Here is a 65278-nt window from a genome sequence, read left to right on the forward strand (position 1 = left end):
ACAGCTGGACTGGGAATTCCCTGTGCTCCAGGGGTTGAGAATCCACCTTCCGATGCAGGGGATGTGGCTTCCATCCCTGGTCAGAGAACTAAGATCCCAGCTGCAGTGGAGCAGCTTCCCAGGTGGCTCCGTGGTGAGGAACCTGCCTGCCAGTTCAGGAGATGCCGGGGACACGGGTTTGATCCCTGGGTCCGGAAGATCCCCTGGAGAAGGGAATGACAACCTATCCCAGTATCCTTGCCTGGAGAATCCCATTGGCAGAGGAGCCTGGCGGGCTGCAGTCCACGGGGCCATGAAGAGCTGGACACGACTGAGCACGCACGCAGTGGAGCAGCGAAGCCCACGCCCCAACTGCTGAGCTGCACAGCCAGGAGGCCCGCGCACTGTGGTGAAGAACCCCGTGCAGTGGGGTCAGCAGCCAAACAAACAAACAGTCTTTTTAAAAAAGGACAGCAGGGGCTTCCCTGGTGGCTCAGCTGGTAAAGAATCCACCTGCAATGTGGGAGATCTGGGTTCGATCCCTGGGTTGGGAAGATCCCCTGGAGAAGGAAGGGAAAGGCCACCCACTCCAGTATTCTCGCCTGGAGAACTCCATGGACCATACAGTCCATGGGGTCGCAAAGAGCCGGACATGACTGAGCGAAAAAATAAAATTAAAAGGACAACAATATAATCCACAGGACTTCACGGAGAAGGAAATAACAAATAGGGACTACAGAACAGCAGATGTAACTAATGGATCAAAATCCTCACCCAGGGGAGTGGCCAGCAGGACTGGGCATGCTCCACGCGCAGGTTTTGGTCACAGGAGGAAGGAGCTAGTGCACGAGCCCGGCAAAGGAAAGCGTGGGCCGCCGCCGCTGCCTCGGAGCAGGAGCGGTGCGGGCGGAGGGCCACCCAGCCCATCCTCGGGTCTGTGCAGTGTGCCCGACCCCTGGATCGGTCCTCGGGGTGGTGAGGACCCCGCGCCTGGGAGCCCGAAAGTTAAAAAAAGTCCTCATCCTTGAGAAGATGAACACAATTTTTCCATTAATTTACAGGATTATTAACAGAATCATTAGTATTATTTTTTAAAAATAATGGAATTGACCAGCATAAATAAGAAAAAATGGAGAGACTATGAATACATGAAGTAAGAAATGAGAAAGAAAGTGAGGTCGCTCAGTCGTGTCCGACTCTGTGCGACCCCGTGGACTGTAGCCCACCAGGCTCCTCCGTCCACGGGATTCTCGGGCAAGAGTATTGGAGTGGGTTGCCATTTCCTCTCCAGGGGATCTTCCTGACCCAGAGATAGAACCCAGGTCTCCACATTGCAGGCAGACGCTTTAACCTCTGAGCCACCAGGGAAATGACGAAAGAGTGGGAAAAACAACCTTTGGGACAAAAGGATAAAAAAATGTTTCATCAACAGGAAGTGCTTTGCTGGCTTCTAAGCATATAACTTCAAAGTCTTCAACCAGATGGATTTACAGAATTCAGTTTGCCTGAATTTACCCTATTAGAAAGAAAGATGGGCTTCCTCTCTGGCTCGGCAGTAAAGAGTCCGCCTGCCAATGAAGGAGACGAGGGTTCGATCCCTGGGTTGGGAAGATCCCCTGGAGGAGGGCATGGCAACCTGCTCCAGTATTCTTGTTGGAGAATCCCCATGGACAGAGAGGAGCCTGATGGGCTACAGTCCACGGGGTCGCAAAGAGGTGGACACGACTGAGCGACTGAGCAGGCATGCACCCAGAAAGAAACATCTGTGATAGATATAACAGATGATAATTCATAGATAAACTGAGAAATGGACAGGTTGATAAGTAGCGCAATCAGTTGGTTGATAAATCGAGGCTATGAGAAAGGACTAGACTGACGGATGGTGGAGACGTCACCCACATGGAAACGGGGAAATCTCAGAGTGAAGCCGGCTTCTCACCTTCCTCTTCCAAACCCAGCCCTGGCTCTTCTCGGCACCACTTTTAATTGTGTGTGTGTGTTAGTCGCTCAGTCATGTCCGACTCTTTGTGACCCCCTGGACTCTAGCCAGCCAGGCTCCTCTATCCGTGGAATTCTCCAGGCAAGAATACTGGAGTGGGTTGTCATTCTCTGCTGCGGGAACTCTTCCTGACCCAGGGGCTGAACCTGGGTCTCCTGTATTGCAGGCAGGTTCTTTACTGTCTGAGCCACCAGGGAAGCCCCAGTTTTTACTAACTCCTTGTTTTCAACCATAGATTGCATTTTCCCACTTCTCTGTGCAGTAACTTCTGTGCTGGCTGGCACTGGGGACACGTGCTGGGAGCCCCCATCTCTGTCACTGCCCTCTGAATTGTCCCCGCCCCCTTCCCGTGCTGAAGCCCTCCTGCTGCACAGGATGTATTTGGCCAACTCCTTTGGGGCCTTCCAGGGGGTGAAAGTGAAGTGGGGTCGTAAGGGTGGGACCCCAACCCGTAGGGCTGGGCCCCTTGGAAGAGGGAAGGACAGCAGAGGCCTGTCCCCACGCGTGCAGAGAAGAGGGTGCGATGGGAAAGCTGCCGTCCACAGGCCGTCGTGGTGGCCCTCGCCAGACACAAGGCTCTTATCACCCTGACCTCAGACTTCCGGCCTCCAGAGAAGAAACCCCTGTTGCTGCTGTACCGCATTCAGCGGGTTCTGTGTTACGGCAGCCCGAGCAGACGTCCTAGAGCCTTCTATCGGGAGGTCCAGCTGAGGCAGATGGCCCTGCTCCCCCGAGCTCTGGCCAGACAGGTCTGGGGGAAAGGCCAGGTGCTCCCCAGGTCCCCCTGCGCGTCTTTCTGGACCCGTCTCAGGATTTGCTATGGTAAGTCTCAGGAAGGCCTTCCCCTCGAGGGTGGTCCTCACTCCTGCGGGCTTTCTGGTGGCCCGCTGGGATCAGCAGGGTCTCTCTTCTCTGGCCGGATGGGCCCCACCAGCCCCTCAGCCATGCTCAGAAGCCTGCTCTGCACGTGGGCAGGGGGCGGACGCCCACCCACATTCTCTGCCTGCCCCAGCCGATAGAAGGAAGGTGTGGTCACTGTGGGGGTGCCCCCAGGCTCTGAGGGAGACCAGGCTGATAGGGGGTGGAGCCAGCAGGGGGCCGGGGGCGGGGCAGCTGTGGACCGAGGGCCTTGGACCTAAGGCCCACAGATTTGAGCTCAGGGCAGCAGGGAGCCAGGTGAAGATAGACATGCGGCAGCCGTGGTCACCTTCCACTTGGGAGGAGCTCAGCTCGGGCCTGGCCCGGGGGTGCCGCGGGCTCTCGGGGGCCAGAGGAGAGACCAGAAGGGCCCGGGGCAGCCCGGGCCGCAGGCGCTGAGCAGCACTGGCCGGCAGAAGGGAAAGGTGAACAGCGGGAGCCGGCCTGCCTGCAGCTGTCTCAGCCACAGCGGGAGGAGCCCACCCAGGGGCAGGTGTCCCCCATGGTCACGGTGAACCCAGACCTCCCGAGAGTCAGGTCTGCTGCTGTGGAGAGCAGTCACGGGACACACACCCCACCAGCCCACCCGCCACCCCTTGCCCGCCAGGGAAGTCGGGACCATGGGTTAGGCTGTAGAGTTTATTCGGGTGGAGTATGTGCAGGTGGCTCCCCAGGGCTGGTGTCCCAGGGAGGCTGGGTGGGCGGGGCTGCAAGCACCCCGGTGGGGGGCGGGGCTCCCCTAGGTCAGATCCTGCCTCAGGGTGCCGCCCTCATCCGAGGGCCCCAGCCAGGAGTAGGCGTCCTAGCTGAGTGGCCTGAGCCTCAGTTTCTCTACCTGTAAAGTGGGGTCACAGTCCCGTCTCTTGGGGCTGTAGAGACAGAGGGGGACATGCAGCTGAAGGGTTAGCACAGTGGGGGACCCGGGAGCCCCACGCAGGGTCCACAGGGCCTGTGACCCCCGGCAGGACCCTGCTGGGTGGAAACCCAGATGAGGCCAGCCTGCCCCTGCCTCCAGGCCCCCTCCTGGCGTCAACACCCTGGAGGCCCCGGGAGCTAGAGTGAACACGGACTCCTGTCAGCCGAGACTCAGCCCAGGCGGAGACTCGCCTCCTTCAGGAGCCTGGTGCACCCCCTGTGGGCTGGCGCAGCATGCGGGGCTGGGCGGGGAACAGGCGCCCGGGCCCTTCTCAGCTCAGGCTTTGCAGCCACAGGACGGGCTGGCCCAGGACAGGAGACGCTTGGGAAGCCCCAGTTCCACCCGCCCCGGAGTCAGCTCTCCGTCCCTGGGACCCCAGACTCCTCTTCCAGCTGTGACGGGGAGGCCTGGGGACCCAGCCCCAGCCTCGGGGCGGGAAAGGGGACTCACCACCTAAGACAGGAGGTTCACACAGGTCACTGTGGGGAAGAGACGGTGGGATAATGGGGAGGCGGTTCCCAGGAAGGAGGCCTCCCGGGCTCTGGGCCCCGGCCCCCGGCCCGACACTCACAGTCCTTGGTGAGCAGCTGCACGTCCGAGGCTGACAGCCCCTGTTCCACAGCTCTCTCCATGAACTCTTCTGTGGCCTTCTCATTGTGTTCCAAGGTCCGGCCTGCGAGGAAGGGGGCGCGGCTGGCTGGGGCCCCCAGGGACGCCCTCCCTGCAGGCCCTGGGCCCTCCCCGCCCAGTCAGTCCCCACTCTGCCCCACCTGCCCCGGGCCCCCACCCGACTGCCCCCTAGGCTTCTCCTGCCCCCTCCCCGCAGGCTGGGCCGGGCAGGGGCTGGAGCAGGAGGCCGCAGGCTCACTGTAGAGCTTCAGCACGCTGCTGGGCTTCCCGCCTCTGTGCAGGACGATGTTCATGATGGCGTAGGAATTGTAGTCCGTGGCCACCACAATGACCTCTTTGCCTCCTTGGGACAAACCAAACACAGGACTCCCAGCTGTGGGGGGATGCCTCCCATGGGCCGCGTACCCACCTTGGAAAGTACACACAGGGGCTCAGCAGGCCTTCTGGGCTCCCCAGGGGAGCTTCCTGAAGAGGGTGGGCAGGGAGCCCCACTGGCCAGGACAGAGGCCCCCTGATCAGTCTCATCGGAGGCTGCAGAGAAGAGGTGCGGGTGGCCCCGGCGGGGGCTGGGCAGCTTCTGTGCAGGCTGGGCACTGAGCTCAGGCCGAGGGCTCTGGGCGACCACGTCCCCACGGGAAGACCCTCAGGGCCAGGGTGGCCGAGCAAGGGCTATGTGCAGTGGGGCAAAGTGTCCCCAGCGGCTCCCAGCCGCGTGGAGGATGGGGCTGAGGACTCCGGGCTGCTGGGCACTGCCCTGGCCTCCGGGCTGCGCAGGGTGTTGGGGCAGGGAGTGAGGAAGGGGTGATCGCCGGCTGCATTCCTCACCAGAGTCTGAACGGAGCTTGAACTTCCCGGGGGCGTTCCCCCTCACAGCCTGGTTCTTCTCCTTCATGCATCGGTTCATGCTGGAGAGGGCAGGTGCTTTCAGCCCACCCTTGCCCACCCCCACCGCGCCTTGCTCTGGACAAGGGGCAGCTCTGAGACCACCAGGGAGCCCCCCGACCAGTGGGCCCCTGCCCAGCTCCACGTCCAGGCACCGCCCACCTCAGGAAGCCACCTTAGAGAACGGAAGCCTCGTGCCTCCGCTCTGCCCTGGGGACCCCAGCACCCTCCTCCCCCACCCCATTCTTGTCCCGCCAGGGGGGCTGTGTGACACCCAGAAGGCCAGTAGCACTCACTGGTCAGTCACGGAGGTCAGGGTGAGGTGGGGCCCATTCTGTTCCACTATCACGGCCCCCACCTTCCGCCGTGGGGACAAGCTCTGGTGCTCCAGGTTGGAGGCCAAGGCAATCTCGTACCACATACCTGAGAACTGGGGGGACAGCAAGCTGGAGGGGGACTGCCTTGGGGGGGGGCCTGCTGCTGGGATCAGGGCCTCCCCCAGCCCAGCAGGACAGTGGTCTGGGGAATTCCTGGGCCCCGCACGCCTGGAGCTGGCAGGGGCTCTAGAGGTAGCGTGTCGCCAGGGGCCCCCCAGGTGCCCTGACGCCGCCACCTGGGCTGCGTTGAAGTTCTGGAGGCCCAAGTCCTCCTTGCCAGCCGCCAGCACCACAAGCAGCCCCAGCAGAGCCGCAAGCAAGCTGCCCCTCATGTCTGACCGGCAGGGGCTGGGGCCAGCTCCTCAAAGCCACAGGACACGGTCCTCGGGCCCAATCTGGGCTTATACCCTCCCCGTGGGCGTCAGCAAAGGCACAGGCTGGCTTCATTAAGCAGACTGCCTGCCCATCGGCTGGGCCAGGGCTGAGGGGCCTCCGCCCCCGGAACTTGGTGTCGCCCTGGCCAGTCGGCTGCCCTGCAGGCTGGGCCCCAGGCCCCCAGAGGGCAGCACCCAGGGTCCCCAGACAACACACGGGAGGCCAGAGGGCAGCGTGAGGCTCCATGGTGAGGGGGCAGGACAGGAGGTGGCACGTTCTGCACTTTGGGGATGCGTGTGCAGGGGGCGGATGGCAGCGGGGGCCCCTCATGGCAGCGGGACCCAACCGCTGCCCACAAGGCTCCAGCAGGAGCCCTCAGCAGCACCCAGGGTGGCCTGAGGCCCCGGCACCCAGCCCGCAGCCCGCCTGGGAGCCTCAGGCGACCTCTGGACATGGGTGTGTGCCCGCCAGCTGCGCAGGCAGGGGCCCAGGTCAACAGGGTGGGACCAAGGACATGGGCGCCCACGAGACGCTGACTCTGTAGCCCACCAGCTGTGGGCAGTGAGGCGTGAGCCGGGATGTCCTGACCCCACCAGCCCTGCAGGCCGATCAGCAGCCCCCTAGGCGGCTCCCCTGGCCCTTCACCCACGGAACCGTTCCCCGTGGCGGGGACAGCGTCTCTCCATCTCACGGGTGAACAGCTTCACAAGCAGGGGCGGAAGGCACCTGTCCAGGTCCACCCGGCAGGTGGGCAGCCACCGCGTCACCCCAGCTGCCCTCATGGCCCTTGACTGCACCCCACCTCCAAGTGTCAGCCGTCCGCCTGGCAGAGACACCGTGTGTGGGCCTCCCGTCGGTGGCCGACAGCAGCCAGGCCAGAGGGCTGGGGGAGCGGCAGGGGCAAAGACAGGGAGAAGGAAACAGAAGACGAGGGCAGGGAGCGGACGGGGGGAGAGATGCCTGCGGAGTGCCAAAGGGACGCGGGGGCCCCAGCTCCCAGGGCAGCAGAGTGCCTGGGCCCCGCAGGTAGAGCAGGGCCTCACGGTCTCAGCTCAGCCTGCCACTCACGGCAGAGGCTCCGGGGCAGCTGCTGAAAGTTTGTTGACCCCACTAGCCCACCTTTCACCCCTCGCCTCCCAGGGAAAGACGGGACCATGGGTTCAGCTTAGAGTTTATTCGGGCTTAGCAGCTGCAGGTGGCCCCCCAGGGCTGGCAGCTCAGGGAGGCCGGGTGGGCGGGGATCCAAGCATCCCGGTGGGGGCTCCCTTAGGTCAGCTCCTGCAACTGAGAAGGGCAAGGCCTCAGGGCGCTGTCCGAACCCGAGGGAACCAGGCAGGGGTGGGTGTCCTAGCTGAGTGGCCTGGGCCTCAGTTTCTCTACCTGCAAAGTGGGGTCACAGTCCCGTCTCTTGGAGCTGTTGAGACAGAGGGGGCCGTGCAGCTGAAGAGTTAGCACAGTGGGGGACCCGGGAGCCTGACACGGGCTGTGCCCCCCAGCAGATGGAAGCCCAGACAAGGCCAGCCTCCCCTGCCCCGCCCGCCCCAGCCTCCAGGGCCCACTCCGGGCAGCCTGGTGTCAGCACCCTGGAGGCCCTGGGATCTAGAGTGAGCTGGGACTCCCGTCAGGCCGGGACTCAGCCAGGGGTGAAGACTCACCTCCTTCAGGAGCCTGGCGCACCTCCCTGTGGGACAGGAGAGCGTGAGGGCCTGCACGTAGGATGCGTGCCCGGCCCCCAGCCCCAGCCCCCCGCCGTTGCAGGCCCCCGGCCCAGAGCCCACCCCAAGGCCTGGAGCTCACCGTGCCGGCCCACCAGGTACAGCCCCATGTCTGTGGTCAGCTCCCGGAACTTCAGGAACCCGGGCTCACACTCGCCGCCCAGGCTGCGAGCTGTGGGGGCATGCGGGCCTGAGCCAGGGGCTCCCTGGGGGCCGCGGCGGTCCAGTCCCCACCCCGGGGCGGCTTACTGAAATACTTGAACACGTAAAACTCATTGTTCTGCCACTGCAGGGACACGCGCAGGATGGCGTACTGCTCGTAGTCCGTGTCCATCACGTGGATCTCCCGGCGGCCTGCATGGACAAGCGGGGGGGACCGGCCTGGGCGGACGGGCACCCCTTGGGTGGGCTGGCCTGGGAGGTCAGGGTCGACAGGGCCTGACTCCATTCTCCCCGACCCGGCCGGGACCCTGTCGGGGGAACGGGAGCAGCCCTGGCAGGATGACTGGTCTGCTGGGGGCAGCACTGTAGCCTGGGGCCTGAGCAGCGCAGGGAACAGCGTGTGGAACAGCCAGGCCAAGAGGGACTGGCGCGTGGGGCCCGAGCAAGCAGCTCTTACCAGGAAACACAAATTTCCCCAAAACGTTCATTTCTGAGCTCACTATTTCTTCAGTCTGACAACTTCCTGAGCTGAAAGGCACCAGAGCGGTCAGTAAGAAAATGCTGGCCTGTGTGCCTTCCCGGGGCCCACTCCCGGCAAGGGGGTAGGCGTGCTGTCCCCAGGAGCGCCTGGAGCAAGGGGGCCGTGCTGGCCTCTCGCCCAAGGGCTCTGTGCCCTTCAGAGAGCCACCCACCGCCGAGTCCTCCTCCCGTCCTAAACCCACGGGGCCACATCAAGATGCCCTGCTTCATCTGGGAGAGGATGCAGCTTTGGGGCCTGGGCTCCGGTCTCAGGGGAGGGTCAAGGAGGACCCCGGGAAGACTGGTGACCCCAAGGGACAGTAGCGCCCACGCCCCACGCCCACCGTTGCAGCCTCCCTGACCCAGGGGCCAGGCCGCTTACTTGTTGTAGGCGACCGTCACAGTCAGCGTCTCCCCACTCAAGGTCAGGAACAAGGCCTCCAGCCTCTTTGGGGTTTTCAGTGCCAAGTTTTCTCTGGAGGCCACACCAGCTTCCCACCAGAATCCTACCATCTAGAGAAAGGACCGGAGCCAAGCCCGTTCGGACAGCCGAACCGGACCCCCGGAGGCAGACCCCTCTCCCTAGACCTCCCAGGCAGGGAATAGGCGGACTCTGAAAGGTCAGGGAAGCAGCAGGCGGCGGGCTTTCTGCGGGGTCCCCACAGGCCTGTCTGCAGCTGCTGCAGGGCTGGCACCCTGTCTCTGAGGAGCCTTGTGGTGCCTGCCCCTGAGCAGAGGCAGCGGTGGTCAGAGCCCAAGAGATGGGGCAGGGAATGGGCCGGCTGGACGTGAAGGCCCCCGGGGGGGCTGGCCAGCAGCTCTGCCCCATGGGAGAGGCCCGGCTCTGCACGGCCATGCCGGAGGACCGAGCGCCCGCCTCAGAAGCCACCGCTGGGGCCCAGACCTTCCCTCTGAAGCTTTTAAAAACTGATCATTTTTTGCAAGAGAAGCAAATCCGTGTCAAACACCAGCTGTTTCTGAGCCTGCTGGCCCAGGCTGGTCAAAGAAGGAGCTCAGACAAAGAAGACCGAACGCTCCCACCAGGGTCCTTGCCCCGGGAAGGCCTCCTCCTCTGCTCCCACTGCCTGCGGGGTCAGAGGTCAGAGCAGGAAGCCCACCAATCCGGGAGCAGGAGACTGCCACCCCGAGCCCCACACCCCAGAGACCCCCTCAGGGGACCAGCCAGCCAGGCTGAGGAGAGGCCCCGGGGAGGGGGCCACCCCCACCAGCCCTGGGTACTCGCCGTATCCCCACTGGCCAGGAGCAGGGATTCCAGGCTGGGCTGAGCTCAGACCCAGGGGTCCTGGGGCCCCCGCGCGCCCGCCCCATCTCAGCCGAGGGAGAGGAGAGCTGGAGGAGCTGGCACCTCAGGGCCCTCTCAGCCCAGGCCCACCGCCCCGAGGAAGACGAGCACCTTCTGCAGATCCAGGCCCTGCGGGGTCGTCTGCAGCTGGGCCAGCACGAGGCCCAGGAGGGCGCCCAGCAGCCTGGCCCCCATTGAGCTGCTGCTCCGCGCCGAGCCCTGGGCAGGGTTATAGCAGGACGGAGGGTGGGTGGGGGTGCAACCCCCGAGAGAACGGCCGTGGACTTGGCCTCCAGCCACTCAGGGGCGGGCATCCAGGCCCCAGGATGCCCACAGCCCCGGGGCGGGGTGACCTGGACCACAGCAGCCCATGCCAGCCCCTTCCCGGTCTAGGGACGACAGTGGGCACCGTGGTGGGGCCTGCCTGGGGGCCTGAGAGCAGGACAGACCCCCCCCACCCCCAAGCAGGGCTGCCAGGACCATGTCTCCCCCCCAGGGAGGGGCTGCCAGGACGGATTTGCCAAGCCCAGGCCCACACACACGGCCAGGCTTCCCTCCCAGGGCTCACAGCTGTCTTCAAGCTCCTTCTGATGGGTCTCGGGACAAGTGGGTCAACGCCCCACAGGCCTGGACCACAGAGCCAGGTGAGGGCCACTTCCGGGTGGGGGGAGTGTTGGAGGGGCTGCAAGGCGTGGGTGGGAGAGGCTGTTGCCTGCAGAGGGGGCTGCGGGAGACAGACGCCCCGCGGGAGGCAGTGCTGGGGTCGCCCAGGCCCCTGCCCCTCCACGGACACCCGGCAGCGGCTGGCCACCCACCGCTTCCTCTGCTCGCAGCTTCTCCACTGGATGGGCGCCTTCCCGCCCTGACACCTGCCCTGACACCCACCCTGCATGGCCAGGCGGGGCCGGCCTCAGGGACCCCGTCCTGCTTACGCTCCACAAGCTGTGGGCTGCCGTTGTCCACCCCTTCCCACCATGCCCAGGCCCCCAAGCCCAGGACCAGACAGCGAGCAGGTCAGGGTGAAGGCAGAGCCAGGCTACCTGGGCACCAGGGCCTCCAGCCGCGTCGCCCAAGGGAGCTGCCCTGCCTCAGTTTCCCCACCCATCAGGACGGCGAGCAGAGCAGGGGCCAGGTGTCCAGGAGTGTCCCGGGGCACCAAGGCAGTGGTGACCCAGGTTGCAGCCCTGGCCTCTGGCCGACGCAGAACGGCCTCCCCACCTCCAAGGCCACAAAGGCTCACACAGGCCTGGCCAGCTAAAGGGGAGGCCCGCTCACCCAAGGCAGGGGACTGCCACCTTGACCCTGCAGCAAAGCTGTGGGTCACACTAGGACTCGGCAGCCCCGAGACCCAGGGGCCCATCCAAAGGGAAGGAGCGGGGCAGGGTGCCCGGGGCTGAGCCCGGAGCTGGGCTCATGAGCCAGGCCCCCAGGGGCTTGAGTGGGCAGAGGAGAGAGGACAGGAAGCCCAGGGCCGCCCCGAGGATGGGCACGCTCAGAGCTCATAGCTTCCTGCCCCACCCTGCCAGGGCTGCAGGACGCCGGTGAGCAGTGAGGCAGGGCGTCCAGCACCTTCCTGCCCACCGCAGGCCCGACCCTTTGAAGTGTGCGCATCGGGCAGGGCCGGACACCGTGAGCTCCGCGGGGCGCTGTGTCGGGGCAGGAGCCGCAGGGGCCCCGGGGCGTGGGGCGCTCTGGCCCCACAGCTCGTCGAGGGTCAGCAGGGAGCTCAGGCCCCGGAGCCCGGCCGCAGGACCCCAGCCGGGCCGCTGGCTGAGCAGGTTGCCGACCTCTCTGTCCCTCACTTTCCTGGTGAGCAGACAAGGCACCAGCAGGTTCAACGCTCGGGCCTGAGGGTCCAGCCGGGGGTGCTCAGGCTGGGCCGCAGGGAGGGGCTCAGGGTGCTCTGGCCACAACCGTGACCCGTTCCCAAGCCTCACGGAGGCTCACCAACGAGCCCAAGGTCAGGGTCACAGCAACAGCAGGGAGGAAACCCTGACAAGCTGCACCCCGAAGCTCCCCTGTGGCTGCTCTGCCTCTGTGGGTTCTGTGCCCCTGATGGAGGCCCAGCCACAGGGCCAGGCTGCCCAGGGCACCTCGGCATCCCCACAGGGGCCGTGAACCCATGGGGGCTGGGCCGGGGGACCCAGATGCTGCTTGTGGGTGTAGCCCTTACAGGGGGCAACCCTTGGCCGGCGCTTCCTCCCTCTGAGCCAGAGTGCCCATCCTCAGCCCCGAGCCTCCTGGCCTCAGTGGCTCCAGGAGCCCGGATCACGGCGGGGCCCCAGGACCCTCCCTGGCAGCCTCTTCAAAGAAACCAGGGACCTCGAAACTGCAGAATCTGTTTATTGAGCGGAAGGGGGAGGCCCCAGGAGATGCCCACAGAGGACGGGGGACAGGGAGGTGCAGGGCCGGGGGGCCGTGGGTCAGGATGACTCGGGGTGGCAGGACCGCTGCTCCGGCTCGCCCTGCAGAGACAGCAAAGGTCCAGTCAGTCCTGGGACCCCCGAGCGGCCCTTCATACAGCAGGGCGCCCCATCTACTCATCCCCCGAAACGGCAGGGAGAGCAGATTCTGCTGCCGAAGCTTCTGCAACCATGGAAACGCTCCGCCAAGGCAGCCCCCTCCCCCCAATGCCACAGCCCCAGTGCTGCCCCTTACCAGGCTCCCCGGGGACCCAGCCACTGACCCCAGGACCTCACCGCCTCCCTGGCTGGCAGAACAGCCACTTAACCCCGAGGAGCCTACAGAGGCAGCCCTGGAGAGGGGGTCCATGTAGCTGTGCAGTTCAGTCACTCAGTCGTGTCCGACTCTCCGCGACCCCATGAATCACAGCACGCCAGGCCTCCCTGTCCATCACCAACTCCCGGAGCTCACGCAAACTCATGTCTGTCGAGTCGGTGATGCCATCCAGCCATCTCATTCTCGGTCGTCCCCTTCTCCCGCCCCCAACCTTTCCCAGCATCAGAGTCTTTTCCAGTGAGTCAACTCTTCGCATGAGGTGGCCAAAGTATTGCAGTTTCAGCTTTAGCATCAGTCCTTCCAATGAACACCCAGGATCAATCTCCCTTAGAATGGACTGGTTGGATCTCCTTGCAGTACAAGGGACTCTCAAGAGTCTTCTCCAGCACCACAGTTCAAAAGCATCAATTCTTCGGCGATCAGCTTTCTTCACAGTCCAACTCTCACATCCATACATGACCACGGGAAAAACCATAGCCTTGACCAGACGGACCTTGGTTGGCAAAGTAATGTCTCTGCTTTTTAATATGCTATCTAGGTTGGTCATAACTTTCCTTCCAAGGAGTAAGCGTCTTTTAATTTCATGGCTGCAATCAGTATCCACAGTGATTTTGGAGCCCCCCAAAATAAAGTCTGACATTGTTTCCACGGTTTCCCCAACTATTTCCCATGAAGTGATGGGACCAGATGCCATGATCTTAGTTTTCTGAATGTTGAGCTTCAAGCCAATCTTTTCACTGTCGACTTTGACTTTCATCAAGAGGCTTTTGAGTTCCTCTTCACTTTCTGTCATAAGGGTAGTGTCATCTGCATATCTGAGTTTATTGATATTTCTCCCGGCAATCCTGATTCCAGCTTGTGCTTCTTCCAGCCCAGCGTTCCTCATGATGTATTCTGCATATAAGTTAAATAAGCAGGGTGACAATATACAGCCCTGACGTACTCCTTTTCCTATTTGGAACCAGTCTGTTGTTCCATGTCCAATTCTAACTGTTGCTTCCTGACTTGTATACAGGTTTCTCAAGAGGCAGGTCAGGTAGTCTGGTATTCCCATCTCTTTCAGAATTTTCCTGAATTTATTGTGACCCACACAGTCAAAGGCTTTGGCATAGTCAATGAAGCAGAAATAGATGTTTTTCTGGAACTCTCTTGCTTTCTCCATGATCCAGCGGATGTTGACAATTTGATCTCTGGTGCCTCTGCCTTTTCTAAAACCTGCTTGAACATCTGGAAGTTCACGGTTCACATATTGCTGAAGCCTGGCTTGGAGACTTTTGAGCATGACTTTACTAGCGTGTGAGATGAGTGCAATTGTGCGGTAGTTTGAGCATTCTTTGGCATTGCCTTTCTTTGGGATTGGAATGAAGACTGACCTTTTCCAGTCCTGCGGCCACTGCTGAGTTTTCCAAATTTGCTGGCATATTGAGTGCAGCACTTTCACAGCATCATCTTTCAGGATTTGAAATAGCTCAATTGGAATTCCATCACCTCCACTAGCTTTGTTCGTAGTGATGCTCTCTAAGGCCCACTTGACTTCACATTCCAGGATGTCTGGCTCTAGGTGAGTGATCACGCCATCGTGATTATCTTGGTCATGAAGATCTTTTTTGTACAGTTCTTCTGTGTATTCTTGCCACCTCTTCTTAATATCTTCTGCTTCTTGTTAGGTCCATACCATTTCTGTCCTTTGTCGAGCCCATCTTTGCATGAAATGTTCCCTTGATATCTCTAATTTTCTTGAAGAGATCTCTTGTTTTTCCTATTCTGTTGTTTTCCTCTATTTCTTTGCATTGATTGCTGAGGAAGGCTTTCTTATCTCTCCTTGCTATTCTTTGGAATTCTGCATCCAGAGCACTTTACCCTAAAAGGTGCTTTTTCTAACGTAGTCCTGGGGTTGGGGCACAGAGCAGGCAGACAGGTTCATGGTCTCTGCAGCTAGAACCTTCCTGATGGCACGTGACCCAATCCCTAATGTTGCTGAAACAGGGACAGAGCCGGGACCCTGGGCCGCATCATTGAGACCCACTGAAAGCTGCAGCAGCCCAGCGCCCCCAGCGCAGCCCTGGGTAAACTTGGCCTGGCCAGGGGAGCAGAATGAAGTGAAGGCCGGAGGGCCGCTGCCCACAGGCCACTCTGGAAGCCCCCACCTAACCTAACCGTGCCAGGAGAGGCTGCAGGGGTGCCTCCCGACGCCGGCGACTGTCACATCGTGTCTGAGGTTTACTGCTCATATAGGTTCCCAAGTTCTTCACGGGGAAGGGGGGTGAGGGGCCGATGGTCTCCTGCCCGCTTTGGGAGAAGGTGTCCCCAGGAACCCACCTGCATCCATGTCCCAAGGGATCCCGGGGACTCAGCCCTGTGACAGCAGCAAACCAGAAGGCCATGGCTCCCACCTCGTGGGGCCCTTGGGGGAGGATGAGGATCGGGAATCCCAAGGCAGCGCCCCGTGCTCTGGGTGAGCCAGGGGCTATGGGGACACAGGTCACACTGGGCTGGATCGTGTCCCTCCAAATCCACGTCCACTTGGAACTCCGAAAGTGCCCTTATGTGGAAATAAGGTCTCTGCAGATGTAATTGGTTAAAGATCTTGAGAGGGGATCACCCTGGATTTAGCATGTCCTTATATGAGGGCAACCTGGCCTCTTCACAAGCGAGGCAGAGATGGGAGAGGAGGGTCAATGGGCCAAGGATCGCCAGCACCAGCGGCCGCGGGAAGAGGCAGGGATTCTCCCCAGAGCCCCGGGAGGAGCAGCGCTGCCCGCTCCTTGACTCTGCACCTCTGGCCTCTAGGCTATGAGAAAGTAAATTCCTGTTGTTTTAAGCCACCCAGTTTGTGGCAGTTTGTTACGGCTGGCTAATCAGGAGAGGCTCCCCTGGAAGAGGAGATGTGCAAGTGGGGGCTGCAGGCACACGAGGGAGTATCCAGGGAGAGCAAGGGATGGGGGGGATCTGCACGTGCAGGCCTCAGCAGGTGAGAGGGCAGGAGGTCCGGGCACACAGGCCCTGGAGAATGGGAGGGAGGTGCTACCCTGGCCCCTACCTGGGAAGGGCCAAGCTGGGTCGCCGGAGCCCTCAGGGTGCATCCCTGTCTCCCCGGGAGCACGCATCTGTAGAAAGACAGAGGGTCCCGAGAGGCTGGGCTGGCTGGGACTGCCCCTTGCCTCCTGCAGCCCCTCCCCATGTCAAGGGACCCGCTGGGGGCGGCCCCCTGCCGTCCCCCCTCGGCCCGGCCAACACAGCCTTGGAAGACCGGGCTACCTCCTGCTGGCACCTCAGGACTCTGGACAGATGGGTGAGGCGGGGCTTTGGCAGGGGCGGGGCTCACAGGGGTACCTGACTTGGGCAGCATGGCCACCATGTCCGCCGGCAGCCCCACCGTCGGGTAGAAGTCCTGGAAGGCCTCCAGGGCCTGGGGACTCACTTCACGGGTCCGGCCTGGGGCAGAGCAGGGGCCCCTGTGAACCCCTGTGGGTCACAGAGGTGGGAAAGACGGGCAGATGGGGGCCCCTGGCCTCACTGCCCCTTCCTGAAGGCTGACGGTAGGTCTGCCACCTGAAGTTGGGCAGGTTTGCACTGATGAAAGTTTCTGCCTGGCTGAGGGGCCAGTGGAGACTGGAAGCTGCCCGGAGGGGCAGTCTTTCCCAATTCACACAGGGCACCTGGGAGCTTGGGGTGCCTGGCTGCTCTCCCAGACCCTGTGCCCCGGAGCCCCACCGCTTCAGACACCTTTACCTGCAGCTCCCAAAACCAGCTTCCCGGCCTCTCCCCTTGGGGAGCTCTCTTGGCTCACTCTGCCCAGCCCATGAGAAATGAAAGCAGAATAGTATCGCAGCCTCCGCTCCAGGTGTCAGGCCACAGGCCAAGCAGGGGAGGCGGGGTCTCCAGCCAGAGACAAGCCTGAGCTTTGGCCTGAGTGCCCAGCCTTCAGAGGCTCCTCATTTCAGCCGTACCCATCAGCAGCGCTGGGGGGTTCCGCTAGCCCCTACCCGGACCTGGTCCAGACTTGGGAGTGTGTGATGGGGTGGGCAGGGCCTGAGGAGGTGCCCCAGCGGGTGGGGGTGGGGTCCAAGGGGGACAGTGGGCGGGGGCGGGGCGTGCGGGGGAGCCCTCACTGTAGAGTTGCACCACGGTGCTGAGCGCGCCCTCCAGCTCCTTGTAGATATAGACCACGGCGAAGGAGCTGTAGTCCGTGTTCACTACGCGCACGTCCAGGTAGCCCAAGGCTGCAGAGGAGAAGGCCGGCTCCGGACAACTGCCCGGCAGAGCATCCACCCCACCCACACGGGAAAGGGGGCGGGGCCCAGGCAGAGGCAGGGGAGGGCCCCGGGGGGGAGGGCATGGGGGGCACCCACAGAGAAGGGGGTGGTGGTCACCTACCAGGGACTCGGAAGTGCCCCTGGGAGCCCACTGTCAGGTACTGCGCATCCGCTTGGCTGCAGCCGTCCGCCCTGGGGGAGCACGCCCGCTCACTCTCGGCCCACCCACCCGGCCCGTCCCGTGCGCACGGCGCGCGCGCTCACCGGGGGAACTCCATGTGGACGCTGAGGTTGCCCCCCGCCGAGGCCGTGATGTCCCTGGTGGACATCAGCAGGTGGTCCTTCTTGCCCAAGAAGACCTTGCAGTCAGAGACCATGGAGACCACGTACCAGAGGCCTGAGAACTGCAAGACAGGTCAGTGACCTGGGGTCCACAAGGCCCGCAGTTTCGTCTGAAGCCACACGGCCGGTGGTCTCCGGAGTGTCCGAGCCGCTGTGCTACCCCTCACCTGGGGCGGGGCTCCCGGCCAGTGGGAGCCTCAGTTCTCCGAGTTGTAAAGTGGGTCAGTAACTACCCACAAACAGGGTTGTTTCAGGGTTAAATGGAAGGGACTCTAAAGGGTGTGCGGGCCCAGGACACCAAGCAAGTGTCCCACGGGGCGGCAGGCTCCATTGGGACAAGGTCACTCCTGATTCCAGTGGCAGCTCAGCCCGGAACCCAACCCACAAGGCACAGCACGGGGGCCTCTCTTACCTTGTTGGCATCAAAATCTGGCTGCACCAGGACGTCAGCCCGAGCCGAGCACGGCCAGAGCAGCAGCAGGACGCAGCTCAGCAGCGCGGTCCCCATCCCCGTCCGCGCCCCCTGGCCCTGGTGCGGCCCACCAGCCCCCCGTGGGCAGCTTTATAGCCCAGCCCGCAGCGGGGCTGGACCCGCGAGCCGCCTAGGCAGCGGACAGCGTCTCGGCTCCGGAAACGCCAGCCTCTCTTTGTTCATTGTTTGGCACAATCGCCCGAGTGTCCCCACTGGCTCCAGGGGTCATTTCCAGGAGGGCTTTCCCTTGACTTTGGCCTTGCCCACCCGTTGGCACCGTGGCTGGAGCCTGGGGCCCTTGGGGGCGCTGCTGGGAAGCACCCACGGTCAGGCTGCTCCAGCCAGGAGGCTCCCCCTCGGGGCCCAGGTCCCGCAGAGTCCTCACCCCCTCACATCCCTCACAGGAGCGCAGTCACATCAGCCGGGCCTGGGGACCTTGTCTCAGGGTGACAGAGGTGACGTCAGAGGCCCGAGCCGCCCTGCCTCCAGAGCCCTGGCTGGGCCTCCAGCAAGCCCGCGTGGAGGGCGGGGCTGGGCCACCACCTGGGGCGGATTATGGGGTCATGGCCCCCTTATCACTGGTTGCATAAGCACGCCCACCGCAATGTCGCCAGGGAGGCGCCGCAGGCTGGCGAGGCCTCTTTCCAGGTGGCCTCTTCCGTCCTCTCAGGGGACCCCAGGGACGCCACTTGAGGAGCAGCACGTGGCCTGGGGCACCCAGAGTCCTCCGATCAGAGGCGGGCGTCCCCAGGGAAGGCCAGCACGGCGCTCCCAGTGGAAGTGCGTTCAGGGTCAGAGAAGGACCCTCATCGGCCAGCGGGGTGGGGAGGAGCGGGCGATCAAGGCCGAGGGCTCCGGGTCACCACCGCCACTGGGTTCAGGAGGCGCCAGATTTCAACCACATCCCAGAGTCCTGAGACAGAACGCAGTGAAAGCCTTCCTGTGCAAATATTTACAAAACAGCCATCTGATAAAGGACTTAAATCCTGAATCTATAGAGAACTCTCAAGACACACACACAAAAAAGAAAAAAATTAAAAAAACAGGCCAAATATTTGAAAAGATTCCAAATCAGAAAGCAAAGCCACGCAGAGAGCTCATGGGCGTTCGTTCACTGTAAGGAGACTCCACCGCAGACCGGCAGGCTGGCCGCTCTGTTTCCAAACTGCAGACACTGGGTGGTCACCGCCAGGGTGGGAAATCGAGAGGGTGCGGCACCCTAGGCAATGGTGTGGCAGATTCTTATGAAGGAAAACATTCAAATACCATGTGATTCGACAATCACAAGCCTAGATATTTACCCAAGAAAAATGAGACACACTCTAGTCAAAACCTGCTGGTGGCTGGTCATGAGACCTTATTGACAATCCCTAAAATCAGAAACAACCAAATGCCATTCAGGGGGCAGGACAAACGACCCTCTGGGCATGAGGCTGCCCGGACACACTGATTTAGGGAACAACTCGGATAAACGCCAAATGCCTTACGCTGAGTGACAGAAGCCAGTCTGGAAGGGTTGCAGACTATGGCTCCAGAACACAGGACTCCTCAGGGACAGAAGGCACGGCTGGAGGACGGATGGGCCTGGCTGACGACAAAGTGGCTTGCGGAGACTCGGGCGATGGACTGTGGTGCATTTGTCTAAACTTACAGAACCAGAGGGTGAATTCCATAGCGTGTAAATTATACCTCAACTTTTAAAAAGTGTAAACTAGAGACTTTCCTGGTGGTCGAGTGGCTAAGAGTCCGTGTTCCCAATGCATGGATCCAGGTTTGATTCCTGGTCAGGGAACTAGCTCCCACGTGCCACAACTAAAGGTCCTGTATGCCACACCTAAGACCCAGTGAAGCCAATTAAATAAACTTCTCAGTGTAGACACGGGATATATTTACACTTACACAGTGTAGACATGGGATATATTTATACTTCTCGGTGTAGACACGGGATATATTTACACTTCTCGGTGTAGACACGGGATATATTTACACTTCTCGGTGTAGACACGGGATATATTTACACTTCTCGGTGTAGACACAGGGTATATTTACACTTCTCAGTGTAGACTGTGGTACATATTTATATTTACACAGTGTAGACACAGGATATATTTACACTTACACAGTATAGACACAGGATATATTTACACTTCTCAGTGTAGACTGTGGTATATATTTATATTTACACAGTGTAGCTAGGCTGGACCTGGAACAACAGACTGGTTCCAAATAGGAAAAGGAGTGTGTCAAGGTTGTATATTGTCACCCTGCTTATTTAACTTATATGCAGAGCACATCATGAGGAACTCTGGGCTGGAAGAAGCACAAGCTGGAATCAAGATTGCCGGAGAAATATCAATAACCCCACATATGCAGATGACACCACTCTTACGGCAGAAAGTGAAGAAGAAGAACTAAAGTTCTTCTTGATGAAAGTGAAAGAGGAGAGTGAAAAGTTTGTCTTAAAGCTCAACATTCAGAAAACTAACATCATGGCATCTGGTCCCATCACTTCATGGCAAATAGATGGGGAAACAGTGGAAACTGGCTGAGTTTATTTTTCTGGGCTCTAAAATCACTGCAGATGGTGACTGCAACCATGAAATTAAAAGACTCCTTGGAAGGAAAGTTATGACCAACCTAGACAGCATATTAAAAAGCTGAGACATTACTTTGTCAACAAAGGTCCGTCTAGTCAAGGCTATGGTTTTTCCCGTGGTCATGTATGGATGTGAGAGCTGGACTGTGAAGAAAGCTGATCGCCGAAGAATTGATGCTTCTGAACTATGGCGTTGGAGAAGACTCTTGAGAATCCCTTGGACTGCAAGGAGATCCAACCAGTCCATCCTAAAGGAAATCAGTCCTGGGTGTTCATTGGAAGGACTGATGTTGAAAACTAATATTTTGGCCACCTGATGCGAAGAGCTGACTCATTTGAAAAGACCCTGATGCTGGGAAAGATTGAGGGCAGGAGGAGAAAGGGACGACAGAGGATGAGATGGTTGGATGGCATCACTGACTCAACAGACATGGGTTTAGGTGGACTCCGGGAGTTGGTGATGGACAGGGAGGCCTGGTGTGCCGTGGTTCATGGGGTCGCGGAGAGTCAGACACGACTGAGTGACTGAACTGAACTGAGTGTAGATAGGTAGGCAGGTAGACTGCATGAACTCTCCTCCCAAATGCCAGCTCTTGGGATGAGGGGCAGGGAGACAATGTGTCCGGAGCCCCCAAGAAGATCCGAGTGTGGCAGGCAGAAGTCAGACCTCTAACCACAGAACTGTGGGATGAGAGCAAGCAGGGAGCAAGGGACAGGTCACCGCAGCCTGCAGACCGCCCAAGGACCGCCTTGAGCCTCAGAGGTGTGGGGCAGCTTCCGAGGCCACAGAGAACGCTCCGGCCACCAGCATGTTCCCCGCCGGGGTCTGGAGACTCTCCATCATGAGTTCTCGGTGCCCGGTCACCTCCTGCCTCCCCAGTCCCCCTCATCTCCGAAGTCCACTCTCCTTGCAGCGGCCTGAGCAAACCTTGTAAAACATTAGTCTGATGCTTGAGACATTCCCGAGTCACTGTGGTGCAGAGTGCAAACCCGCCCCGAGTGCAGACTCGCCAAGCGCAAACCGGCGCCCAGCCCAGCCCAGTGCAGCCCAGCTCCCCAGCAGTCAGCCCAGCCCGTCCCCGCCCAGCCCGGGGCCTCTTGCTCACACCCTCTGGCCCAGGGGCCCTCTGGTCCCGCCCAGCTGCTCACAGGGTCCCTGCGACTCGGGTTTCTTCTCACTGTCTGCCTAGGCAGCAGCCTGCCTCAAACTCAGCCCACCGCCCGACTGTCTGCTGGTGGCTTAGCACCATCCCAGTTCTCTCCTGTGTTTATTTTTTCTCTGCTCTCCTGTGAACCCCGAGACGACAGGAACTGCACCAGCCTGCAGGTTGCCCATCGGCCTCTGTTTCCCAAGCCTGGAGCATGGGGCCTGGCAGTGGAAGCTGCCCACTGCCTCTTGTGAGTGCACGAGGGTCAGGCCCGAGTCGCTGTGACCCGCAGGTCTGCCGACTGGAAACCTCACAGCATGCATTTGCCTGTGGGCAGGGTCTGCGTGGCCACATCCGGCCTGAGGTGGCCCTGAGTGCCTGGCGCCGCAGGCCCAGGCAGCAGCGGCTCAGTGGGGCCCCCGCACACACGGTGCGCCGGGCACTGCGGCCAGGGCCTCCATCGCGTCCTGCAGGCCTCAGCGCCCTGGAGGAGGCTAGCGCACGCTCTGCTGTGTGCAGAGGGGATTTGTGGGGGCTCAGGATGAGGATGGGGGCACTGGCAGGAGAGGTGCCTTGGTGGGTGGCGGGCAGACCAGAGCTGGTGAGGTCCTGGACCCAAGAAGGTGCAGTCCCAGAAGTGACCACAGGGCGGTACCAAAGAGACACCACTTTCAGGGCTGGTGGAAGAGCTTAGATGGGCCCTGCGGTTCACTGAGCTGGGTCGGGGTCCCCTAGAAGGAAAGCTGCCTTACACTGAGGTGAGGTCTGCTAAAGGGCTGGGCTTCCCAAGTAGCGCCCGCAGTAAAGAACACGCCTGCCAGTGAGGAGACATAAGAGACACAGGTTTGATCCCTGTGTCTGGATGATCCCCTGGAGGAGGGCATGGCAACCCATTCCAGTATTCTTGCCTGTAGAATCCCCATGGACAGAGGAGCCTGGCGGGCTACAGCCTGTGGGGCCGCACAGAGTTGGGCGCGACTGGAGTGAGTTAGCCCTCGTGCATTCTGCAGAAGGGTTGCCAAGCTTCAAAACTGCCAGCAGCGAATGGATCAACAAACGTGGTCTGTCCGCACATCGGAAGGTTGTCCATATAAGAACACAATGAACCTTGAAGACAGAGTGCTGGGCGACAGGCCAGAGCCCTAAGGCCACGTGGTGAAGGAGCCCCCTATGGGACAAGCATAATAGCAAGTCCAGAGAGACAGAAAGAAGATTAGTGGTCACCAGGTGCTGGGCTGGGGGGCTGTTTGATGCATATGGGATCTCCCTTTGGGGAGAAATGCCCCGGGGGGCAGCGAGTCATGCCAGGAAGCCAACATCTGGCTGTGGGCTGGCACACAGCAGGTGGACACAGCCTAGACAGGGTGGGTGACAGCTGCCTGGTATAAAGAAAGCTGAGGGGTGGGGGCCACAGGGAGGGTGTCAGGGTGGAGAGCTGGGAGTGGGGGCCACAGGGAGGGTGTGAGGGCTGGAGAGCTGGGGGTGGGGGCCACAGGGAGGGTTTCAGGGCTGGAGAACTGGGGGGTGGGGGCCACGGGGAGGGTTTCAGCCTGGAGAGCTGGGGGGTGGGGGCCACAGGGAGGGTGTCAGGGTGGAGACCTGGGGGGTGGGGGCCACAGGGGGGTCTCAGGGCTGCAGAGCTGGGGGGTGGGGGTCACAGGGTGTCTCAGGGCTGCAGAGCTGGGGGGTGGGGGCCACAGGGAGGGTGTCAGGGTGGAGACCTGGGGGGTGGGGGCCACAGGGGGGTCTCAGGGGTGCAGAGCTGGGGGGTGGGGGTCACAGGGTGTCTCAGGGCTCCCAGAGGCTGCTTTGGGTGCTGAGCAGGAGCCAACAGGAAGGTCCAGGGGAGCGCTGGGTCCCAGGCCACTCGGGGTGTTAGGGTCCGGAGTCGCCCTTCCCTCAAAGGAACAGAGGACACTCACGATAATGCAAGACACACAGCAAGGTTTATTTCCAGCTAGCTGGGGTCCAAGTGTCTGCCTGACGCAGCGGGTTTCAGCAAGGACCCCGAGCACTCTAAGCCAAGGGTTTATATAGCATTTTCAAACCATATTAGTTTTAAAACAGCCACACATAGTAATCCTTTTACACACAGTAATTTTCCACACTCTACACACAGCTGTATATCTCACCTCCTGGTGGTTTAACGGTCGGGAAGATCCCCTGGAGAAGGAAATGGTAACCCACTCCAGTATTCTTGCCTGGAGAATCCCATGGACAGAGAAGCCTGGTAGGCTACAGTCCACGGGGTCGCAAAGAGTCGGACACGACTGAGCGACGGAATGGAACGGTGGTTTAACGAGATAAGCCCACCCTGGCCCTTTGACCTATCTGCCTGATCTCTGTGTCACAACTGCCCACATTCTGGTGTTTAAGATTCACTTGTTCTTTATGTTGCTGTCTTCCTAGGAATCCTCTCTCATCCTTACTCAGCAAACAACTCTAGGGATCTTTACTTAAAACAGCCTTAACTTTGGTTCTACAAGCAGCAAGCGGCAAGCAAAGTACAGAAGCAAAAATGCATTGCAGGAGCATTAAGTTCTATATTAGGTTCTATAGGGGGCACTGAGCTCTGAGTGGCCACCATCCCCACCCGCTTCCTCCAGGCTCAGTGCCCAGGCTCACCCCCTTGCCCACCAGTCTGCACAGCAGGCCACCTGCTGCTGGGGAGCGGGGGCGGGGGGGTGGCGGGGAGGCGCAGGGCAGCCCGGGCAATCCCAGCGGGGCCCCGCCGCCAATGGCTGACCGTGGCCAGCGCCCTACGTGCTGTGCCCGTCCTGAGGGCTGGGCTGGGAGTCCACCCCATCCATCCAGCCTCCCTGTAAAGAGTGCTGGGAGGAGCTCTGGCTCGGCCTCCTGGGCCAGGGTCCTTCAGCCCCCGCCCACTTCCCCATCCAGTGCCCCCAGGCCTCCTCCCTGGAGCCACGGGGAGCCACCCCTGCCTGTGGTGGGCTGTCTGTGCCAGAGGCCCCGGCCCCGCGGTCCTCCAGGCCTGGGGGCAGGGCGACGCTTTGCTGCAGGTCTGTGTGTGATGGGCTCTGTTTGGCCCCCTTTCCTGCAGGGCGCATCCTGTCTCCAGGCAGGGGTGGGGCACCGGCTTATCTGAGTTCCTTCCTGGGAAAGCCCAGCGGACAGACGGCTTCATCTCCATCACCTTCCAAGCTGCCTGTCCTGTGTCCACAGAGGAGGCTGGGAGCTGTGGTTTGCAGGGCCCCCTCCCTGGGACAGCATCCTCCCAGGCACTTCCACTTGGGTTTTGGGGCCTTAGACAGATCCTGCTGAATCCTCTGACCTCCACTCCCAGGCAGGGTCTCCAGTGACCCAGAGTGGATGGCCCAGGTGTGGCCTTGGGGGCCTGGCCAGGCTCATGGTGAGCAGAAGTGGGAGGCATCACAGTGAGGCTGCCCAGAGAGTGGGCAGATCCGGATGGTGGGTGGGCAGTGGAAGGCACAGGGCATTCCAGTTAGGTGCTGGCCGTGGGGGGGTAGGAGACAAGGGCCAGTCGGGCAGGAAGGTGGGTGGGCCAGGAGCGGGTGGGAGCTTTCAAAAAAACTGGGGGGGGGGACTTTTTGCATTTTTAATGCCTAAACCAAAAGATACCCCAAACCGCAGCTTCTGGAGGAACTGTTTGTTCTTGCCTCTCTTCTCGGACGTGACCTTGGCCTGGGTTCAAGAGCAGGGCCTCTCTCCTCAGACGTGACCTTGGCCTGGGTTCAAGAGCAGGGCCTCTCTCCTCAGACGTGACCTTGGCCTGGGTTCGGGAGCAGGGACTCTGGCCCTCCTAGACTGAGCGACAGAAGGTTGGCTCCCTGGAAGCGGTGGGGGGGAAGGTGCAGCTGAGGGCAGGATGCTCATTCTGGAAACTTCCAAGTGGAGGGCCGCTGGAGAAGCCGGCGTGGCATGCAGGTGTCCATGTGGAAGGGGCCGTGCACTCGGTCCCAGCCCCTCCCCGCTCCCCGGCGCGGCTGGAGGATGAGGAGAGAGGCAGGAGGGAGCCTGGTGGTGAGCGGCCGCCCACAGCACTGTGTTCAGAGCCATATAAACGGGCGTCCAGAGGTGGGAGGGCTGCTCACCCCGGGCCAGGGCAGGTCGCTGGCGTGTGGACCTCGGGAGGATGAGCGCTGTGCTGCTGGCTGCCCTGCTGGCTGTGGTCTCGACGCCCAGCGCCCGGGCCATGTGGCTGGGGAGGCTGGACCCTCAGCAGGTGATGGTTCCCCCAACTGGCATGGGTCTGGGGCCATACGGGTCCTCGGGCCTTTGTGGTCTCCGGTCTCCCCTGGGGCCCCCCGGACCACGGGGGCTGCAGGAGGCCGGGCTGGGGCTGGAGGGACGGTCCCTCACCTGCACCCCCTCCCTCAGCTCATGGGGTCCTGGTACGTCCTTGCCGTGGCCTCAGGGGAGAAGAACTTTGCGCTGGAGAAGGCCACGAAGAACGTCGAGGCGGTCGAAGTGATGCTGACGTCCCAGAACACCCTGAAGATGCGGGCTTCCCGGCACAGGTGGGTGGGGCCGGGGCCACGGCTGGGTGGCCAGCCCGCCTGCCCTTCCCTCTGCACGGGCTCTGCTGTGAGCTCCACCCTCCCCCGGGTCTCGGGGGTCTGCGTCCTGGGCTCCAGCTGGGGGGTGCTCTGGGTGGGACTCATGCCTTCTCTAGCAAGGCTGGCACAGCCTCTGACCGCCCCCTCTGCCCCGGCCCTTGGGCAGCTTGGCAGCGGCTCCAGTCAGCAGGAGAGGCCGCGTCTTTGTTCAAAGCCCTCCTGAGCGGCTGCTCAAGGTGGGTCAGTGCATTTGAGCCCACAGAGTCCGGGGGGCCCTGGGGGAGCCTGGAGACCACAAAGCCCAGAGGACCCGTGTCACCTAAGTGTCCAAGTCCCCGCCTGTCTCTCGGGATGGCTGGTGGGGCACCACCCTGGCCCTGGAGTCCTCACGCAGCCTGAGCGGCCGGCAGCCCCGTCCCGAGAGGAGGCCGTCTGCCCTGCTCCTTCCCGCAGCCGAGCCTGCTGTGGCTGCCGCCCAGCCGGGGTGGCCTGGCCGTGGATGAGCCAGACAGAGGATGTGGGGCTTGGGGTGGGGGCCCTGCTGTGCTGGGTGAACGCAGGCTCACACGCGTTGTGGGCTGTAGCCCCAAAGCCACGTGGCCCAGAGAGTCTTAACAAGGCTGGCTAAAAGCCATCCAAACACGGAAGCTTGGCATCCGGAAGGCCAGGCCCTGTGGGACAGCCGTGGGCGGTGAGGGGACGAGGGTGCTTGCAGGGGCGGGGGTCTCCCTGCCCTTTCTGGCGTCTGCTTGTGGGTGCCGTCGGTCAGAGGCCTTGCTCCCTGCTGCGTGGAGGCGCGTGTGTCTGAGGACCTCGGCCCCACCGGGACGGAAGGGGTGGGGCCCAGGGCCCGGCTGCAGGGTGCACGCTGACAGCGGGACGGAAGGACTGGCAAGAGGGCACTTCGTTTGTTGTTTAAGGTGAGAAATGGCAGCCCACTCCAGTATTCATGCCTGGAAAACCCCGTGGACGGAGGAGCCTGGTGGGCTACAGTCCACAGGGTCGCTGAGAGTTGGACACGACTGGGCGACTTCACTGTCACTTTCACTTTTCATGTGTTGGTCTTTGGATAAGAAACACATTCACCTGCTTCGAAGATCAGAGTCCCCTGGCAGTTTCCTGGGGGTCCAAGGGTGAGGACTCTGTGCTGTCACTGCCAAGGGCCCCAGTTCGGTCTCTGGCCAGGGAACTAAGATCCCACAAACTGCCGTGCAGCCAAAAAAAAAAAAGAATCGGGGAGGTGGACAGCAGGGGCCTCTCCTCCCCCTCCCCAGCCAGGGGCCCCTCCCAGCAGGCAGCCCCTGGTTTCGATCTGTGATGGCTCCTCGGAGGTGTTCAGGAACACGCTGCTGCTGCTGCTGCTGCTAAGTCACCTCAGTCGTGTCCGACTCTGTGTGACCCCATAGATAGAAGCCCATCAGGCTCCCCTGTCCCTGGGATTCTCCAGGCAAGCACACGCAAGTCTCTTAAGCACTCAGGCAAGCCACAATTTAGTGTCAGCCCCATGGGTTCTCTGCCCTCTTTTGAAACATTTAAGGTTTTATTCTCTTTTAAAAGCTGTGGTAAGATAAACATAATATAAAATTCACCATCTTAACCATTTTAAGTGCATCGTTCAAGGGCATCAAACACATCCACCTTGTGCAAACCTCACCACCATCTCCAGAACTTTCCTACCTTCTCAAACTGACCCCCTGTCCCCACCAAACACTCGCTGCCCGGCCCCTCCCGCGGCTCCTGGCTGCACCATCTGCTTCCGTCTCTGTGGGCTTGATTCCTCTAGGGCCTCGCATGAGTGGATCCTGCATTAGCTTTTGTTTAAAGAACAAATGCTGATGTCTTTATGCTCATTCTGGCCCTGCTGGGTCTCTGTTGCTGTGTGGGCTTTCTCTGGGGGTGGAGGGCGGGGGCCCTCTCTTCTCCTGCTTTGGAACACGGGCTCAGTCGCTCTGCAGCATGTGGGGTCCTCCCAGACCAGGGACCGAGCCCTTGTCTCCTGCTTTGCAGGCAGATTCTTTACCACGGAGGCGGGACATGGTGGGAAGCCCCTGCGTCTGTCTTGTGTCTGGTTTATCAGAACACAGTGTCCTCCAGATTCACCCACGTTCCGGCCTGTGTCGGGATTTCCTTCTTAAAGGCTGAGTAATATTCCGCCGCAGGGGTGGACCACATCTGAAATGGACCCTTTCAGCCATTGATGGATGTCTGGAGTGCTTCCAGCTTTTGGGCCTTGTAGACATGGGTGTGCAAATATCTCTTTGAGACTCTGTTTTCAATTCTTTTGGAGACACACCCAGATTATGGGATTATTGGGTCATCTGCTGACTCTATGTGACTTTTTTTGAGAAACATTTTTCACAGCCAAGTAATACTCCCCCGGGCTGCCTTCTAGGGCTCTGCTGATGGGCAGACAGCAGTCTCCAGTCTTTCACAACTGGAAACACACCTAAATGTCCCCAGCCAGCCTGCAGCCCCAACAGGTCACCTGCGGTTGAGAGCAGGGTTTCTGGGTAACTGCGGCCCCCGAGGGGGAGGCAGAGCCTCCCTGCAGCCACACTGGCCAGGTCTGGGTGGCTGAAGCTGTCTCCTGGTCCTGCCCATGGACCTGGGTGACGACGGACCCTTCTCTGCTCCAGGCTGGAGAGATGCCACCTGCAGGCTCTGGAGCTGCGGAGACAAAATTCTGGATGGGTCTTCAGGAATCCCTGTAAGGATGACGGCCACTGTGGTCCTTCTGGGCGGCGTGGGGACTCCTCCAGTCCCCTAACCACCATCCGGCCACCTTCTGCCCCCAGGGGCCTTGGGCCTTCCACCCCAGCTGCGTCCCCAGGCCCCTGTGTGTGAGGTCAGCCCCTCTCAATGCGGAGGGGCAGCTCCACCCCAGCTCCAGGGCTCTCCTCCGGGAACTGGGAGGTCCTCGGGGCCAGTCCTGAGGATGGAGGGCCTGACCTTGGCCGGCAGCTCAGCGGGACCCCAGCACTCCAGCTATGGTGTCTGGGGAGGGTGGGCGTGGGTGGGGGTGTCCTCTGCCCCTGTGGGGACCGGATCTGAGGAGGGTGACCTGGGATAAGCTGGGCCTCACCTGCCATCCCTCAACCATGGAGACCCCGTGTGCCGGGGCGGGGTGGGGGCGGGGGGCTCTTGGTCCGCTGAGGCCTGATGTCCCTTTGGGGGCACCCGTCTCTAGCCCTGGGCGTGCTGGAGTACCGGGTGTTGGGCACCAACTTCAGGGACTACGCCATCGTGTTCACGCAGCTGGAGGCCCAGGAGGAGGCCTTCAGCACGGTGGAGCTGTACAGTGAGTGCGCAGGGCTCCATCTACAGGGGTGCGGGCCTCTGCCCCCTCCCACCAGCCTCATCCTGGCCAGAAACCGCCCGCCAGCCCTGTGCCTGCCTGCCGGGCGCCCCCTCCCCACACACAGCCCCTCCCCGCTTGGGTCCCGTGGCAGGAGTGAGCCTGCCTGGAGGGGGCAGGCGGGGGGCTGCACCTGGCGAAGAGTCTTGGGCTCAGAGGGTGCGGAGTCCCGCTGTCTGTCAGGTTTTCCGGGTGGGCCCCTTCTCGCCCTGACTCCCACCTGTTTCTGCCATCTCCCCCACAGGCCGGACGGCCTTGGCCAGTCAGGAGGCTCTGGGCCGCTTTGCCAAGTGGAGCCGGAGCCTGGGCTTCCTGTCGCAGCAGCAGGCCGAGCTCCAGAGGGACCGTGAGTGCCACCGGATGCTGGGGGGCCGTTTGCCGGCTTGGGGACCTTCCTGGCCTCGGGGAGTCAGGCTGAGCTCAGGGAGGCTTCAAGGGGTCACCTGCTCCCTGCCCAGCGTCAGGCCTGCGGGGTGGACGGGGTGGGCAGTGTGCGGGGCCCCGGGCGCGGGTGGGTGAGGGGCTGGCCACCCTCACTGTGGCCTCATTCCTCCCCAGTCACCTGCGCACACAAGGTCTTCCCGGTAAGCGGCCTCCCCGAGCTCCCCTCCCCTCTGTGTGGCAGGAGGCTCCTGGGGGCCCTGGGCCCCTCTCACCTGGGGGCTCCACTGTGGGCAGGGCTGGGGGCCCCAGGCTCCTCTTGTCCGGGGGCTCCACCGTGGGCAGGGCTGGGGGCCCCGGGGAGCCGATGCCTCTGCAGGCGAGTCCAGGGTGCCCATGCCCCTCTTGGTTTCCAGTGAATGCTGCAGCCCCCAGGGGCCCGGAGGAGGCTGGCCGGATGCTGCCCTCCTCGCCCAGCTGCCCAGGGGCTGGGTGGGGGGCCGCCTGCTCCCAGGGGCTCTTGCTGTGGATTCAAATAAAGCAGTTCCACAAACCCTCCTGGGGTCTCTCGCGTGTGTCCAAGCAGGGCCCTTGGCCGGAGACTGCTGTTCCTCCCGGGGGGTCACCCCGGACCCTGGGCCGACAGGAGGCCCGTCCGTCTGAGCTGGAGCCAGACCTTGTGGTCTGGGTGATGCGTGGGCAGGGCGCTGGGCTGGGGCGCCCCGGGTGTGAGAGCTTGGCTTTTCCTGGGGCCCTGGGGCAGGGCGGGGGCCAGAGACCCCAGAGAGCCAGAGTCTGTCTGTCTTCCTGTGTCCAGAAGTCCTGGCAGGAGCAGGGGCCGCTGGGGAGCAGGGTGGGGGTCACCTCTCACTAGTGGCGATATCGGGTGCACACACACATGTGTGAGCACACACGAGCACACACAAACATGCACGCATGTAAGCACACACATGTACACATGCATGTACATACGTGTGTACACACAAACATGCACACACGTGTGCACACACAAATATGCATGTACGTGAGCAAACACACATGCACACTTTTGTGTACACACATGCACACACATGTGTACACACAAACACACACAAACACACACATGTGTGTACACACAAACACGCACACACACAAACACGCACGTGAACACACACATGTGCATGCACAAACATGCATGCACGTGAGCACACACGTGTGTGGACACACACAAACACGCACACACATGTACACATGCAATACACACACACGTGCACACATGTCAGGACCTGCCAAGGGCATCATGCCGGTGGCTCCAGTGTCAGCACCAGCATGGTCTGAGCCCCGCCCTCTGAGACCCCCACTTCCTGTGTGCATGCCCCGAGGAGTGACTGAATGCCCAGTCCAGCCTTTGTCCCCCTGGGGGTGGGGTTTGGCTGTGACAAGAACACCAACAACCTCCCTGCCAGGTGCTGCGGCTCCAGGGGACACTTGGTGACCTGAGGCCAAGGAGGTGACATCGGGATCATCGAGGCCTCTGTCTTCTGGGATGTCCCAGGCCGGCTCCGAGGGCCAAGGGCAGGGCTGGCCCTACCTGCTGGGGGGAGGGCCCAAGACCCCTCCTTGTTGGCCCCCCAGGCCGACTCATGGCTGCGGTCGGCTGACGCCCACGGCAGGGCTGGCAGGATGGGCATTTAAGCACGGCGTCCAGGCGGGTAGCTGAGGCAGCCAGGATGGGGCTGGGCTGGCAGCCAGCCCTGCTGGCCCTGCTGCTGGGGCTGGGTGGGGGCTCCTGGGCACAGGAGCAGCTCCCCCGAGAGTCCCACAACCTCAACTGGCACAAGGTGAGCCTCATGGCGCCCTCGCTGGGCACTGGGGCCAGGGTGGGAGGGGGCAGCGGGCAGAGGGCCCCTGAAGCCTGGGACGGGCTGGCGGGGGGCTTGGGCACTGGTCTGCTGGCCCCAAGGGCCTCTTCTGGGGATAGGCTGGGGCTTCAAAACTCAACTGCTGACCGTGGGCCACAAGCCTGGCGCTCCAAGACGGGTACTGCCAAGTCACCCGGAGATGCCCATGGGCAGAGGGGAGGCGGAGTGAGCAGGCGGGCCCTGGAATAACGAGACCGCAGCAGGCGGAAGGTCCTGGTTGGGGCGGCCATGGGCACAGGCCGAGCAGACGCGGGGGATCCGGTGGGATGGGGACCAGCTAGAGGAGACAGCCCCGAGGTCTGTGTGGGCCAGATGCTCTGACCCTGTTCCCCGGGCCCTGCGCTGTGCTGCCTCAGGTCCCAGACCAGCTGGGCATCTGCCTCCACGGCCAGGGAGGCAGCGGGGCACCCAGGCCGGTCCTGGACATGGGCTGGGCCGCGGGCGGGGGTCACCGGTCCTGCGGGCCCTCGGAGACCAGGGCTGGGCGGGACCAGTGTGACAGGCCCTGCACCCTCTCCGCAGTTCTCGGGCTTCTGGTACATCCTGGCTGTCGCCTCCGATGCCCAGGGGATGCTGCCGCACCAAGGCCAGAGGAAGCTGGGCGCGTCCGTGGTGCAGGTTCAGGAGGTGGGCCGCCTGGAGGTGGTGCTCGCCTGGAGCCGGTGCGTGGGCCAGGGTGGGGGCTGAGCCCAGGGCAGGGAGGGGGCTGAGCCCAGGGCAGGGAGGGGGCGGTGAGGGGCCCTGAGCCCAGGATGGGGAGGGCCGGTGGGGTCAGACCTGGGATCGCTCTGGGGTCGGTCTGGAAACCCCACAAGGACTGTCCCCAAACCCCCTGCTTCCTGCTGTCAGACTCAAGTGGCTGCTGTTTTGAGACATACCCACAGACCATGGGGCCTGGGGGGCAGGGGTGTTGGAGCATTTCCCCTGAGCGGTGGCACTGGTCTGGGTCCCGGCTGTAAAGTCCCAGGATGGCAGAGCCCCGAGAGGTCTCCCAGGCCTCCAGCTCACAGCCCGCTCCCCCCACCCAGGTCCCGGGGGTGCCAGACACACTCGCTAATCCTGCGGAGAGACAGGAAGAAGCCAGTGTTCAGGAACACCTGTGCGTACCCACTGGGCCACGGGGGCTGGGGGAGGGCCGTCCAGGGCTGCCTGAGCCCCAGGACCCTGATGGGACCCCTGACTGCACGGCCCCCAGCAGTCCTCCCCGGAGAGCATGCGCCGGTGGGGACAGGCACTGGGACGTGCGGTCAGCCCACAGTGGCCCAGAGTTGGCTCGGCCGGCGTGCGCCTGGGGGCCTGGGTCTGGGGGTCGAGGGCTTTGCTGCCCTTCCAGACGGCCTCTCGGTGAGTGTGGTAGGGGCCTGGGGGCCTCTGGAAGAACAGCAGTGTTCAGGCGTGAACGGGGGAACTGCTTCCTCTCTTCCAGTGAGGGGCGTGGAGGGCTTCCGCGTGATGGTCCCTGACTACAGTGCCAGCGTGGTCTACTTGCGCCTGGGCCGGGCTGGCCGGACCACCAGGACCCTGCTGCTCTTCAGTGAGTCCAGGGGCCGCAGCCCCATGGGCCCTGCAGGGCGGCCCCCTCCTGAGCCTGCCTGGGAACCCCCACTCCCGGCTGACGCTTCCCGTCACCCACCAGCGGCTGTGGTTCTCTGGCCCGGAGCCCGGGGGCGTTCTGGTGCGGGTTGGTGCCGGGGGCCGGGACACCCCTTGACCGGGGGCTCTGACGCTGCGGCTCTGGTCCGCACCTGCCCCCAACCCCTGCAGGCAGACAGACCATGTGCAGCTTCCTGAGCATGAAAAAGTTCATCAGTGCGTGTGAGGCCCTGGGGCTCGCCAGCCGTGTGGCCATGCTCCCGAAAGACGGTGAGGCGCTGCTCTGGGGCCACCCCGAGCCGCCGGGGAGCTGGCCCCCGAGCGGGACAGAGGGACAGAGGGCGACAGGGGTCCCACGAGCACACGGGCGGCCGGGGCTGGGTCCCTGCGGGGTGGTTGGGGGCCAGGGCTGCTCAGCTTTGCCCTCTGCAGGGCCGAGGCCCCGGGGAGCTGCCGCGCATGCCCGGCAGACGTGGGCTCCCTCAGAGATGCCCAGCCCTCTCCTTCCTGCAGCCTCCTGTGCGCACACTATCCTGCCGTGAGCCGGCAGCCCACCTGCTCCTCCCCGTGATGCTTGGCTTGTGATCCTCCCAGATGCCGAGAGCGAGTTCCAGATCGCAGGCTTCACACCCCGCTGCTTGTTGAGACGGGTCTGGAGACCCCAGGCCACTGATGGTGTGGAGCTCGGGCGGGACTTGGGCCCAGCATGGTCCTTTAGGGTCCCCCAGGGTGGCGGTGGGGGTGCATCCTGACTGGGGGAGGGGACCCGGGGCTGGGTCCTCTGGAGGGTGTGGCAGGCAGCTGCTGCCCGCCCTCATCTGCTGGGAAATAGACGAGGCCAGTCCAGTGTGATGTGCCATGTGCCTTCTCTGCCACCGCCCTCCACGTGCCGTGACATCCGACACTTCCCAGGAAGCCGGGGAGAGAGCCCGGGACAAAGTGGCAGATGCGACCTCTCGTTGGGGAGGCAGATGCCGACACGGTTACCCGGGTTCAGCCGTGGACGCTGAGGACTGTGTCTGGAGGTGCCAAGTGCCAACCGTGGCAGGTCAGGAAGGAGGGGTCACGGAGAGCTTCTTGGAGGATGTCACATTTGAGTTGAGAAAGTTATGGTGGCACTGGAGCAGGGAGAGCCGTCCTGGAAGAGGAAACAGCCTGAAAGCCCCCAGAGCAGCGGAGACGGTGGGCAGGACGGGTGCCCGGCCGCTTGGAAGGGGAGGCGGTGGACGGGGCTGCTGGTGTCCCGGGAGAGATGGGATCCAGAGCAGGGTCAGGGTGGGGGACCGACGCTGGAGTGACAGGCTGTTTAGGGATGGGGGTTGCTGGCATGGGCGAGTCAGGCCACCTACGGAGAAAAGAAGCAGGACTGGATCGGTCAGCTACTGCGTAACAACCACGCGCGTCTCTTTATCACTATGTGGCCACTCCTCAACTTGCAGGGTCTTAGTTCCCTGACCAGGGATTGGACCCAAGGCCAGGGCAGTGAAAGCACCCAAGTCCTACCCACTGGACTGCTAGGGAACTCCCCCCACAAATGTGTTTAGTGACTGCGCCTGGGGCTCTGTTCGAGACTGGGGGCCGCAGGTGGGCCGAGTGGTGGAACTTGGCTGGTGTGCTCTGCTGGCTCCTGGGGGCATGAGATGGGCTGATTTGGGCTGGCTCAGCCCTGGGGGCTTGGGGGCCCTCGCCCTCCAGCCATTGGGCTAACCACAGGGTGCCTGTCTCGTGGCCGCGACGAGGGCACACGGGGTTGGGGAGCGAACAGCAGTCCTCTGAAGGCTCAGGCCCACCTAGAGTTGCTCGTCTCCGCCCTCTGAGGCGCCACCCAGCCCCGCCCTCCACCGCAGCAGCTCACGTCCGGGGTCTTCCCTCCGTCTACCTCTCCGCTCCCCGGGCTCCCATTGCGCCCACGTGGTTTGAGCCCTGCAGGGCCTTGTCTATTCCAGGCACCTCCCGGCCTAGCACTCGGGCCCCCTGTGGACGGAGAGAGGAGGGCCGCCTGGGCGCCCCCGTACAGGGAGGAGGAAGGGCGGCCCCCTCGGGGTGCGGGTCCCCGGGGCGTTGGTTCTGAGGCGCCACGCCTTGTCCTCGAAGACGCTTCTTTTTCACATGCTCGCATGCTTGGCCACTGCTGAAGGTGGCGTGGGGACACGCGCCGGGTGAGCACAGCCCTCAGCCCATCTCCAGCCTGGAGGATCGGCCCAGGGCCACCCAGTGCCAGGCTCAGCTGCAAGGCGCTCATGAGGCTTGGAGGGTTTTCTCCAGTGTACTCCAGGTGCCCAGGGCCACACCCACGGTTCCTCAGGAAACCTGTCTTTCTCTAGGTTTGATGGTTAGAATTTGGGAGCGCTCAGTCTCAAACATCCGAGGGGCCCTTATGTGAACCTCGAAGACCTCCCTGGAGCCTTAGTACTTCCCGCGGTCCAACAACAGCGTTGCAGGACCTTGGTCTGTGCTGCACCCTGAGGCTGGGTCTCACTGTGGCGCCGGGATTGGGTTCTGTTCCCTGTATTTTAACAGCCTCCTCCTAGATTTGATCCTCGACTGGCCTCACCCCTCCCCGGGGGTTTCCTCTGGGGTGAGAGCTTCTCAGGTCCTGGAGGACCCTGCCCACGCCTCCCGTGGGGCCGATTCCTCGGGGCATCCCCACGAGGCCGCAGGCGCACGCGTGCACACACACGCTCACACTTGCTGACTGTCCTGCTGGGGGTCAGAAGGGTGTGCGCACAGGGGGAGGGGACGGGTCAGGAGGAGGAGGCTGCAGACAGAGGTGATGACCCCCCAGCAACACGCCCAGCCCACAGCATGGGCAGGGGGTCGCCAGGGTGCCCACTGGGCCATCCCTAGAGAGGCCTGGAAGACAGGGCCTGGGGTCCTGTGTCCACCACTCTGGGCACCGGGAACTAGGATGGGGCTCCTCCCCAGGGTGGAGGGGCTGCAGGAGAGGAGGCCTCAGCTTACTCCCCTGTGGAGGGGGTGCTTAGACAGGGTGGTCGCGGAGGCCCTATAAGATTGCAGGAGAGTCTGTTGGCCTTGCTCCCTGATCCATGACCTACTGTGCTCCGAGTCCTTGGAAAAAGCTTTCTGCTCCCTGAGGTCCTTCTGAGCAGGGGCAGCCTGGGGACGCGGGGGACTGGGGACCCGGGGGTGCAGAAGGGGACAGGGACTGAACCACCCATCGGGGACCAGGGACAAGACTCTCCTTGTTGGCCCCTGGGGGTCCTCATTTGGACCCCTGCTTGGGGTGAGGAGGCCTCCGGAGTGACCTGGGCACGGGGACAGTGGAGCGGGGAGGGGGAAAGGGAGGCGCTGAGGTCCCTTTTGCCCAGGAGCCGGCAGGCCCTGCTCCTTCGGGGGTGGGCCCTGGTGGAACCACTGCCTTGCTGAGTTGCTGTCATGCCCCACCAGGCTCCTCTGTCCATGGGGCTTTTCGGGCAAGAGTATTGAGGGGGCTGCCTTTTCCCTTCTCCAGGGGGTCTTCCCAGTGTGTCTCCTGCATTGCAAGCGGATTCTTTACCCGCTGAACCGTCGGGGAAACCGTCGGGGAAACCGTCGGGGAACCTGGACCCCAAACAAGGGATTTGGTTTCTGCTTTTCCTGCCTGGGGCTGCAGTGCTGGAGATGACCACGAGGGGGCGGGCAGTGCCCACTCTGCTCCGTGGAGGATAGCCCAGGGTCATTCTGGGCGTCCCCCTGCCTCTGACTCAACAGGCACCTTTTATTGTTAGCCTCCAGGCCCACAGTGTCAGCTGCTCAGAGGCAGGAGGGGGCTCGGAGACCCTCTGTTGATGGTTCAGCTACTGCGTCCCCGGCATGAAGAACAGGGGCCATGTCAGGCCTGGGGGTGGTGCTGACCTGACGGATGGTCCCTGCCCTGCAGTGGCTCATGGCCTGGAGGGGCAGGTGGACGAGAGCAGGAGAGCACGTCCACGTGAGAGAAGAGCCCGTGCTCCAGGGAGCTGAGCCAGGGGGAGGGCCGGGAGCCCTGGGGTTCTACAAGGCTCCACGGGACACCGATGGCCTGACCAGAAAGACAGGGGTGGCCTGCTCTGCGCGCTCTGAGCAGTGAGCTGGGGCAGGGGGAGGTCAGAGACTCGGAGGAGGAAGAGACTTCGGCCAGAAGGCAGGTGAGGCAGGAGCCGGGGTGGCCGGAGATGGAGGGGGAGGGGAGGAGGGGGAGGCAGACCCGGGCCTGGACGGATGGACGGAGTCTTGGTGTCTGAGTGGCTGGGATGTGCCGCCCCCGCAGGGAGAACCGGCTGCAGAACCACCCTCAGTGCCGCCCCAACCCACACCGTCTGCCTGCTCCCCGGCCCCAGAACTTTCCTTCCCTTCCCCCACTTTTAAAAAAATTTTTATTCCTTTGCATTTTGTATAGTGCTTTATATGTTAGGTTCTAAATTAAAACTAATAAAATATCACCTTGCATCATTTAAACTGAGCTGCGGATGAGCGTTAAGTTCACTCCCGATTATGTGCAGCCTTCACTCCGCAGAGGGAGACCGGACCCAGAGCGCTTGTTTCCCGGCCCCTCCCCCAGCCCCTGACCACCTCTAGTCTGCCTTCTGCCCGTCTTTACTGTTCTGGACGTTTCCTATGAATGGACTCATACAAGGTTGCTTTTTGTGTTGGCCACATTTTTAAGAGGGGAGTAGTTAATGTTTGTTTCCTTTCTTTCTCTTTTTTTAAATTTGAAATAGCATTTCTGTTATTTGAAAAGGAAATCCCAGGTGGATTAAAGATGACATGGACGAAACGAAGTCCTTCTAGTAAATGTGTGCGTGGACTCCGGGCAGACCCAGCTGTCCTCAGAGTCTCACCAGGGACAGGAGGGCTGGCGTTTGCCTTGGCCAAAATGAAAATGAGAAAAGTGTAGAAAGCGGGAAAGACAGACCGTAAACTGAAACCCCATCCCTCACATCCCAGGGGCAGAGAAAGATTTGACATCCTTGAGGTAGACGTGGGTTCGATCCCTGGGTTGGGGAAAATCCCCTGGAGGAGGGAGTGGCAGCCCACCCCAGTGTTCTTGCCCGGAGAATCCCACAGACAGACGAGCCTGGCGGGCTGCAGTCCACGGGGTCGCAGAGTCAGACATGAATGAGCAGCAGCTCTATGTGGCCCTCAAACTCTGTGAAGATAATGTTTTGAAAAGAAACAAAGAACAAACAATTCCGAGAGGCAACCCCGTGGTCCGTGCCTGTGAGATGCCATATGCTGTGTCAGGCCCTCTCTCTGAAATGTCCACGATATAGAATCTTCGGCGCTGGAGAGTTGACGGGTGGTTCCTGGGGCCAGGGTGGGACTGAGATGGACATTTGGTGCTTGGTGGACAAGGGGAGCCTGTTTGGGAAGACAGAAATGTCCTCAAAGTAGATCTTGCTGAAGGTCACACAGCGCCAGATGGTCAACACCGAGATCAGATTGATTACATTCTTTGCAGCCAAAGATGGAGAAGCTGTATACAGTTAGCAAAAACAAGACCAGGAGCTGACTATGGCTCAGATCATGAAGTCCTTATTGCCAAATTCAGACTTAAATTGAAGAAAGTAGGGAAAACCACTAGACCATTCAGATATGACCTAAATCTAATCCCTTATGATTATACAGTGGAAGTCAGAAATAGATTTAAGGGACTAGATCTGATAGATAGAGTGCCTGATGAACTCTGGATGGAGGTTCGTGACATTGTACAGGAGACAGGGACCAAAACCATCCCCATGGAAAAGAAATGCAAAAAAGGAAAATGGCTGTCTGAGGAGGCCTTACAAATAGCTGTGAAAAGAAGAGAAGCGAAAAGCAAAGGGGGAAAGGAAAGATATAAGCATCTGAATGCAGAGTTCCAAAGACTAGCAAGGAGAGATAAGAAAGCCTTCCTCAGCGATCAATGCAAAGAAATAGAGGAAAACAACAGAATAGAAACACTAGAGATCTCTTCAAGAAAATTAGAGATTCCAAGGGAACATTTCATGCAAAGATGGGCTTGATAAAGGACAGAAATGGTATGGACCTAACAGAAGCGGAAGATATTAAGAAGAGGTGGCAAGAATACACAGAAGAACTGTACAAAAACGATCTTCACGACGAAGATAATCACGATGGTCTGATCACTCACCTGGAGTCAGACATCTTGGAATGTGAAGTCAAGTGGGCCTTAGAAAGCATCATCACGAACAAAGCTAGTGGAGGTGATGGAATTCCAGTTGAGCTGTTTCAAATCCTGAAAGATGATGCTGTGAAAATGCTGCACTCAATATGCCAGCAAATTTGGAAAACTCAGCAGTGGCCGCAGGACTGGAAAAGGTCAGTCTTCATTCCAATCCCAAAGAAAGGCAATGCCAAAGAATGCTCAAACTATCGCACAATTGCACTCATCTCGCACGCTAGTAAAGTCATGCTCAAAATTCTCCAAGCCAGGCTTCAGCAATACGTGAACCGTGAACTTTCAGATGTTCAAGCAGGTTTTAGAAAAGGCAGAGGAACCAGAGATCAAATTACCCGCATCTGCTGGATCATTGAAAAAGAAAGAGAGTTCCAGAAGAACATCTATTTCTGCTTCATTGACTATGCCAAGGCCTTTGACTGTGTGGATCACAATAAACTGTGGAAAATTCTGAAAGAGATGGAAATCCCAGACCACCTGACCTGCCTCTTGAGAAACCTGTATGCAGGTCAGGAAGCAACAGTTAGAACTGGACATGGAACAACAGACTGGTTCCAAATAGGCAAAGGAGTACGTCAAGGCTGTATATTGTCACCCTGCTTATTTAACTTATATGCAGAGTACATCATGCGAAACACTGGGCTGGAAGAAGCACAGGCTGGAATCAAGATTGCCAAGAGAAATATCAGTAACCTCAGATACGCAGATGACACCACCCTTATGGCAGAAAGTGAAGAGGAACTAAAGAGCCTCTTGATGAAAGTGAAAGAGGAGAGTGAAAAATCTGGCTTAAAGCTCAACATTCAGAAAACTAAGATCATGGCATCTGGTCCCATCACTTCATGGGAAATAGATGGGGAAACAGTGGAAACAGTGGCTGAGTTTATTTTTTGGGGCTCCAAAATCACTGTGGATGCTGATTGCAGCCATGAAATTAAAAGACGCTTACTCCTTGGAAGGAAGGTTATGACCAACCTGGATAGTGTATTAAAGAGCAGAGACATTACTTTGCCAACCAACGTCCATCTAGTCAAGGCTATGGTTTTTCCAGTGGTCATGTATGGATGTGAGAGTTGGACTGTGAAGAAAGCTGATCGCCAAAGAATTGATGCTTTTGAACTGTGGTGCTGGAGAAGACTCTTGAGAGTCCCTTGGACTGCAAGGAGATCGAACCAGTCTATCCTAAAGGAAATCAGTCCTGGGTGTTCATTGGAAGGTCTGATGCTGAAGCTGAAACTGCAATACTTTGGCCACCTCATGCGAAGAGCTGACTCACTGGAAAAGAGTCTGATGCTGGGAGGGATTGGGGGTGGGAGGAGAAGGGGATGACAGAGGATGAGATGGCTGGATGGCATCACCGACTTGATGGACATGAGTTTGAGTGAACTCCGGGAGTTGGTGATGGACAGGGAGGCCTGATGTGCTGTGGTTCATGGGGTCACGGAGAGTCGGACACGACTGAGCAACTGAACTGAACTGCACAGCGCCTCAAATGTCCTAAAAATCACTGACACATTCACGTGGGATGAACAATATCATGGCTGAATAAACGTCATGGCGTGAATGAACGTCATGGCTGAATGAATGCCATGGCGTGTAGAGTGTTGCAGAAAGCTGTTGTTAAAGCACGCGTAACACAGGAGTCAGACCTGACCGTGGAGTGGCTCTAGCCCTCCTCGGAGGCGCAGGAAGGAGAGAGAACTTACTCGTGTCTCCAGAACCGAACCAGCAGGTTTTACCAGCGTGCTCCCACTGCTGGCGGCTGGAGCAGGGTTCAAGGTGAGGTGCCTTACCAGGCTGCACCCGACTCACTCTGTCTGGGGTGGTTTGACCACAACCTACAACATCCCCCACTCCCCCAAGCAGAGGAGATGGAACCCTGAAACTTGGGCTGCAGAGAGGGCTCTGGCTTTCTTAGGATGGAAAAGCAGTGGTCGCTGAACTGGTCCCGGGAAGCTGGCGGTCTGCCTGGCCTGCTCTAAGGGTCAGTGCAGGGCTGCAGGTCAGCCCCCCGCTCCAGCCTGCCCGGGATGGCCGTCGGCTGTTGCCGCACACGGATGCAGGCACCGCCCCCTCATGGGCATGGTGAGCTGCAGCTGTAGGGAAGGTGGCGACACGCTGGGAGCCAAGTCGCGGCTCCTCTGTGGTTGTAAAGATTACTTGCTGCAGAGGCACTTCCTGTTGCTTTGCCCTCAGGCCGTTCCTTGTGGCTGGAAACCAACAGTGGTGCTGCCCTGGCTGACCTGTGTGGAGCCCTGCTTGCCCCGACCCTTGGCTGCCTGGCGGCCCCGTCTCCCTCGGTGCCCACCCCGTGTCACCCTCCCACTGACCTCGGTCCATGGTGTCAGACGCCCCGAACGCTCAGCGTCTGAGCCAGCATCATGCTTCGTCTCACCCCGCTGAATCCACCGGGAGCGTGCCGGCTCGCATGGCTGGACCCTAAGCCCTGGGCAACCTTCCGTGATGCCCCTGGGCACCTGGGCGCTTTCCCTGTCCCTCTCCAGGGTCCCGAAAGATGACACAGCCCAGGGACAGGTTACTGTAGGCCTGGAGACGGCGGGGGGGCGGTCAGCACCCTGGGTGGGGGTGGGGCTGAGTCTGCCACTGGCACCCCAGCGGGGCTCTGACTCCCGGCACCAACATGGTCCCCTGCCCCGCGCCATGTGCAGCAGCCCGAGGACACTGTCTCACTGGCCACTCAGGTGCCTAGGGAAACCCCGGACAGCCGTGTTCGTCACCGACAGGAAACGGCCGCCCCAGTGATTTGATCAAACGTGCTCCTGACAGCAGCCCCGTCACCCTCCCAGGGGACACGTGGGGGAGACATTCGAGGCAATTTCCACTTTTTCCTGAAAAAATGTGCAACTACAGTGCAAATAATTTGCCTCCTATTTAATGTGAATAGCTTTTTAAAAATTTTATCCTGATGACACGAAAATCAGAAAATGCTGAAAACTGAAAAGTAGGAGTTAAAAAAATCCTCTTTTTGCCCAGAAGGCAGCTTCTCTGTTGGTACTTGGTATGTGGTGGGGCCACCCCACAGGCAGTTCCAACCGAGGGCTTGCCAAGCCGAAGAAGGAGAGAAGTGAGAGCGAATTGCTGGGTGTCCAGGTGAGCCCCTGGTGAGCCGGGGACTGAGGGCTGTGCTGCGGGCAGCGTGGGGGTGGGGGTGGCTGACAGGGCACCCGGGTGGAGGCGACGTGGTGGGGACGAAGGGACAGCTCCTCGCAGAGCTGAGACCCCCCAGGCTGACCGCACCAGGGAGTCCAATGTGACCCCTTGGTGCTGACAACCCAGAGAAACCCACCTCCAGAAGCCCCCTTCCTCGGATCTGCTCTGGGACGCGGGTGTGAGGAGTTGAGGAGGCCCCTCTGGGCTTGGGGAATGGAGGGGAAGCTCGAAAACCTCCCGGGAACCACGTCCGCTGGCCTGGACCGGGCAGAGGGGACGGGAGGGTGCGGGTCCAAGTGGCCTCCAGGCATTTCTGCCTGTTCACCATGACACGTGGCTCATCGGTGGACAAAGCCGCCTGCTGTTCAGGCAGGCCGGGGCCTCGCCGGAGCCTGAGGAGGAGAAGCAGCCGGAACACAAACACGCATGACCTTTTCCTGAGGCTGCCCGCAGCCAAGTGTGCAGACCAGCCAGCCACCACCTGGACCTGCTCAGCCAGGGCGGGCCGTGGGCACGGGGCCTGTGGGAGTCCAGCCCTGGGGGAGCCAGGGACCCCGGGATGGGAAGGTGGCCACCTGAACCTCCGGATCCCTCCCCTGCAGGACAGCAGAGGGGCGAGGACAGGCCCAGGCTCAGGCAGGCGGGGGTGGCGTCAAGCCTGGAGCCCTCGGGGAGGCTGACAGCAGGGACAGATGGACACGATGGATGGAAAGCAAAAATAATAAGAATTATGAGTCCAGGTTGGACAGGAGAATAAACGTTCATCGGGAGGGAGAAGTAACCACAGAACTTACACACTGAAAAAGCTGGTAAGTACCAACTTCAAGAAAAGCCATAAACTGTGATGAGTGGCCACGTGGCACACTTTTGTCAAACTGCTTTTGCCCGTTTTAGCCATGGCTCCAACCGCCACTTCCTGTGAAACAGAACCGTTGCTTGCTGTGGTTCTGCTGTAAGACACGAATTCTGATCGACAGTGTGGTCACCATCGAAACAGCATAAAGCTGGCATGTATCTGGAGAAAACTGTAATTCAAAGTGATACATGGACCCCAATGTTCACTGCAGCGCTCTTTACAACAGCCGAGACAAGGAAGCCACCTGTGTCCATCGACAGATTATTGGATGACAAAGAGGTCCACGCACACACAAAGCGTTCCGCAGCCTCAGAGGGCACGGAACGATGCCGTCTGCAGCCACAGGGGTGCACCGGGAGGTGACCACGCTAAGCGAAGTCAGTCAGACAGAAAAACACAATACAGTGTGGCACCACATATGCGGAATCTAAAATAAATGCTACAAATGAACTTATTTACCAAACGTAAACAGACTCAGAGATATAGAAAAGAAACTTACGGTTACCAAAGGGGAAAGCAGGGTAGGGGTAAATCAGGTGCTTGGGATTACAGTTTACACACTGCTGTGTATGAAATAAGCAGGTCTCACTGTAGAGCACAGGAGCCACACTCAATATGCTGCAATAGCCTATAGTGGAGGAGACTCTACGGAGAATATGCATATGTAGCAATCCCTTCGCTGGACACCGGAAACCAATACAGCATTGAAATCAACTATGTTTCGATCTGAAAAATGTCTCTAATTTAAAAAAGCATAAAACTGCATGCTGAGTTTACACAGGTCCCACTGTGAAGAAACTTTGGACAGTGAGGGCTGGCATTTGGATGGGACTTCGACGAGGACGCTTCACCTTAGGGATGTGGACCGCTTGATCCCAGACTCACTTCCGGCCTCGTGCAGAACAGAACTCACCTGTCCTCCACTGCTCCCTGCTCACCTTCACACGCTGTGCCCTTGGCCGGCACAGAGGGTGGGAGGAGGCGGCTGAGCTCAGCCCCACAGTGAGGCGACTGTGACCTTGACATGCCCCACGAGCCCACGCTGCTCATGCCCCCAGCACGTGGCAGGGGACAGCTTCTGCTAGCTCACAGAGCCCTTCAGCCCTGGAGCCCTGCTGGGGCGAGGAGGGGCCCTGTGGGAGTGCCGCGCGTCCGCAGTAGCGCTGGCACGTGGAGCGTGGTCACGCGGCCGCCTTGGGTGAGGGCCTGGGTCGCCCGCCCCGGCAGCCCCTGCTGCCCCGGGAGACGCGGGACCCGGCTCCTTGCCGTCTGCACTTTTCACACCCTTGCCATCAGCCCGTCTCGACTCTTTGCTCCGCGTCTGTCCGGCTGGTCGTCTTTTTCTAGCTTGTTTGTCGGGCTCTCTGTGGACTCTGTGGGTGGATGCTTTGCGGTAAGCTTGTGGTGAGTAGTCCCTCTGGGGGCTGCCCTTCCTCTGCCCGTACCTTTCAGGCCTGTGGGACCCTCCTTGACGGCAGAGGCATTGCCATTCCTTTCTTTCATGGGTTTCTACAAGTTCACATTTCATCTTTACGCCTTTTAAGCTACTAGGACTTAGCTGTATGTGGTGTGAGGTAGTGAGCTACATTTGTGTATCTGCTCCATCCAGATAACAAGCTCCATTTATTCAATATCCTCTTGACAAATATTGTAGCCAGCTCTACGTGTTCAGTTGCAAAATTGTGTCTGACTCTCTGCAACCTCAAGGACTGCAGCACATCAGGCTTCCCTGTCCTTCATTGATCTCCCGGAGCTTGCTCAAACTCATGCCCGTTGAGTCAGTGATACCATCTAACAAACTCACCCTCTGTCGTCCCCTTCTCCTGCCCTCAATCCTTCCCAGCACAAGGGTCTTTTCCAATGAGTTAACTCTTTACACCAAGTGGCCAAAGTATTGGCGCTTCAGATTCAGCATCTGTCTTTCTAAAAAATATCCAGGGTTGATTTCCTTTAAGATTGATTGGTTTGATCTCCTTGCTGTCCAAGGGACTCTCAAGAGTCTTTTCCAACGCCACAGTTTGAAAGCAGCAATTCTTCAGCACTCAGCCTTCTTTATGGTCCAACTCTCACATCCATACGTGACTACTGGAAAAACTATAGCTTTGATTGTATGTATATTCGTCGGCAAAGTGAGGTCTCTGCTTTTTACAATACTATCTAGGTTTGACGTAGCTATTCTTCCAAGGAGCGAGTGTCTTTTAACTTTGTGGCTGCAGTCACACTGTCCACTGAGTGTGTGTATCCATCTGGGGCCTCCCTGGCGGCCCAGATGGTAAAGAATCCGCCTGTAGCACGGGAGACCTGGGTCTGATCCCTGGGTCAGGAAGATCCCCTGGAGGAAGGCGTAGCAACCCACTCCAGTATTCTTGCCTGGAGAATCCCACGGACAGAAGAGCCTGGTGGGCTGCAGTCCACGGGGTTGCAAAGAGTCAGACACGACTGAGCGACTAATGCTTCCACTTCCATCTTTGTGTGTCTGAGTGCGTGTGTGTCTGAGTGTGTGTGTGTCTGAGTGTGTGTGTGTCTGAGTGCGTGTGTGTCTGAGAGTGTGTGTGTCAGGATGTGCGTCTCATTGACGTGACTGTGTCCCTGTGTCTACATGTGTGTGAGTCAGCCTGTGCTGTGTGAGCGCATGTCTGAGTGGCCGTGTCTGTATGTGGGTCTGTGTGTCTCAGCGAGTGTCTATCTGTGTGGGTGTGTGGGAGTGTCTACATGTGTGTGTCTGTGTGTGTCTCTGGGAGTTTCTGAGTGAGAGGTCTTTATCTGAGTGACTTGTGTGTTGGTGTGTGTGTCCGAGTGGGTGTGTGTCTGAGTGAGTGTGTGTCTGAGAGAGTGTGTGTCTGAGCCGGTTTCGTGTGTCTGAGTGAGTGTGTGAGTGCACACCTGTGCCCATGTGTGTGTGTGTCTCAGGGAGTTTCTGAGTGAGGTCTTTATCTGAGTGACTTGTGTGTTGGTGTGTGTGTCTGAATGAGTGTGTGTCTGAGCCGGTTTCGTGTGTCTGAGTGAGTGTGTGTCTGAATGAGTGTGTGTCTGAGTGGGTGTGTGTCTGAGTGGGTGTGTGTCTGAGTGGGTGTGTGTCTGAGTGGGTGTGTGTCTGAGTGAGTGTGTGTCTGAGCTGGTTTCGTGTGTCTGAATGAGTGTGTGTCTGAGTGGGTGTGTGTCTGAATGAGTGTGTGTCTGAGCCGGTTTCGTGTGTCTGAATGAGTGTGTGTCTGAGTGGGTGTGTGTCTGAATGAGTGTGTGTCTGAGCTGGTTTCGTGTGTCTGAATGAGTGTGTGTCTGAGTGGGTGTGTGTCTGAGTGAGTGTGTGTCTGAGTGGGTGTGTGTCTGAGTGGGTGTGTGTCTGAATGAGTGTGTGTCTGAGTGAGTGTGTCTGAGTGGGTGTGTGTCTGAGTGGGTGTGTGTCTAAGTGGGTGTGTGTCTGAGTGAGTGTGTCTGAGTGAGTGTGTTTCTGAGTGGGTGTGTGTCTGAGTGAGTGTGTGTCTGAGCTGGTTTCGTGTGTCTGAATGAGTGTGTGTCTGAGTGAGTGTGTCTGAGTTGGTGTGTGTCTGAGTGGGTGTGTGTCTGAGTGAGTGTGTGTCTGAGTGGGTGTGTGTCTGAGTGGGTGTGTGTCTGAGTGAGTGTGTGTCTGAGCTGGTTTCGTGTGTCTGAATGAGTGTGTGTCTGAGTGAGTGTGTCTGAGTGGGTGTGTGTCTGAGTGAGTGTGTGTCTGAGTGGGTGTGTGTCTGAATGAGTGTGTGTCTGAGTGAGTGTGTCTGAGTGAGTGTGTCTGAGTGGGTGTGTGTCTGAGTGGGTGTGTGTCTGAGTGAGTGTGTGTCTGAGCTGGTTTCGTGTGTCTGAATGAGTGTGTGTCTGAGTGAGTGTGTCTGAGTGGGTGTGTGTCTGAGTGAGTGTGTGTCTGAGTGGGTGTGTGTCTGAATGAGTGTGTGTCTGAGTGAGTGTGTCTGAGTGAGTGTGTCTGAGTGGGTGTGTGTCTGAGTGAGTGTGTGTCTGAGTGGGTGTGTGTCTGAGTGGGTGTGTGTCTGAGTGAGTGTGTGTCTGAGCTGGTTTCGTGTGTCTGAATGAGTGTGTGTCTGAGTGAGTGTGTCTGAGTGGGTGTGTGTCTGAGTGAGTGTGTGTCTGAGTGGGTGTGTGTCTGAATGAGTGTGTGTCTGAGTGAGTGTGTCTGAGTGAGTGTGTCTGAGTGAGTGTGTCTGAGTGGGTGTGTGTCTGAGTGAGTGTGTGTCTGTGCTGGTTTCGTGTGTCTGAATGAGTGTGTGTCTGAGTGAGTGTGTCTGAGTGGGTGTGTGTCTGAGTGGGTGTGTGTCTGAGTGTGTGTCTGAGCTGGTTTCGTGTGTCTGAATGAGTGTGTGTCTGAGTGAGTGTGTCTGAGTGGGTGTGTGTCTGAGTGAGTGTGTGTCTGAGTGGGTGTGTGTCTGAATGAGTGTGTGTCTGAGTGAGTGTGTCTGAGTGGGTGTGTGTCTGAGTGAGTGTGTGTCTGTGCTGGTTTCGTGTGTCTGAATGGGTGTGTGTCTGAGTGAGTGTGTGTCTGAGTGGGTGTGTGTCTGAGTGGGTGTGTGTCTGAGTGGGTGTGTGTCTGAGTGGGTGTGTGTCTGAGTGAGTGTGTCTGAGTGGGTGTGTGTCTGAGTGTGTGTCTGAGCTGGTTTCGTGTGTCTGAATGAGTGTGTGTCTGAGTGAGTGTGTCTGAGTGGGTGTGTGTCTGAGTGAGTGTGTGTCTGAGTGGGTGTGTGTCTGAATGAGTGTGTGTCTGAGTGAGTGTGTCTGAGTGGGTGTGTGTCTGAGTGAGTGTGTGTCTGTGCTGGTTTCGTGTGTCTGAATGGGTGTGTGTCTGAGTGAGTGTGTGTCTGAGTGGGTGTGTGTCTGAGTGGGTGTGTGTCTGAGTGGGTGTGTGTCTGAGTGAGTGTGTCTGAGTGGGTGTGTGTCTGAGTGGGTGTGTGTCTGAGTGGGTGTGTGTCTGAGTGAGTGTGTCTGAGTGGGTGTGTGTCTGAGTGGGTGTGTGTCTGAGTGAGTGTGTCTGAGTGGGTGTGTGTCTGAGTGAGTGTGTCTGAGTGGGTGTGTGTCTGAGTGGGTGTGTGTCTGAGTGAGTGTGTGTCTGAGTGATTGTGTGTCTGAGTGGGTGTGTGTCTGAATGGGTGTGTGTCTAAGCTGGTTTCGTGTGTCTGAGTGAGTGTGTGTCTGAGTGGGTGTGTGTCTGAGTGAGTGTGTATCTGAGTGGGTGTGTGTCTGAGTGGGTGTGTGTCTGAGTGAGTGTGTGTCTGAGTGGGTGTGTGTCTGAGTGATTGTGTGTCTGAGTGAGTGTGTCTGAGTAGGTGTGTGTCTGAGCTGGTTTCATGTGTCTGAATAAGTGTGTGAGTGCTCGCCTGTGCCCGTGTGTGTGTGTCTTGGCCCTCCCTCCCCGCGGCTGGCCCACCGCGGCTCTGTGTGTGGCGCAGAGGGGACGTCAGTGTGCCCACTCACAGCGCGTCTTGTCGGGGTGTGCACAGCCCTTAGATGCGCGGTTGTAGTCACGCAGTGGGTGGTACTGAATCTGAGGTTAAGAAGCCGCTCAGGGACACTCTGATGAGAGCCACATCCTCCCTGGCAGCGAGCGTGTCACCCTGGCGCTGGCACCATGAGGCTCCCTCACCTGGCCCCCCCGTGGATGGACCTGCAAAGCCTGGCCTCCAGCCTGGGCAGCGCGGTGATGACTCTCGGGGGTGAACAAGGGTTGTTCAGCAACATCAACAATACTGACCTTTATCTGCTCCACTGCAGAACTGGCCATGGTTTATGTCCAGGAAGGGATTGGTTGGCGGTCTCTGCCAAGTTCCGTGGGGACCCTGGGCCATGGGACATAAAGGGCCGCTGCCTGAGTGGCTGGCACAGCCTCTCTGCACCCAGCGAGTGACCTGTCGGCGGCCGTGCGTGCACACCCCAGGAGATGAGGGCCCTGCTCCTGACCCTCGGCCTCGTTGCTTCCTTTCAGGCCCAGGATGCTTCAGTCTCGGACAGCTGGACTGAGGACGTGAGGCTCGGATGGAGCTGGGGCAGCTGGAGGGGCCACTGGGAGAGGCACCAGCCCTTGCCCCTAAGGCTGTGGTCAAACTGAACGACTGGGGTCTGAGACAAATGGGCCCAGGGCACCCATGGTCCCAGGGGACCTGTGGGGCTGGAGCCCACGTGGGGTGGGACCGGCGAGGGAGCTGGGCATCTGCCAAGGGTGGCAGGTAGGAGACGCACAGTGCTGCAGCCCGGGGGTGGGCAGAGTCCAGGGCTTCTGAGCGGGGTGGGGGCGCTCAGCCTGAGCCCTGACGGCAGGCAGCTTTCTCCAGGTGTCAGGAAAGTGGTATCTGAAGGCCGTGACCACAGACCAGGACGTTCTCGGGAAGAATCAGGAGTCGGTGATGGCCATGACCTTCAGCGTCCTGGACGGGGGCGACCTGGAGGCCAAAGTCACCTCGCAGTGAGAGTCACCTCCTGCCTGCCTGCTGACCACTTCCCACGGCAGGGGAGCGGCAGCTGGGGGGGTGGCCAGGCCACACTGGGGTCCATCCCGACCCCTCGAATGAGGCTTAGCCCTGGACAGCTTTGAGGGGTCACTGCCTCATTGGGGACCCCATACACGGACGGGTCCCAGATGGGACCTTGTGAGTGGCGGGGCAGGGCTTGGAGACCCAAGGAGCTGCTGCGTGAGATGCTGAGGGCCTCGCTGGTGCCTGGACTCAGTGGGAGAAGCGCCATGCTCCCAGGGCTGCCTCGGGCCCGGGTCTGCCGGCGGCTGCGGTGGGGCGGGGCGCGCGGTGCCTGGGCTGGGCTGGGTTTCCAAGGTGGCCGCACCCCAGGCATCAGCAGAGCAGCTTCTGTGTCCTAGGGTTGATGGTCAGTGCCGGGAGACGAGCCTGTTCCTGGAGAAAACGAACGATCCCAGCAGATACACGGCCTGTGAGTCCCAGGTTGGGGGGTGGGGAGGTGGATCCCAGCACATTTCTGGGGGTCACCTTTCAGCCAGAGAAGCCCCACTCCTTTCTGACCCCCTTAAGTGCCTGGTGACTCCTCCCAGTCTGCCTGAGAGATGAGAACAGCTGATGCCACGTACAGGTGTGATGGACTCGTCCAGAGGGGCTGGCCGGTCCAAGCTCCGACTGGAGCAGAGCTGAAGGTCTCCCCGCTCTAGCCTCTTTGGACCCCCTGAAACCCCTGGGGCCCACCCACTGGGTGACCACCTCCGGGCAGGGCCTGTCCTGGGAGCTGGGGGCCCAGGGCCTGGGGGTCTGGCCGGGGTGGAGACCCTGGGAAGGAGCTCCTGGAGGGGCCTGGGCTGCTCAGGAGCATGTGCTGCCCTCCGCAGACGGGGGCAAGCGTGAGGTGTTTTTCGTACCGTTGCGGGTGCAAGGCCACCTCATTCTGTACTGTGCTGGCGAGCTGGATGGACAGCAGATCCGCATGGCGAGGCTTCTGGGTGAGGTCCCGCATCCCGGCCCCCACAAAGCCTCTCCCGCCCCCTTCCCCCTGTGCCTTCTGCCAGGAGAGGCCCCCGAGGAAGCAGCAGGTCCCACGTCAAGGCTCGGTATCTGCGGGGGATGTGGTGGGCGCAGGACTCCAACGCCAGTGTTGGGGAGGGTCTTGCCACTCACCAGGCAACCCCTTGAGGCATCACCCTTGGCTCTGCTCCTTGGGGGGCTGCCTTCAGGGGGAGAGCAGTGTCTGCACGGAGCTGAGTGGGAAGGAAATTCCAGCTCCTGGGGCTTCATTACGGGGACGAGCCTCAGGCAGGCATCAGAGCGTCAGGACCTTCCTGCCCGCTGACAGGAGCCCCTGAGGGTCCTGTGGCCAGGAGCGAAGTGAGCGTCAGCCCAGGGGCCGGCGTGCACTCCCTCCCGGGCAGACCTTCATCCTCGGGGCGTTTGCTGAGGGCATTTCCTACCTTGCCCAGGCCAGCCGCGTGGGCGCCCCGTGCCCCCGAGACTCCTGAGCGGGTCTGCTTCTCCAGTCTGCTCTCCACCCGGCGCAGGGCCTCTTGGTTCTGCCCTTCACCCTCGCATCTCCTGGTTTCACCGACAGGAAGAAACCCAGAGAACAGCCCGGAGGCCAGGGAGGAATTCACGGAGTTCGCAAAAGCCAAAAGGTTGAACCTGGAGATCTTCAGGCCCCTGCAGAGTGGTGAGAAGCCCACATGTGCCTGCTGCTGGCTGGTGCCCACGGCGGGGCCGTCAGCAGAGCCACACCTGAAAAGGACAGGCCACAGTGACTGGGGCTTCGTCCTCGCTGGGTCACGTGACGTGCTGGCTGACGGAGGGAACCTGGGCTAAAGGATTCCCTGGGGTCTTCTGAAATATGCTTCCTTTTTCTACAGAAACTTGCTCTCCTGGAGGAAACTAGGGTAAGTGACCAGCTAGAGAGCACACTTGGGGTCTTGGGGCCCCTGGGGCTTTGAGAGACCATGTGGCCGATCAGGCCTGCTCCCACCTGGCAGGAGACCCTGCCTGGGCCAGGCGGGTGGAACGTCTGCTCCTGGGCTCACCCAGCCCCTGGGCAGCGCCTTCAGATGGGCTCAGAGTGTTAGTCCTGGGCAGTGGGGAAACCCCTTTGCAGGGGGGAGGCTGTCTGCTTCCTGGCACCCCCCCTCGCCCCCACGTGCTTGCCAGCAGGTGTGAAGTCCCTCCTCACCCCCATGTGTCACCGTGACTCTGTTTCCCAATAAGCTGCTTAGAAGGGTCGGAGCTGGGGTGCCCCACGCAGAAAGCTCTGAGCCCCGGGTCCCTCGCTGGCGGCAGGTCCCTTGGGAGGGTGGCATTTCAGCAGCGTGCCGCAGGTTACCTGCTCAGGTGTGAGCAGAGTCAGAGTCCAGAACGTTGTCACACTCCTCCTTTGCCCTCACTGGCCTGAAGTCACTTCGTCACAACTTCACACGTGGGCTTGGAGGCTTGAAGGCAGCCTAGTGGAAGGCCCCCCTTTGCTTGCCCAGAGCTCCCTGAGGGCCCCAAACACCCACTGCAGCACTCGGAGCATGCTCCCCCTCCCCTGTCCTGGCATCATGACTCGCCCTCTCCTCTGCAGGGCAGGGGGCACCGAGGTGCCAGGGCAGCCCCCGTGCAGCGCCTTCAGGAGTGTCCACCCTGCAGGATGAGGAAGAAGCCCTGTCCCTGGGACACGGGCCGCTGCACCCCTTCCCTCCCAACTCCCCTCCCCTGTCCTGGCTTCAAATAAAGAGATTCAGCATCCCCGGTGGTTCTGCTTGTCTATGGGGTCCCTTGGAGGGGGCTGAGGCAGGGAGGGGTGTGGGGCCCGGTGTGGGACCGCCCGGCCTGGGTGGGGAGGACCCCAGGTCCGTGCCTGGGCAGGTCTGGGAAGGTGAGTTACAGCCCTGAGGGTAAATCACCACACGTCAGCTTGTTCAGACACCTTTTGGGGGCTTTTTGGTGTTTTGTATAAGGTTTAAAGAATCTCGGATGGCGTCCACGAGGCAGTGAGCCTCGGAGACGCGAGGCAGAGCTCTGGACTGCCCTGAGCACAGAGGCCGCCGGGCAGGGCGCGTTGGGGCTGTGCCGGGGACGGGGTGGCCAGGGGCTGGAGTCGTGGGGCTGCTCAGCTGGGGTGAGCAGGCTTTCCTGAGCTCCCTGTGGATGGGCTCTTGGAATAACTTCAGGGGCTCTGGGCACAGGGGTTGCCCCAGCTGTCTGGGGCTTGGCCCTGGGCAGTTGGGCTGCTGCGTGGGGGCCCTGAGTGGGAGAGCCCGACGGGCAGGTGTGAAGTGCGGGCGAGACCGGCCTCTTGGGAAGGGGAACTGTCCGTGCCCAGACGCGGCTTCCAGTGGGCAGGATAGCACCGAGCCGACCCACCACACCTGGGCCTGGCTCCTCGGCCTCAGAAGGGAGCCGGGGTCTTACCCAGCGTCTGAGGGTCTCCACGGTGTCCTCTGGACACCCATCTGGGACGCAGTGCCAGCTCCGAGGTTGCCTGTGGCGGGTGCACAGGCGCCTCAGGTGCGGTCACTCAGCTTGGCCACACTCGGGGCTCACAGGGGCCCACTCAGCTCCAAAGGGCAGCCTGTGGGAATGGGGTTCCCTGACTGCTCATCTGGGGAAGGGCCCAGAGGGGATCGCACTGCAGCCCCTTCCCCTGGGGGTCTGCTGGCACCTCTTGCCCATGGCTCCTTGATGGCATCATCCCAGGGTGGAGCCCAGGAGATCAGTGGCAGGTTCTGCAAGTCACAAGGGCGCAGGGTTCCTATCAGAACTCTTCCTGCTCCCAGCAGTGGACACAGGGCTGGCTTCAGGTGAGCAGCAGGGAGCCCAGGTATCGGGTCCAAGGCCCTTCGTTACCTCCCTCCAGGGGCTGGCTGATCTGCAGCACTGGTCCACTGGTCTGCCTCTGGTGGCTCTCCAACACCTTAAATGGGTGTTTTCACGTTTGTCCAGAGTTAATAATTGCTCCTTGGGGGAAGTGTGGAGCCCTGGGACCTGCTTGGCCAGGCTGGAAGCTGCTCAGTTCAGCTCAGTTCAGTTCAGTCGCTCAGTCGTGTCTGACTCTGCGACCCATGGGCTGCAGCACGCCAGGCCTCCCTGCCCATCACCAGGTCCGGGAGTTCACTCAAATTCTTGCCCATTGAGTCGGTGACGCTCTCCAGCCACCTCGTCCTCTGGAAACGGCTCAGCGTTTACTGAAGGAGCCGCACTTCACAATCCCGACAGAAGAGGGCGCGCGACAGGCGCCGAGCGCTGCGCGTCACCACGGACCCGCGACGCCGACCCGGTTTTGCACACCAGGCGCTGCAACGAGAGCCGGGTAGCGCCTTAGGTGGGCTTCCCCTGCAGCCAGACCCTGCACGGGGCGCACTCAGCTGGCCCCCCCAGTGCGGGGCGCGGTCTGCTGAGGACCAGCCTGGCCGTCCCTGCGCTGCTCTAAGTGAGCTTCTGCCCCGGAGGAAGCCCTGGGGGAAGGAGTCCCGGGGGCCTGTGGTCAGGGCTGCCTCTGTGCCAGGAAGGACGGGTCTGGAGGTCCTGGGGGCCCTGACATGACGGCCCCCTTACACTGCCCAGATAACCTAGTCACCCCCGCGTGGCGTGGCCACTGCTCTTCTTCAGTTCAGTTCAGTTCAGTCACTCAGTCGTGTCCGACTCTCCACGACCCCATGAGTCACAGCACGCCAGGCCTCGCTGTCCATCACCAACTCCCGGAGTTCACTCAAACTCATGTCCATTGAGTCGGTGATGCCATCCAGCCATCTCATTCTCTGTCGTCCCCGTCTCCTCCCGCCCCCAACCTTTCCCAGCATCAGAGTCTTTTCCAGTGAGTCAACTCGTCGCATGAGGTGGCCAAAGTATTGCAGCTTCAGCTTTAGCATCATTCCTTCCAATGAACACCCAGGATTGATCTCCTCTAAAATGGACTGGTTGGATCTCCTTGCAGTCCAAGGGACTCTCAAGAGTCTTCTCCAGCACCACAGTTCAAAAGCATCAATTCTTCGGCGATCAGCGTTCTTCACAGTCCAACTCTCACATCCATACATGACCACAGGAAAAACCATAGCCTTGACTAGACGGACCTTTGTTGGCAAAGTAATGTCTCTGCTTTTTAATATACTGTCTAGGTTGGTCATAACTTTCCTTCCAAGGAGTAAGTGTCTTTTAATTTCATGGTTGCAATCAGCATCCACAGTGATTTTGGAGCCCAAGAAAATAAAGTCTGACACTGTTTCCACTGTTTTTCCATTTCCCATGAAGTGATGGGACCAGATGCCATGATCTTTGTTTTCTGAATGTTGAGCTTCAAGCCAACCTTTTCACTCTCCTCTTTCACTTTCATCAAGAGGCTTTTGAATTCCTCTTCACTTTCTGCCATAAGGGTGGTGCCATCTGCATATCTGAGGTTATTGATATTTCTCCTGGCAATCTTGATTCCAGCTTGTGCTTCTTCCAGCCCAGCGTTCCTCTTGATGTACTCTGCATAGAAGTTAAATAAGCAAGGTGACAATATACAGCCTTGACGTACTCCTTTTCCTATTCGGAACCAGTCTGTTGTTCCATGTCCAGTTCTGACTGTTGCTTCCTGACCTGCATACAGGTTCCTCAAGAGGCAGGTCAAGTGGTCTGGTATTCCCGTCTCTTTCAGAATGTTCCACAGTTGATTGTGATCCACACAGTCAAAGGCCTTGGCATAGTCAATGAAGCAGAAATAGATGTTTTTCTGGAACTCTCTTGCTTTCTCCATGATCCAGCGGATGTTGGCAATTTGATCTCTGGTGCCTCTGCCTTTTCTAAAACCTGCTTGAACATCTGGGAGTTCACAGTTCACATATTGCTGAAGCCTGGCGCGGAGAATTTTGAGCATGACTTTACTAGCGTGTGAAATGAGTGCAATTGTGCAGTAGTTTGAGCATTCTTTGGCATTGCCTTTCTTTGGGATTGGAATGAAGACTGACCTCTTCCAGTCCTGTGGCCACTGTTGTGTTTTCCAAATTTGCGGCATATTGAGAGCAGCACTTTCACAGCATCATCTTTCAGGATTTGAAATAGCTCAACTGGAATTCCATCACCTCCACTAGCTTTGTTCGTAGTGATGCTTTCTAAGGCCCACTTGACTTTACATTCCAAGATGTCTGGCTCTAGGTCAGTGATCACGTTATCGTGACTATCTTGGTCGTGAAGATCTTTTTTGTACAGTTCTTCTATGTATTCTTGCCACCTCTTCTTAATATCTTCTGCTTCTATTAGGTCCATACCATTTCTGTCCTTTATCGAGCCCATCTTTGCATGAAATGTTCCCTTGGAATCTCTAATTTTCTTGAAGAGATCTCTAGTGTTTCCTATTCTGTTGTTTTTCTCTATTTCTTTGCATTGATCACTGAGGAAGTCTTTCTTATCTCTCCTTGCTATTCTTTGGAATTCTGCATTCAGATGCTTATATCTTTCCTCTTCTCCTTTGCTTTTCGCTTCTCTTCTTTTCACAGCTATACTAGATGGTCAACACCGAAATCAGATTGATTATATTCTTTGCAGCCAAAGATGGAAAAGCTCTATACAGTTAGCAAAAACAAGACCAGGAGCTGACTGTGGCTCAGATCATGAACCCCTTATTGCCAAATTCAGACTTAAATTGAAGAAAGCAGGGAAAACCACTAGACCATTCAGGTATGACCTAAATCAAATCCCTTATGATTATACAGTGGAAGTGAGAAATAGATTTAAGGGACTAGATCTGATAGACAGAGTGCCTGATGAACTCTGGACGGAGGTTCGTGACATTGTACAGGAGACAGGGACCAAGACCATTCCCATGGAAAAGAAATGCAAAAAAGCAAAATGGCTGTCTGAGGAGGCCTTACAAATAGCTGCTCTTCTTAGGTGGAGGTAAAAACTACAGAATGATCTCTGTTAGTTTCCAAGGCAAACCATCAACATCACAGTAATCCAAGTCTGTGCTCCAGCCACTAATGCTGAAGAAGCTGAAGCTGAACGGTTCTGTGAAGACCTACAAGACCTTCTAGAACTAACACCCTGAAAATATGTCCTTTTCATCCTAGGGGAAAGGAAAAGGAAAGTGAAGTTGCTCAGTTGTGTTCAACTCTTCGTGACCCCATGGACTGTAGCCTACCAGGCTCCTTTGTCCATGGGATTCTCCAGGCAAGAGTACTGGAGTGGGTTGCCATTTCCTTGTCCAGGGGATCTTCCCGACCCAGGGATTGAGCCCTGGCCTCCCACATTGTAGGCAGACGCTTTACCATCTGAACCACCAGGGAGACGGTTCATCATAGGGGACTGGAATGCAAAAGTAGGAAGTCAAGAAACACCTGGAATAACAGGCAAATTTGGCCTTGGAGCACGGAATGAAGCAGGGCAAAGGCTAATAGAGTTTTGCTAGGAGAACGCACTGGTCACAGCAAGCACCCGCTTCCAACAACACAAGAGAAGACTCTACACATGGATATTACCAGATGGTCAACATCGAAATCAGATTGATTATATTCTTTGCAGCCAAAGATGGAGAAGCTCTATACAGTCAGCAAACACTAGACCAGGAGCTGACTGTGGCTCAGATCATAAACTCCTTATTGCCAAATTCAGACTGAAAGTGAAGAAAGCTCTGCCTGCTCCAGGCGGCGCATGCAGGGCTTGTGGGGGCGGCACCCCTTCTGCACAGAGCCTGGGGGTCTCTGGGGGTCGTGCTCCCTCCAAGAAGGTGCAACGGACGTCCTGCCTGGTCCTGCATTGCCCTGGGCTCCAGGTCTTACCCGCCAGTGGTCCCAGCAACCACCTGCCTAAAAGCTGCACCATGAGTTGGGGGAAGGAGGCTGCCCGCGGGGACCCCAGACCTCGGTTCCTCCAGAGTCTCTGCTCTCTGGTTCTGAAGATTGACCTTCTGCTTTGCCTCTGTTCACATGTACGTCTCGGGTTTGTCTCTTCCCTGATCTCGTCTGTCAGTCCTCCTAGGAGAACCAGCGTTGGCTTTATTTACTTATTATCTTTAACGTCTGTTTACTTGTTCACTTATTTCTTGGCTGGCCCGGGCCTTTGCTGCTGCGCGAAGGTGAGCCCTGGTTGCAGAGAGTGGGGGCGGGTCTCTAGTTGTGGTGGGTGGGCTTCTCACGGCAGCAGCTTCTCGTCGCGGGGCTCGGAGGGGGGCTCTGCCCGGATCGGGGACGCAGCGGGTGCCTGGACACCAGCAGGCGGATTCTCACCCACTGGGCACCAGGGAAGCCCGGCTCGGCTTCAGACGGTGCTTTCTCAAGTCCCCTTCGCGGGGTTTCGGCTTCTTTGTGTGAAATCCCTCCTGTCCCTGTTTTAGGTTTGCTCTGTGACTTTTGAAGCACCAGTTTGAAGCTGAGTCCCCTTAAACCCGAGCCCCTTTGTCAAGTTTATAATTAAACTCCATCCAAAACCTTCTTTCCTGTCTTTTCCTGAACCTGTTCCCCTCAAGATGGTCAAGTATAAAAGAAAGGGGGGATAGAGACCCCAAACCAGCTCCCGTGTCCCTAGCTTTTGCCTCCTGGGCCTCCCCTGGTTCTCGAAGGGTTGGCTCCAGACGTGGTGAGTAGGAAGTGTGGAGGAGAAACCAAGAACAGCCGCTGGGCTGGGAAACTGGTGACAGTTTGGGCCGGACACATGCGTTAACGGTGTTTTTACAGAAAGCAGACCCCCCACCAGATGAAAGCTGCTGACCACAAGCACGGAGACCCCAGGCCCTTGAAGCCACCCAGAGCGTCGAGCGCAAGCTGTTCACACCTCGGCAGCCCCCTCCCCACGTGGCCTGTGAAGCCTGTCTCCTAACCAGCAGCTTGGGACGGGCTGGGGCCCCGGCCTGCCGTCTCCCCAGGCTGCTGGCCTCCTGAGTTAAGCAGCTTTTTCTTCTCCACCAGCTCTTGGCGCTTGAGTTTTGGCCTTTCGAGCAGCCGAGCGTGGGTTCGGTACTGGCCTCATCTGATTGCACGTTCATTTATTGACTTCTCTGTCTGTTTGCTTCCAGTGCAGAGTAGGCTGTGATCAAGGCAGAGATAATTCGGACAGGGAGGCCACGGTGCAGCGGACGCGGAACCGCTCCACGCGCAGGTGGGTGGCAGCGGCTCCAGTGCAGCCTGTCGAGAAGGTCGCCCTTTCTCCTAGAACTGCCGTTATGCCTCTGTCCAAACAGTCTGTGGGCCTCCTGCTGATGTACGTGCCTGCCTGTCCACCACTCACATGGACCTGCGTCTATAAACACGGCTTAAATGACTTCTTATCTGCCTCGGGGTGGCTGCTCAGAGCCTGCTTGGCCTGCCAGCCTCTGTCCATTTCCCAGTGAACCCCAGCTGGGCCGTGGACCAACACTGCCTCTTGGGCGCCCAGTGTCCGGCTGTCCGGGGGTCCTGTGACAGTGGGCTGGGCTGAGGGGCCTCTGCAGAAGCCAGGGTGTCCTGGGTCCAGGGGACAACCTGTGACTCCAAGACGTGGCAGGGGGCACCGTCCTGCCAGGCCCTGGGAGAGGGTCATACAGCCCGGGAACACGGGAGCCTCTCCCTGCGGCCGGATCTGCCTCCTTGTCTCCTGAAAGGGCGCTGGGCCTGCCCCCTGACTACCTGGGGAGGACAGGCCTCTGCTCAGTGGCACCTTGAATGGTAATCACGGTAATTACTGGGTCCAGCTGAACGTTCAATTCCGCCCCCAGGGGGTAGGGTCATGCGAGTGCGTGGTGGTGGGAGGGGGCACGCTCTGCCCCGTGTGGCACAAATGCACCTTTGTGGGGCCCCAGGGTCCACCTGTGGCCCTGGCCACCTTCTCGGACAGCCCCGAGTCCCAGGAAGGCATGCCAAGACCAGAACCTCCTTCATCCCCAGGAAGAGAAGGGGGCCCTGCCCTGGCCCAGTGCTCCATGTCCGTGACCTGGTGGCAGCTGGACTCCGCAGAGGGCGGTCAGACACGGCGAGGGGCTGCCACGAGGGAGCAGGTCAGACGGCCCCTCTGAGGGCGGGGGTCCCTCTGAGGGCGGGGGCCCCTCCGTGCCCTGGACATGCAGTTGTGAACAAGCGGGCAGGCTCCCCACTGGGCTCAGACAGGTGGACAGACACCGGTGGGGTCATTCAGGCAGGAACTCCAGGGCAGCGGGCTGGGCAGCTCCCAAACTCCCCATCCGGGCCTGGGAGCTGACGGAAGTGGGCCTGTGAGGTGGGACTAAGTTACAGATGGTGAGGTGAGATCGCCCTGCAGCCCAGGCCTGGCGTCCAGTAGGAGAAGGCACGAGAAGACAGAGGGGAGGGCCGGGGTGTGGCCGCAATCCAGGGGCCGCCGGGAGCTGCAGGAGGCAGGAGGGACCCCCCCAACCCGAGACTGCAGGGGCCCGGCCCTACTGGCTCCTGGTTCTCAGACTTTGGGCCTCAGCACTGGGAGGGAGTACGCTTCTACTGTTCTCAGCCTCCCCAGTCTGGGGGCCCAGGACATGAAAACTGTTCTCCACAGACAATCCACAGGAAATGTGACACAGTTGGGGCACACCTGGAGGACTCCCCGAGGAGGCCGTGCTGAAGCTGAGCCCCAAATCCTCAAACAGTGCAGAAGGTCGCAGGCCAGGGGGCCGCAGGGACAACCGGCCGCCAGGGCGGCAAGGCCAGGACTGAGCTTCATGCCCACCTCCCATTCCTTGCCCGCCCTGTTCGCCTGCGGGTCTGACCACCAGCTCACGGAAGACCCTGCAGGAGGGGGGAGGTGCCCTTAGAGAGGGGGGCAGGCTGAGGCCTAGGCCAGAGGCCCCCTCCCGTGGCCCCAGCTGCAGGACAGCCCTCCGTCCCGCGGGATGGCCCTCTGCCCACAGACCGCGTGGGGCCCTGCGCCTTAATGAGCCGTGGGTAGAAATGATGGGTTCCCTTGCCAGCTGGCCGCGGAGCACGGGGGGCCTGTGCCAAGTGCCCGGGACCCCGGGGGGTATAAAGGGCGGTTGAGGGAGGGCTCGCAGAGCCTCTTGGAACCTGAGTGAAAGGACCTGCTGACGGCGTGAGCCCAGAGCCCCCGAGATGAGGACCCTCACCCTGACTCTGACCGTCGCCCTCGGCCTGACCTCGGCCCTGCAGGCCTGGGACAGCCTGTCCTTCCAGGGGCCGGATGTGAGGCTCCGGGGGAGGGTGGGGTTCGGGGGTCCCAGGCTGAGGCCTCCTGGTCCATGGAGGCCAGCGTACTGGGGTCAGGAGGGAGATGTGGTTTAGGGCTTGGCCCTGACCCTCCCCACAGAGGGTGACCGCCAGGGCTGGGAGACGGGGGCCAAGCGGGCCTCCGCCCTGGGCACTCAGCCCCACGCAACGCCCCAGGAAGATGCTGGAAGGAGGGGACCTCAGATGTGCTGGGGGAGCAGCCTGGGGGTGTCCAAGGGGCTCCGGGGGGCATCGGGATCGAGGGAGCTGGCCGTGGGTGGGGTGGCTGGCGAGGCGGAGGAGAGGCGGCCACCAGTTCCCACGCGTTTCAGGTTTCCGGGAAGTGGTTCATCACGGCCTTAGTGGAGAGCAATGGCCTCGTGGGGGACAGGGTGTTCCCCATCGTGTTCTCCGTCCTGAGCGACACCCACGTGTGGGCTTCCACGACACACAGGTGAGTGTTTGGGCTGCTCCTGGCCGCCCACTGGCCCCGCTCTCCCGGGCCCGAGGCCCTTCATCAGGCCGGGCTAGGCAGCGGCTGCGAGCCCACCCCCTTCAGGGTCCTCCCGCCGTCCTTTAGGCGTGGGGAGAGGCTGAATGCCCGCTGAACTCTGCAGGAGAAGGGGCTGGGGCTCTGCTGGGCCAGGGGCGGGGTAGTGGAAGGCTCCACCCGGAGTTGGGGGACCCTGCGCTGCTCCAAGGTCGGGGTGGCGGCCCCGAGCATGCCCAGGGTAGATGGGACCTCAGGCCCCTGTGCACGGGGCTGTGTCCTCAGGAACCGGGGGTACTGCTATGACGTGGATGTCGTCCTGGAGAAGACCAGAGCATCCGGCACTTACACTGCCTGTGAGTCTGGGATGGTGGGGTGGGGCCCCAGAGCGGGAGCCCCAGGCTGGGTCCTGTGGCCGAGAGGGGGCCGTCAGGATGGGGAGGCCCCTGCTGCGGCTCAGGGCAGGCGGGGGCACCACGGGACAGGTCACTAGATCCGGGGGGCATGGCAATTGGGGGGCCTTGATGCCACCAAGCCAGGCGCCAGGACTTGCTGCTAACACGCCTGGCTCGGGGTCCTCTGCAGTGAGGGGCAAGACCCACGTGGACGTGGAGGAGTTGCCTGCGAAGGACCATCTCATGTTTTACTTCGAAGGGCCGTTCGAAGGGGAAAGGTTCAGAGCAGCCAAGCTCTTGAGTGAGTCCCCTCTCCCAGCCTGGCCCCGTCTCTGCTCCAGGGGCCCTGCCCACCCGGCAACAGCCCTTCCCTGCCCAGGGCTTCAGCACCTCTGAAGGGGCAGCGCTGGAGGGCACGAGACACGCACAGGCCCACGCGCTGGCCCTGGTGTGCCCAGGGGCCTGTGTAGACAGACAGTGCCCTCTGGCCCGACAGACCGCTCCGGGGGCACATTCCGAGTCCTGCTTCCTGGGGTCTCAGGCCAGGACTGGGTCAGCATGGCGGAGGCAGGAGGTGCTGATGGAGGAATTCTCGGGGCAGGGATCCTCACAGGGGGTGAAGGCCAGGGTCCTCTGGTTAGAGGGCAGCGCAGTTCCCCTGGGAGGGGTGTCCTTCCATGTCAGGGGCCTGACCCTGAAAGTGGCTCTGGGATCTGTCCTGGGTCCCCCTGGCTCCCAGGGACTCGGGTGTCCCCCGGGGCTTCCTCCCCTCCTTCCCCGGGACCTGCCGGCTGGGAGGGCCCCATCTCCTCTGCACCTACTCGGCGTCCACCCCGGACGGACCCCTCCTGCCCTCCCGGGTGTCCCCCAAGGCCTGACTCACCAGGCGCCTGGCCTGCAGGTAGGAATCCCGGTGTGAACCCAGAGGCCCTGCAGGCTTTTAAGAAATTCGCACAGCGCAAGGGCTTTTCCCCGGAGGATGTCTTCACACCTGAGCAGACGGGTGAGGGGCCGGGGCCTCTCTGCGTCCACTCCACGTCCCGGGGCCCTCCCTCCGTCCTCTCCTGCTCCTCCCTGGCCCCCGGCCCCTCCGTGGGGAGACGTCAGCGCTGTGACGGGTCACAGGGAGCCCCGGGAGCTCCGCTCTGGGTCTCATGTCTTGGCTGCGGATGGTGAGGGGTCTGGGCTGCTGTGCGGGGCGTCTTCTCACTCCTGGGTTTGTGTTGGTCTCTGCAGAAAGCTGCGAGCCGGAAAGTGACTAGGGTGAGTGGTGCTTGAAGCCCGAGGGCCCTGGATCACTGGGGCGGCGGGTCCGCCAGGCTCCCAGGGCAGGCAGGAGGGACCCCGTGGGGCCAGGAGGAGGTGGCTCTGCTCTGCAGTCCCTCCAGCCGGCCCCTCCCTCAGGGTCTGTTCCTGGGCTTCACTCGCACGAGGCGCCCTCTCTGTGCTCGGGGCTCACTGCTGTGTCACTCAGGCCGTCTGTGCCCGCCCAGCTGTGCACCCGGAGAAGGTGCATCCGCCACCCCCACGCTGCAGCCCTGCGGGCAGGGAGAGCCCCGTCTGCCCCCTTTCGTCATGACCTTTCCCTTCCTCTCCAGGGCAGGGGGCACCGAGGCTCCATGGCAGCCCCCGGGCCGTGCCATCAGGACCCTCCATCCCGCGGGACGTGGGAGGAGCCCCTGGGACCTGGGCCTCCCCACCCCCTGCTCCCCCTTTCTCCCCCAGCCCTCCCTCCCCTCTCCTGGCTTCAAATAAAAGGCTTCAGCGTCCCCGGTGGCTCTGCCTGTCTGTGGGGTCCCTCGGGGGGTGAGGGGGGAGGACGGGGAGGTGGAAGCCTTGCAGGAAGGACCAGAGGACCCGCTTGTGTCCTGGGTCCCCGTGGTGTGTGTCTCTGTCTGACGGGCCTGGGGGTCCAGGGAGAGGCGGGGTGCTGCTCGTCTCTGCTCGAGGTCCAGGGGGGTCTCTGCAGGTCTGATGCCCACGAGCGCAGGTTTGGGTGATTGTGTGGTTGGGGGAGGGGTGAGGGTGGCAGGGTCAGCCCCAGCCCCAGGTAGGGACACGTGTGCAGGTGGGGATCGCCTGGCCCCCCGGCCCCCCACAGGCTGGAGGCCAAGGTGGGGGTGAGGGGGGCCAGCCTGGCCCAGGCGCACGAGGACAGGGATGGCCCGACACTGGGCTCCAGACCCGACGACTCTGCTGGTCCCCACCCAGGCCTGGCTGCACACAGGCATTGCCCCTGTGGAGGGGACCGCGTCAGCAGTGACCTATGGCCTCTTCTGAAGCTGACCCCGCTGTTTCCCCACATCCCCCTGGGGCAACGTGCTGCCTGACAGCCAGCTGATGGTGACCAAGGTCTCCTTTATTGTGGTGGGAGGGGACCCCAGCCCAGCCTCCCCGGAGACTGGGGATGAAGGTCCCCCCACACAGGGTCAGTGCGACTCCCCAGTTGGGGTGACCAGCTCTCCCGGGCCCTCTTGGACACAGCAGACCCTCCAGGCAGATGAGGGGCTCCAGGCTCTCTGTGTTCCCTACTGACAAGGAGACACCAGACAGGGGGCCTCCTGCAATGCAAGCCCCTCACCACTGTGGGGGCATCCTGTGGAGCCCCCACGCCGGGTCCTCTGACAGCCCAACCCCACATCCTCCCTGCCTGGCCCCTCCCACCCTCTCCCCGTATCAGGGGTGATGGCACTGGCCCCCGGGATCACCAGGATCGTCTCCGTCTCACGCTGAGTTGCCCGGCCCCTCCCGCCCCCTCCCCGTATCAGGGGTGATGGCACTGGCCCCCGGGATCACCAGGATCGTCTCCATCTCATGCTGAACTGGACAGCCCCCTGGTCCAGCCGCACCTTCGGGTCTTCACCATGAGCCTCACCTGGGCATCGCCTGGCCGGGAAGGGCACACAGGCGGTGCTGCCAGGACCAGTGAGAGGGATGGTTCCGGGGCCTCTCAGGGGGCAGTGCCCACACCACGCTGACTGCACGGAGCAGACGTTCCTTCCTGCCGCCCGACAGAGAGGATGGGGCCACCGCGTGTGAGGAGCCACGGGGGGGACACAGAAGGGCTGAGACCCTCGGGAGCAGTGGGGGGACCTCCCAGGAGGGGAGCCCCGGCCTCTTCATGACCTCAGGGTGATGCGTCCCCAGCAGAGGGCTGCATGGTCAGGGGGAGGGGTCCTAGAAGGTTCTGGGGTCTGGGGAGGATGGGACCACCCGCCACTGGAGTCAGAGCTGTGCAGTGTGGGAACGGTCTGGAGCCTTCCCCTGCCTGTGCACAGGCAGACACACACTCACACTCGCTCACAGACACTCACAGACACCCCCATGCACACACACAGACAGACGTGTGTACACACGTGAGCGTGCGCAGGAGACTCATCAGCACAACACATGCACACACGTTTACATGTGTGCACACACGTACCCCCGCATGTCACACAGCCATGCAGCACGTGTGCCTGCGCACACACAGAAAGACGCGCACGCACACACACTTTATGACAAACTTAAATGTCACCCAGAGCAGATGTGGCGTGAA

General features: G+C 60.2%; 6 protein-coding genes across 8 annotated transcripts; 3 read left to right on the top strand and 3 right to left on the bottom strand.

The window, feature by feature from the left end:
* Positions 1 to 4265: 4265 nt before the first annotated feature.
* LOC129539852 (epididymal-specific lipocalin-5-like) lies at positions 4266 to 6033 on the bottom strand. The gene is made up of 6 exons (XM_055400844.1): positions 5938 to 6033; positions 5621 to 5754; positions 5268 to 5347; positions 4681 to 4785; positions 4384 to 4485; positions 4266 to 4291 (listed from the first exon to the last, which is right to left on the bottom strand). Exons 1-6 carry the CDS (start codon positions 6031 to 6033, stop codon positions 4266 to 4268), a joined length of 543 nt encoding a protein of 180 aa, XP_055256819.1.
* Positions 6034 to 7317: 1284 nt separating this feature from the next.
* Positions 7318 to 10303, bottom strand: LOC129539660 (epididymal-specific lipocalin-8-like). Its single transcript, XM_088841702.1, has 7 exons — positions 9887 to 10303; positions 8855 to 8985; positions 8411 to 8481; positions 8041 to 8145; positions 7874 to 7963; positions 7732 to 7757; positions 7318 to 7456 (listed from the first exon to the last, which is right to left on the bottom strand). The coding sequence occupies exons 1-7, from the start codon at positions 9968 to 9970 to the stop codon at positions 7424 to 7426; spliced, it is 540 nt and encodes a 179-aa protein (XP_088697828.1). The 5' UTR covers positions 9971 to 10303; the 3' UTR covers positions 7318 to 7423.
* Positions 10304 to 12104: 1801 nt separating this feature from the next.
* On the bottom strand, positions 12105 to 18004 carry LOC129539626 (lipocalin-15-like). Of its 3 annotated transcripts, XM_055400397.2 has the most exons (7): positions 17525 to 18004; positions 17035 to 17174; positions 16892 to 16962; positions 16627 to 16737; positions 15848 to 15949; positions 15555 to 15621; positions 12105 to 12240 (listed from the first exon to the last, which is right to left on the bottom strand). In XM_055400397.2, exons 1-6 carry the CDS (start codon positions 17618 to 17620, stop codon positions 15587 to 15589), a joined length of 555 nt encoding a protein of 184 aa, XP_055256372.1. In that variant the 5' UTR covers positions 17621 to 18004; the 3' UTR covers positions 12105 to 12240; positions 15555 to 15586. The 3 variants fall into 3 exon arrangements, with proteins under 3 accessions (XP_055256372.1, XP_055256374.1, XP_055256373.1); XM_055400399.2 differs by lacking the exon at positions 15848 to 15949; XM_055400398.2 differs by lacking the exons at positions 15848 to 15949; positions 16892 to 16962.
* A 6971-nt stretch (positions 18005 to 24975) lies between these two features.
* Positions 24976 to 30021, top strand: LCN6 (lipocalin 6). The gene is made up of 6 exons (XM_088841699.1): positions 24976 to 25532; positions 25688 to 25827; positions 28503 to 28573; positions 29054 to 29164; positions 29466 to 29567; positions 29780 to 30021. Exons 1-6 carry the CDS (start codon positions 25443 to 25445, stop codon positions 30019 to 30021), a joined length of 756 nt encoding a protein of 251 aa, XP_088697825.1. The 5' UTR covers positions 24976 to 25442.
* Positions 30022 to 49203: 19182 nt separating this feature from the next.
* On the top strand, positions 49204 to 52474 carry LOC129539004 (lipocalin-1-like). Its single transcript, XM_055399110.2, has 7 exons — positions 49204 to 49287; positions 49595 to 49725; positions 50134 to 50204; positions 50611 to 50721; positions 51324 to 51422; positions 51616 to 51642; positions 52320 to 52474. Exons 1-6 carry the CDS (start codon positions 49204 to 49206, stop codon positions 51639 to 51641), a joined length of 522 nt encoding a protein of 173 aa, XP_055255085.1. The 3' UTR covers position 51642; positions 52320 to 52474.
* An 8267-nt stretch (positions 52475 to 60741) lies between these two features.
* On the top strand, positions 60742 to 63002 carry LOC129539186 (vomeronasal secretory protein 1-like). Its single transcript, XM_088841700.1, has 7 exons — positions 60742 to 60831; positions 61188 to 61309; positions 61631 to 61701; positions 61931 to 62041; positions 62237 to 62314; positions 62642 to 62842; positions 62977 to 63002. The coding sequence occupies exons 1-7, from the start codon at positions 60742 to 60744 to the stop codon at positions 63000 to 63002; spliced, it is 699 nt and encodes a 232-aa protein (XP_088697826.1).
* The last annotated feature ends 2276 nt before the right edge of the window (positions 63003 to 65278 follow it).

This window comes from Moschus berezovskii, chromosome 11 (assembly GCF_049115385.1).
Source record: "Moschus berezovskii isolate FMDL1 chromosome 11, NW_MosBer_1.0, whole genome shotgun sequence".
NCBI lineage: Eukaryota > Metazoa > Chordata > Mammalia > Artiodactyla > Moschidae > Moschus > Moschus berezovskii.

What these genes read in the sequence shown, in the direction of transcription:
- LOC129539852 (XM_055400844.1), bottom strand. Translation starts at nt 6,033, where the DNA reads ATGAGGGGCAGCTTGCTTGCGGCTCTGCTGGGGCTGCTTGTGGTGCTG. An exon ending in CTGACCTCCGTGACTGACCA is followed by an intron (nt 5,348 to 5,620) that starts GTGAGTGCTACT and finishes TGCCCTCTCCAG; the next exon opens with CATGAACCGATGCATGAAGG. An exon ending in CAGCGTGCTGAAGCTCTACA is followed by an intron (nt 4,486 to 4,680) that starts GTGAGCCTGCGG and finishes CCTTCCTCGCAG; the next exon opens with GCCGGACCTTGGAACACAAT.
- LOC129539660 (XM_088841702.1), bottom strand. Translation starts at nt 9,970, where the DNA reads ATGGGGGCCAGGCTGCTGGGCGCCCTCCTGGGCCTCGTGCTGGCCCAG. An exon ending in GGGGAAATTTGTGTTTCCTG is followed by an intron (nt 8,146 to 8,410) that starts GTAAGAGCTGCT and finishes TTGTCCATGCAG; the next exon opens with GCCGCCGGGAGATCCACGTG. An exon ending in GCGCCAGGCTCCTGAAGGAG is followed by an intron (nt 7,457 to 7,731) that starts GTGAGTCTTCAC and finishes CCCACTTTGCAG; the next exon opens with GTAGAGAAACTGAGGCCCAG.
- LOC129539626 (XM_055400397.2), bottom strand. Translation starts at nt 17,620, where the DNA reads ATGGGGACCGCGCTGCTGAGCTGCGTCCTGCTGCTGCTCTGGCCGTGC. An exon ending in CACCGTGGTGCAACTCTACA is followed by an intron (nt 15,950 to 16,626) that starts GTGAGGGCTCCC and finishes GCTCTGCCCCAG; the next exon opens with GCCGGACCCGTGAAGTGAGT. An exon ending in GGCCATGCTGCCCAAGTCAG is followed by an intron (nt 15,622 to 15,847) that starts GTACCCCTGTGA and finishes GTCTTTCTACAG; the next exon opens with ATGCGTGCTCCCGGGGAGAC.
- LCN6 (XM_088841699.1), top strand. Translation starts at nt 25,443, where the DNA reads ATGAGCGCTGTGCTGCTGGCTGCCCTGCTGGCTGTGGTCTCGACGCCC. An exon ending in ATGCGGGCTTCCCGGCACAG is followed by an intron (nt 25,828 to 28,502) that starts GTGGGTGGGGCC and finishes TCTCTGCTCCAG; the next exon opens with GCTGGAGAGATGCCACCTGC. An exon ending in GGCCGAGCTCCAGAGGGACC is followed by an intron (nt 29,568 to 29,779) that starts GTGAGTGCCACC and finishes ATTCCTCCCCAG; the next exon opens with TCACCTGCGCACACAAGGTC.
- LOC129539004 (XM_055399110.2), top strand. Translation starts at nt 49,204, where the DNA reads ATGAGGGCCCTGCTCCTGACCCTCGGCCTCGTTGCTTCCTTTCAGGCC. An exon ending in CCGCATGGCGAGGCTTCTGG is followed by an intron (nt 50,722 to 51,323) that starts GTGAGGTCCCGC and finishes TTTCACCGACAG; the next exon opens with GAAGAAACCCAGAGAACAGC. An exon ending in CTTCAGGCCCCTGCAGAGTG is followed by an intron (nt 51,423 to 51,615) that starts GTGAGAAGCCCA and finishes CTTTTTCTACAG; the next exon opens with AAACTTGCTCTCCTGGAGGA.
- LOC129539186 (XM_088841700.1), top strand. Translation starts at nt 60,742, where the DNA reads ATGAGGACCCTCACCCTGACTCTGACCGTCGCCCTCGGCCTGACCTCG. An exon ending in TGTCCTTCCAGGGGCCGGAT is followed by an intron (nt 60,832 to 61,187) that starts GTGAGGCTCCGG and finishes CACGCGTTTCAG; the next exon opens with GTTTCCGGGAAGTGGTTCAT. An exon ending in CAGAGCAGCCAAGCTCTTGA is followed by an intron (nt 62,042 to 62,236) that starts GTGAGTCCCCTC and finishes CTGGCCCGACAG; the next exon opens with ACCGCTCCGGGGGCACATTC.